General features: G+C 36.8%; 1 protein-coding gene and 1 long non-coding RNA gene across 8 annotated transcripts; both read left to right on the plus strand.

Annotated features, from left to right (window-relative positions):
• The first annotated feature begins 2,899 nt into the window (after positions 1–2,899).
• On the plus strand, positions 2,900–54,481 carry LOC104606991 (UBX domain-containing protein). 7 transcript variants are annotated; one of them, XR_016085480.1, is made up of 11 exons: positions 2,990–3,228; positions 5,624–5,748; positions 5,848–5,961; positions 7,872–8,067; positions 21,283–21,360; positions 21,458–21,526; positions 32,925–33,068; positions 33,298–33,400; positions 53,004–53,254; positions 53,616–53,912; positions 54,097–54,481. XR_016085480.1 is itself a non-coding variant. In XM_010272471.3 (10 exons), the coding sequence occupies exons 1-10, from the start codon at positions 3,127–3,129 to the stop codon at positions 53,778–53,780; spliced, it is 1,353 nt and encodes a 450-aa protein (XP_010270773.1). In that variant the 5' UTR covers positions 2,900–3,126; the 3' UTR covers positions 53,781–54,011. The 7 variants fall into 7 exon arrangements, 4 of the variants coding, with proteins under 4 accessions (XP_010270773.1, XP_088759226.1, XP_010270774.1 ...); XR_736875.3 differs by having other exon boundaries at positions 2,991–3,228; positions 52,998–53,254; XM_010272471.3 differs by lacking the exon at positions 54,097–54,481 and having other exon boundaries at positions 2,900–3,228; positions 52,998–53,254; positions 53,616–54,011.
• Positions 40,105–45,940, plus strand: LOC148792247 (uncharacterized). Its single transcript, XR_016085482.1, has 2 exons — positions 40,105–45,659; positions 45,761–45,940. It is a non-coding gene; the product is annotated as an uncharacterized LOC148792247 (long non-coding RNA).
• Positions 54,482–72,089: the final 17,608 nt, after the last annotated feature.

The raw sequence follows: 72,089 nt of genomic DNA on the forward strand, positions 1-72,089 counted from the left end.
AATAATGATTAATAAAATAATATTTATAAATAATATAAATTAATATTTTTAATTTTAAGTTCATTTAACAATAAAAATAATAAAATGATTATAAATTTAACTAAAAATGATTATGAAAAAAAAACTAAAAATAACTCATATATACATACATAAAAATTAATACAATAAGACAAATAATAATACTAAAGTAATAAAAATTAATAATTAATTAAAAATATTATTATACTTATAAATAATATTTTAATATTCTCATTATAAAACTTAAAAATTAAATATAATAAATTTATAATTATGAAGTAATAGAATTTAATTTAAATTTAAAAATGACTAACATAATAGAAAATTCAAAATAAATTAATGTTTTTAATTTTAATAATAACTGTTAAAATTAATTACAATCATATTATACTTAATTTATAAAAACAAATTCTAACATTATTAAAAAATTTCAAACAATAATAATCATAGCATAATATTATAACTTAAACTATGAAAAAATAAAAATTTACTAAATAAATTAAAATTTAATAAAGGTAAAAAATGATTAATTTAAATTCAATTTTAAAATAGTAAAAATAAACACAACAAGTTGGGTTTAATACGGGTTTGTCTTAACCCTATCCAAGCCCCTCATTTTGCCACATCATGGATTCTTAGCATTTGGCAACGCCATCTAGCCTCCCACTTTGTTGTCATAATAAAGGCGAATACTTCCTAAACATTATATCTACAGGACAATTAAATATTAATTTATTTTGATATTTTTAGTAATTAATTATTAATAAATACACAAAATTTTAAAATTAATTTATTCATATCAATAATTAATGAAAAATTTATAGTTAATGACATTTACTAAATATTTTTAATATTTAAATATTAATTTATCATTATTATATAAAATTAATTATAAATTATTATTATCTGAAATTGACAATTGATACCTATAAATTTTAGTAGTTTTTAGATAACTATTTATTTTGAAATTTCCAAAAAATATTTTTTTTTCTGAAAAATTCAATAATTTTTAGGTAATTTTAGAAATTATTGATTTTGAAAATTAATTTTGGTAGTAAAAATTATTTATTGAAATTTTCATTTACAATGTTTTTTTGGTTATTGTTAAATTATAAAATGGATAATTATTGGGGAATTTTTATATTGATAATTTACATTTGGTAATTATTAAAAGTTTCTATAATTATCGGCAATTTACATTGATTTTTGGTATTTATTGGGAAACTTTAATTTTGTGATTTCCATTAACTAATTTTCATGTTATTCATCAAACAAAAAACATAAACTAATTTTCATGTTTTTGGTAATTTAATTTCATGAAATTTAATTTAAAAAATCTAATTTAGTAAAAGTTTTTAATATTTTATGTAATTAATTGCTCATAAATTTTTGATTTTTTTAAAAACTTATGTATTCATATCAATTCAGAAATTCATTTATAATTTTTTTTCATATCAATATTTGTACTAAGTACTTTTAAGATATGAAAGTTTTTCTTTCTATAATTTATTAATTTAGTTTTGATTATGCCCTACCAAAGTGTCAATTGGTTGGTTGTGGTAAGGTCTTAGGATTGAATCGAGCTTAAACTAGGATTGGGGGACTATGGGTTTGGGGATGATCACCTTGGTTGTGTAGCATAGCCCCTAGGAACAACAATTTTAAGCCTTTCCTCTACATTATTTTGTCCTTTGTAGAAAGAAAAAAAAAATACCCTAACATTTTAAAGATTATAATAAAATTAATTAACATTTTTATTTTTTTTTGCATGACCAATAAAATCTATACTATATATAAAAGTGTGGATGCAGTCAAAGTTTTTTTAGATTAAAATTATACTTTATTTCTTTGTTTGAGAAATGGTATAAAAGTCATTTCATTACACCTTTAGTTGCTACTTAAATGCCTATATTTAGTCTATTTCTAATTGTAAATAACTTCAATTATTACTTTCCACCTTATTTAATTCACTCTCATTAAATTTTATACTTATGTATTAATTCTCATTTTCTATTATTAAATTCTATATTTAAGTTATTTTTCACTAATAAATGATATTAATTAGATCAATGTCAATATTTTTTTAATAAATGTAGCTAATTATTTCTATGCAGATATTTTTAACAATAAAAACTCATATATTTTAAAACTGATTCAAAAACAAAACCATTATTTATCCAAGTAGTGAATAAGCAATTCAACCATCCAAATCAAATTGATCAACCTATGAAATCATAGTTATGTAATAAAATTTTTAAAATAGAAATAAATTTAAAAATTAAAAAAATATAAAAAAAGTACACATTTTTTATATTTTTATTAGTCAAATTAAAAAAAAGTATAATAAACAATAATTATTTTTATTGATAATGAAAATAAAATATATATTTTAAAACTGACAAAAACTGAAATTATTTTACTTTTTTTTTGCAAAGATCAATAATTCAACTTTTGGGTAAAATGTGTTTATCTTTAATGTCATAAATAAATAATAAAAAGCAATAAATACGAAAATAAAAAATGAATAAAATACGTAAAATTTATAAAATAATTAAGCACATGTACAAGGTTTAAATTGAATGCATTTATAATTCTATATTTACACTACTGTTAAAAATATAAATAAGATTATAGAACTTTCTTTTGATTAAAATACTTATTTTTGAATTTAATTTCTATTTAATTATAGGATTTAAATTATAAATTAAACTAACTAATACTTTTCACGTCATTCAATTCTTCCTTATTTTTTTATAAATAAACAATAAAAAGATGAAAAATATATAAAATTTATATATTATTACTATCATTATTATCATCTATAATTGCCACTTACCGATTTCTATAAGACTCTAAACAAAGTTCGTGCATTCCACGGATCTCGAATTTTTTTACTTTTCTTTTTTTTTTTTTTCGTGAGTGAAAGGTCTTGATTAGTTAATTATATATAACTCGAAACCCGTATCCGAGCTGGAAAAATCCTCTCCCGCTGAGTCGGCTGAGATATTCTCTCAGCCCTCTTTTCTGTAAACCCTAGATGACATCATTTCTCTTCTCCATGATCTTAACCCTGGATTTTTAAAACCTTCAAACAGTTGGGGGAAGACGATGGAGAGTGTTTTGACAGCGACGGAGAAGCAGAGCATGGTCTCGTCCTTCCTTGAAATTGCTGTGGGGCAATCAGCAGATACGGCGAGACAGTTCTTGCAGGTCAGTCACATTTGGTTTTCCTTTAACTGTTACTATTTTTTTCCCTTTATTTGAATTGATGCCATTTGGGTTTTGATTCACGACGTGCCAGCTCTTGTAACTAGTTTATGCTTCTATTTTTCTGGTTTTTCTTTATTTGGCAATTTGGGCTAGCTTTATCTATAAATCTGCAGTAGCTTTTCGTCTGGTTAAGTGGCTTCTAATTTGTTCATGGTGGTAAGGGCATTAGACTGCTGTCGACGCCTATTGGTAAGTTTTATTTAAGAGATCCGGTGCTATTTGAGTGAAGAAATTATGAGTTTTTAAGGGATCATGGGAAGAACTATTTCCCAATTAGGCTATAGGCATCGGGATTATGCTCCTATTTTGCGGTTCAACTTCAGTATTGATTTCTTACGCACGTGTAAACCACTCTCTATGTGATTTCGTGAGTGTTATTTTAATAAAAGATAATGCAATTCATCCTTGTGCCAACATCTATGGTTTAATAAGATTAGTTGAATTGGGTTTTTGGTGATTGAAGTGCCCTTAATTCTATATGCTACATAGGACCTTCCGAGGCATGAGAAAAAGTCTTTCATTTGGTAGGCCTAGAGGTACATGTTCTATAGGTAAGTCAGTTATAGTTGTCCAGTAGGATCTTGATCCCTTCACCATGCACTTTGTTTTTGGAGACACTTTTTCATGGGAGAGACATTCCATATGCTTGGCATTACCATAAGCTATAGTTTTCAAGCTGCCAAGGCGAGGCTGGGTGACGGCAGGGCTCCCTTTTGCCTAGTCACTTAGGTAGGCGCCTAGGCGATGGATTTTTTTGAATACAACCATGAATCCTCGAGTAATTTTCTAGGTCCCATTAGCAAGCATCAACTATATTTCACTAGTAATTGTCTATAATCTTCATAAAAAATGTACAAGCTTCATTTAAAACATAGAAAATCAGCATATTCATGAAAACTGGAAGAAAGAAAAGGAATTTCAGAAAATAGAGGGACCGTGTCCTAAGGAAAGAAGAAAGAAATGATGAAAGATGGTGAAGAAGAGAAAAATCAATATGTGTTGATTCGACAAAATGTTGAGTTCTTCCTTGCTTATCAATTTAGGTTTTTAAGGGTTTGTTCGTTTCCTCTTAACTCTTATCTCTTAAGAGGAATATTTTAACTTTAAGAGAAAAATGGTTGTTCGTTTCCTCTTATCTCTTATCTCTTAAAGTGCAATCATACAATTTTTTATTTTACAATGATACCCCCAAAAAGACAAACAAAAACTCTCATATATGGGGTCAAAATGGATATTTAATAATTTTCAGAATTCAGAATTCGGAACAACATTCTCTGCATTTAGAGTTCAGAGGAAAGAAAAAGTTCACCAATACCAATATACCTCTTAATGTAATTATTGCACTTTCAAATGTCAGACTTCAGAGCAAACGAACAGGCCCTAAGTCTTTGAGGGTTCAATATCATACATGTTGATTGAACCCTAACAAATAAGGAAATAATAGAAAGAAACTAATGTTTTAACTCAAATTGAACAATTTAGTTTAATAATGTCTTTTTTATAATAATCTCAAAAAAATATGAAAACATATAATAGAACCATTTTTTAAATACCTTGGAAATTAAGTGAGGCAACCTTCCATGGGTGACTTGTTGCCTAGGTGTTGCCTGGACAACTATGCCATAAGCAAGATGGTTACACGACTGATGTGGAAGATATTTGTGATAGTTACAGAATGGCAAGAATTGTAGTAGGTAAAACAACCATCTTAGTTGGATGCTCTCAATGTCAATGAATGTACACCTTTTTTTTTTTATAGATCAGTATCCTTGTTTTTGACCACTGTGAAATTATTATAGGGGCCATTACTTGGTATTGTGACAAATCTTGGGTTGAAAAGTGTCTGAATGTGGGTTTGAGTTTGAGAGCAGCCAATATATGTAAAAAGTGACAAGCTTATGTCCATATCCAGTCCATCCCTTCCAAACACCAGATAGCCAACTTGATCTAACAAAAAAAGGACTTGGATTTCCATGACCAAAACTGGGTAATGACCCTTTTTTATAGTTATTAAAATCATCAGATTGGGCTCAATTTTTACCACCATAGTCATCAAGATGGTGTTTACAAATTGAGAGGTTTGGATTAGCACAATATTCATAGATTTTCCTGTAGTATCTAGTTTATGGTAGCTTTTTGGCTTAGTGATCCTTTCCTGTATGCTTGGAGGCTCATGAAATATACTCGAAGGAACAAGCACTGTCATTCCTGTCAACCTTGATTTTTAGTTGATCTTTATTATTATTTTTTTGGTTGATATTAGTTGATATCTTATAGTATGCCATGGAGTAATTTTCCATCCTATGGAATCACATGGTGGGATGGTATGGTACAGGCAACAAGCTGGAAGCTTGAAGAAGCTATTCAGTTGTTCTATGTTGGAAATGAAGGTGGAGGACCCTCGTCTTCCCACTCTCCACCAGGAGAAGATGTTCAGCCATTGCCTGAAGAAAGTTCAAGGTAAGAGAATATGCTGAACATCTGAAACTTCTGAAGATGTTGACTCATGCTGACTTGATCTGATTTTTCTCCAAAATCCTGTTTATCTGCTGGTTTCAGTGGACAGGCAAAGGACATTGTAAATGAAAATGTTGGGCAAGATGATGCAAGTGAAGTACGCCCTCCTTTACCAGTGAAAAGAGAGGCTCTTTATGATGATGCTATGCTGTATAGGTATTGTTTGATCCATCTTTCTAATTTATTCTGTTCTCATGAAAATTGTTTGTTGTGCAACATCTTTTAATAACAATTTATTAATTTATAACTTTGGATTCTTACCTTGCAGTTAATGTATTTAGTAAGACTTAGTCTTGTTTATGTGAAACCACAGGGACTCATTGAGTGTTTCATTGGTTTCCTTTTTTCTTTACTTTTTTTCTCTTCATCCTATAATCTTGGCCTTTTAATCACCCATTCCCAAAACATATATTGCTCTTTTTCCATTTTAATGAAAATTCTTTTCTTTTATAATAAAAATTATTCTGGCCTCCCATAGGATGTACATTTTTGCTTTTGGGATGGGATATAGTTCTGGTTTGGGAATTGGAAAATGCCAAGGCCTGAAGCTGATCTGATTATTAATTGGGTTCATGATTTCCAGCACAAGTCTGATAAATTAGCCAGTTTATTCTTTAATATGGTGGTGGTATTACGATTGGTTGAGAGTTGAGACACATTCCATCTTTCCTTTGCTAAATTGCACTTGTGTACTACATTTTTTTCTTATTTTGTTTCTTTGCATTTTATTTTTTCCTACATCTTTATGCTAGACTCTCATTTGCTAACTGCAATTGGTTCTGGTAGAAGTAGTTTGTATGTGATATAGTTTTGATTCATAAAATTTTGTTCTTATGTTCTATATCAAGTACCTATTCCATCATTATTTTATTTTTGCTAATTGCATTTGGTTTTTGTGGAAGTAAGTTGTTTGCGCTTCTATTTTACATTACTAGTTTATTGTTCTTTAGGTCTTCGTGTGCTTCTTTTTGTAGGGTGTATCTGGAAATTTGGGTCACTGTTCATCTTTGACATGTATAGACTGATGTTATCAAAGTATTGACTAGTTGTTTTCTGATGAAAAGTGCATTGGCTAGTTTCAACTGGTCTACTGGCTAGTCAGTTGAGGCAACACTAATTGCATTACTAATTAGTTGGTCAATAGCCATTATGTAATTGCCTAGGATGATTGAGATTGACTAGAATGACTAATGCCTAGTTGACCTAGCCAATCGCTATGTTATTTTAAAACTTTATTTGCTTGTTAGAATCTCTAATATATAAAATAATCATATAATGCTTTTATATTTTAGAGCAATGCTATTTGCTTATCGCATTTCTGGTTGGACAAGGTTGGGGTGATAACATATAAAATAGAAGCGGAAATACATTGCCCCAATACATCAATTACAAGAAAGTGGCAATTATCAATATATATATAATTATAAAATAAGGTATAAATTTAAGAGAAGAAGAATTCTTTTAGGTCTTCTTCCAATCAATGATTGATAATAAATACTCTAAACTAAATGCTCTACATCATTCCTTTATTGCATATTTGCAGTCTGTATTTACTTATATATGAGATTGCATCACTATCTCAAATTTACAATGATTTTTTAGTCTGTTAGTCAGTGCATAGGCACCATTATTTTTATGTGAGAAACCAAAACAACTAGTCATTACTTCACCATATTGACAAATACTGTTACCAACAATTATATCTGATTATTTTTTGACAGTCTTTTTGATATGTTATAAAATTAAAAGCATTCATTAATGGTAAAAATAAAAAAGATGAAACTGCAAAAATTTTACCCCCCCAGTCATGAGTAGAAAGTTGCAGCCAATGAAGCTGGATAGAGACTCGTAACAGAGACTAAAAACAGTAAATGCATTAGCCTGTCATATGCCCCCTCCCCCAAAATACAATGTGTCTTATTACCCTTACTTTTGGAGGTGTTATGTTATTGCATAGCTGTTTCCAAGTGATAACGGATTTCTTCTGTTAGAAGTGCTGACTTGCATTTCCTCTTGTTAATTATGTGTCTTTAAATAATCAAGTCTCTTTCACTTGTTTACTCCAGATCTTCAAGGATGGGATATCCATCACATGAAACAAGTTCCATGATTGCATTTCGTAATTTTGATGAGGAGATGAAACAGCCTGGCGTTTGGGAATCAGACCAAAGTGCTGCATCTACAACAGATAGTCCTCGAGATAATCTTGCTTCTTTGTATCGTCCACCTTTTGCCTTGATGCACCATGGTTTCTTTGAGAAGGTATTAATGGTTTATGATGTTGGAGTTTTTATTTGATCATTTTATTTCAAAGCCTTGGCTATGAAAAGTTATTTGTTTACTCCTGATCAGAAACAATCCATCTCCTAAAGGGATCCTTTCCCTTACAGGCCCCATTCCTCAAGTAAATTATAATCATGGTTCCCTAACCATCTCTAAAAAACTCCCATGGCAGATGACCTTGGGTTGCCAAAAAGCAGCAGTCAAAGTTTAATTCAATCCTCCCTCTTTGGGTGGTTTAGTGGAATTTTCTCAACTTAAGAAGACATTGCGTTGTATTATTATTCTATTTTATTTTCTCATAATGGTTGTTACTTGGATATTGGTTCTTTTCCCCCTCTCCTTCAAGGACTTTGGAAAGGGCATATGATTTGGTTGATTTGTCATTCTTCAATGAAGTGATGAAATGATTTGATTTTGGGGAAAGATGGCGTGAATTGGTTATGGGATGTATACGAACTTGTATGGTAGGGTGGTGTGTTTTTTTCTACCCCCTTTTTGCATTCTTTACCACTAATTGCAAAAGTTCCTCTAGGAATCTGGGGAGAGGATGTAGAATTGATAGAGATGGTTGCAATTTGTAGATGATACTATTCTGTTTTGTGAAGAAGGTGAGGGGGTGGATTCAAAATATGAAATTGGTGGGTGCAACTTTTTGAGATAATTTCGAATTTAAAGGTTCATTTTGAAAAGAGTTGTGTAGTGGGTATCAAATTGGCAGAAGGGGAGGTGGAGAGTTTTGTGATTTTGGGTTGTAGGGTGCTTCAGTGGCCTATGAACTACTTAGGTGGTTTTTGGAATCCAATGATTGAGAGAATTGAGAAAAGATTGGCCTCTTGGAAGAAGAATTATCTTTTATTTGTGGTAGAGTGAATTTAAGATGGATAAATTGATGATTGATTTCTTGTGGGAACTAGGGGAAGAGAAAAAGGATCACAGGGTTAAATGGAAGGTGGTGGGTGGAACCGTGGAAGTAAGGAGTGTGGTGGGTTGTGTTTTAAAAGGCGTTGGAGGCGTATGCCTGGAGGTGCTCCCAAAATGCCCGAGGTGTATGCTAGAGGCTCTGACACCTCTAAGGCTTACACCTTAGGTGCAAGAGGTGTGCACCTCATACGCTTTTTTCATGAGGCATGTTACGCCTCATGCACACTTCATATAAAAAGACAGAAAAAAAGAAAGGAAAAGAAAGGGAAGGGAAAGAAAAAGAAAGAGAAAAAAAAAGAGAAAGGAAAGAAAAGAAAAGGGAAGGGAAGAGAAGATGAGGGGAAAGAAAGTGGGCTAGGGGTAGAGCCCCGGGCCCCCTTGGCTGGGGGCTTTGCCCCCTAAAACCCCCAGCCCCTTTTCAGTGGCATCACGTAAGGAGTGTGGTCGGTTGTGTTTTAAAAGGCGTTGGAGGCGTATGCCTGGAGGTGCTCCCAAAATGCCCGAGGTGTATGCTAGAGGCTCTGACACCTCTAAGGCTTACACCTTAGGTGCAAGAGGTGTGCACCTCATACGCTTTTTTCATGAGGCATGTTACGCCTCATGCACACTTCATATAAAAAGACAGAAAAAAAGAAAGGAAAAGAAAGGGAAGGGAAAGAAAAAGAAAGAGAAAAAAAACAGAGAAAGGAAAGAAAAGAAAAGGGAAGGGAAGAGAAGATGAGGGGAAAGAAAGTGGGCTAGGGGTAGAGCCCCAGACCCCCTTGGCTGGGGGCTTTGCCCCCTAAAACCCCCAGCCCCTTTTCAGTGGCATCACAATTTGTTTATTTTTTTTTGTTTTATGTGTTAGGTGGTCTTGCTCTTCTCTGACTCGCTTGCCTCTGCTTCAACAAGACCCCCTTTCAACTAGTATGCATCTTCATTCTTCTTAATATAAAAGATTTTTATTAAAAATAAAGAAAAATGAGATCCTCCTTCCTCTTCTTCCTCCTCATCCCCCTCCATTTAAGGAAGCTTATGCCTCCTTGTGTGCGGGACATAGGGAGGCTTATGCCTCTTACGTTCTGGACTACACCTCACGCCTCTAGGTTGTGGAACGCCTTGTGTCACACCTCCGTGTTTTAAAACATTGTTGGTGGTTCAGGCATTGGGAATATTCAAAATAGGAATATGGTACTGTTGGGGAAATGGTTGTGGAGGTTGCTAGTGGATAGGGATAAATTATAGGTGAGGGTGATCAAAGGTATACATGGAGTTGTGGCTAACAGTTGGGATACTGGAACTTCAGCTAGGGCTACAAGAGGGGGAGAGTGCTTTGGAGATGCACAAGAGCTGCTGTGTGTTGAATGGTGTGGGAGGAGAGGAGTTTGAGAATTTTTGGTGATAAAGGAAGAAGCTATGTTGAAATTTTGAAATCATTACATTCAGAGTTGGTTAATGGGTGAAGCCCATTGTTTGAGGATGTTCCACTGGCTGCTTCAGGTCCAACCAAGGCTGTGACAGTTTCCATTTGGTCTCCTCCTAGTTGTGTCTTTGTCAAGTTGAACTTTGATGGCAGTAGCAAAGGAAATCCTTGTCCTTTGGGCATTGGAGGAGTATTCAGGAATGAAGTGGGCAGAATTTTAGCCAGTGTTTTTGGGCTTGATTGGTGTAGGGGACTCACTTAGAGATGAGGTGATGACAGCTCTGGAAGGAGTGCAAAGGGCTAAGGAGCCCAACATTAAAAAATTGATAGTTGAAGGTGATTCAAAGTTGATGATTGATTGGTTGCAAATGGAGGAAGCTGGCTTACAGTACTACCTTAATGATAGGAAGAAGTTTAAGTGTCTGACGCAAAATATGGAAATAAGAGTGCAAAGGGCTAAGGAGCCCAACATTAAAAAATTGATAGTTGAAGGTGATTCAAAGTTGATGATTGATTGGTTGCAAAAGGAGGAAGCTGGCTTACAGTGCTACCTTAATGATAGGAAGAAGTTTAAGGGTCTGACGCAAAATATGGAAATAAGATTGCAATGGGTTAAATTAAAAGGACTGCTAACTTGTTTTTAGATGCACTTGCAAATGTGGGGAGGGATCTTTTGTTTTCGGCTATTGTGCAATCACATTTTTTGGGGAGAGCTAAAGGCTTGTTTGGTTCATGGGAATTGGTCTGGAATCGTTATAGGTGAGAGTGATCAAAGGTATACTATACATGGAGTTGTGGCTAACAGTTGGGACACTGGAACTTCAGCTAGGGCTACAAGAGGGGGAGAATGCTTTGGAGATGCACAAGAGCTACTGTGTGTTGGATGGTGTGGGAGGAGAGGAGTTTGAGAATTTTTGGTGATAAAGGAAGAAGCTATGTTGAAATTTTGAAATCATTACATTCAGAGTTGGGCAATGGGTGAAGCCCATTGTTTTAAGACGTTCCACTGGCTGCTTCAGGTCCAACCAAGGCTGTGACAGTTTCCATTTGGTCTCCTCCTAGTTGTGTCTTTGTCAAGTTGAACTTTGATGGCAGTAGCAAAGGAAATTCTGGTCCTTTGGGCATTGGAGGAGTATTCAGGAATGAAGTGGGCAGAATTTTAGCCAGTGTTTTTGGGCTTGATTGGTGTAGGGGACTCACTTAGAGATGAGGTGGTGACAGCTCTGGAAGGAGTGCAAAGGGCTAAGGAGCTCAACATTCAAAAATTGATAGTTAAAGGTGATTCAAAGTTGATGATTGGTTGCAAAAGGAGGAAGCTGGCTTACAGTGCTACCTTAATGATAGGAAGAAGTTTAAGTGGCTGACATAAAATATGGAAATAAGGTTGCAATGGGTTAAAAGGACTGCTAACTTGTTTATAGTTGCACTTGCAAATGTGGGGAGGGATCTTTTGTTTTGGGCTATCGTGTAATCACTTTTTTTGGGGAGAGCTAAAGGCTCGTTTGGTTCGCGGGAATTGGTCTGGAATCGGAATCTGAATGGCCATTCCGATTCCAACTACTTGGTTGCAGGGAATCGGAATCCCATTCCCATTCCTAGTGGAATGGCATTCCCCCATTTGAGGGAATGATCATTCCCTCCCCCCCTCCCTTGGTAATGACATTCCATTCCAACTCCTGTCTGGACCAAACAGACTAAGAGAGTTTATCTCTCCTCCATTCTGATTTACCTTGCTTAATTTTAAATTTTTAATGAATTTTCACAGTTAATTAAAAACAAAAAGTATTTTCTAACCCTAAAGAATTATTCCTAGGCCTATGAATTGTTGAGTTTTTCTTATTCTTTTCATCTTCCCTTATTGTCCGTTCCAGTTATTCATAGTTAGGTGGTGCTTGGTAACATTGTACTGACCTTTGACTCTTTTTTATTTTTTATTTTTTTTGCTGTTCAGAGGTTAGATGGTTCATGGTTGTTCGGTTAAACTGAACATACCTCTGGATTCTGAAAATTCCTCCTAAATTCTCAGAGCATGACTAACCTCTAAATAAATTCATCACTAAATTGAAATATCGATTAAACAATATTGTCTTTTAACAACCCCAAATATAATGTAATGTAAAAATTATGTATTGTACGCTATGATATGTTTAGATATAAAATAAAATATTTTATACTAAAAGCAATATACAATATTATAATCAAGAATAATGTATTATCATATATTTATGCAATATAACATATAAATATCTTTATATGCTCTAAATCATTAATATTATATTATTTTAGAATAATAAATAATATTTTTAATATATTTTATAGCTGACCCCCTAGGATAAGGCATGGATGATGATGGTGATTTTTAATATATTTTATAGTATTATATTAAATCCAATATAGAATCAACATCATCATCCAAGCCTTATCCCATATGGGGTTGGCTACATTAATCCTGTTTTGCCATTCTGTTTTGTTTAATGTCATCCATTGTTAAATCTTTTTTTATATTTTTTGTCAAGTATTTATTTTTGACAATTGAAAAGAAAACTTTATTATGAAAATATGGGAACTGTTACAAGTAGCCCAAAGAGAGGCATGAGGTGTTACCTCCCTTGGAAGTGTAAAATATAACGGAGCACTAATAATAAACCATTACAAGGTAGCCCAGTACAGATGTTCATTCAAAACCCCTTGTTTAGCAAGATAATCAGCCATAGCATTTATTGGCCTGCCCACCCGATGTAAGCAAACATTCCTATTCCTTGATCCTTGCAGCACCAAATGACTTGAGCTCAGGTTTGTTAATCAACCCACAACAACCTTAGCGTTTCTTCAATTAGAAGATTCTCAACACCAAGTTGATTTGTAATTTGAATTCCTTGTAAAGCTGCCAATAACTCAGCCGGTCAGCCCTATTTGAGTCTCCTATTCCCACTGGACCCAAGTACATGGCTAGGATATTACTATCCTTATCATAGTTGTCAAGGTGACAAGGTGCCCTTGGGGGCTCACCTTGTGGGCTCGCCTAATTGCCAAGCAGTTTTGTACAGTGTGTTACAAAATACTTCTATATTCTTAATTTTTGAGGTTATAATTATAAAATAGACATTATTAAACTAAACTATTCATTTAGTGTGTTTAGAACTCAGTTACTTGGAACTTAGTTCTAAACAACTTGCCTCAGTCGTTTAGAACTCAGTCGTTGTGGAGTCTATAACTTGAGTTGTTCCTAGGCCTCCTTTTGGTTTGGGCCTTGTATTTTTTTCCTTCTCGAATAAAATTACCTTACCTTTCAAAAAAAAATTTTAGGGTTTAATCAACATGAGCATTGCTAAATTCTGTATTGAACCCTCAAAGACTTCAAAACCTGAACCAATAAGTAAGGAAGAACTTAAAATGTTGTCTAATCAAAATGTTTCTTCTTCTTCTTCTTCTTCTTCTTCTTTTTCCACCTTTTCTTTTCTTCTTCTCCTATAACAAAAATTGGGATTCAGCTCCTATATGTTTTGAATTTTCATTCTTTCTTCTTTTTCTTCTCATGAATATGTTGGAATATGTTGATTTTCTATGTTTTAAGTCTTTAACACGAGGTTTATACTTTTCTTATGAAAATTATGGATAATTATCAAGGAAATATGGTTATGGTCCTTAATTCCTTATGGAACCTAGGGAACTACCCTAGGATATATGTTTTTTACTTGAAAAAAATCCATTGCCTAGGCGACTAGGCGACAAGGCACCCCCTGTTGTCTAGCCTTGCTTTGGTGCCTTGAAAAACTATGATTCCTATTTCTCAAAACCCCTACTATCACCTGGGGGGCCAGGATTGCCTTGACTACTTCCATAAAAGTTCAGCTTAACCCAATCTTCAGGATTGCCTTGACATCTCCTTTTCTTGAAATATTCTTGCATTCCTTTCTTCCCAAATTGTCCAAAGTGCAGCTGCTAATACATTTTCACATAATCGTCCCTCTTTTGGTGGGCCACACAAAGACCGACAGGTCAAAGGGTAAACTTACATCAGTAGGTAGGTTCCACCTGTAAACAGTGGACTTACAATTGACTTGTGAGAGTCAAGAATTTCTGCTCAATCGTCACAGCACTGTTTACAGCATTAGAAACCTCATTCCCAGAAATCTCTACATCTAGTACTTTTAGTTTTAGCGGGTAATCATCCAAAGTCTTGACCTTCTAGAAAGAGACCTGGTGCTTTCTACCTTTGTCAAAGAATTCTGAAAAGGCTATGAAGGAGCCTTTATCATTTATCTTACATTCAACTACATATCTTCTTCCTGCATGAGTGGGTAACTCCTTCCAGCTTGACTTACCTTTTGAGCAAGGTTTAGAGATAAAGCCTCATGCTTGGCAACGGTTCTGCGGGTCACAAGGTTCAGATCCGACCCGCAGAACTGTTGCCAATTTACCTCCCCTGATCTTTAGACCGAAGTGCACCTTAATCTTCATCTCCTCAAAAAACAAGTTTTTTGCTTCAACTTTTAGAGCTCTTCTTTAGTGTGTGGCTGTCACAAAGTTCTCTGTTTAACCATACCCATTGTTAAATCTTACTACTTTGACCTATGTTCTTTTTGGTTTATCCCTAACCCTACTAGCCTCTTCAACTTACAACAGATCACTTCTTATGATTGCTGTGTGCTGTCAAAGGTCTTCTATGCATGTGATTCAACTATTTTAGTCTACTTTCTCTCATTTTATTACCTATTGGAGCTACTACTAGGTTCCTTCAAATGGCTTCATTTCTGACCATATGCATTCTAGTATTCTTACTCATCCATCTCAGCATATGCATTTCTGCCACACTCATTTTCGTGACTGCCCAATACTGCTCCATACAATATTTTTTATCAAAAAAAAAAAACAACTGCTCCATACAACATAGCTGGCCTCACAACTTCTTTATAGAATTTTCCTTTTAATTTCAGCAGTATTCACCTGTAACATAAGATTCCAGATGCACCTCTCCATTTTGCCCATCCATCTCTAATTCTATGGGTGACATCCTCTTCAATCTTTCCATGTTATGAATTATTGGAACAAGGTACCGGAAAAGTTCATGTTGAGATATCTCTTCTTCTCCAATCCTAAATGTTTCCTGGTTTTCACTCCTATCATGTATTCTGTTTTTGATAAATGAGAGTAATTTTATTAAAATAAATATCAGAAATGCAAGCAGCCTAGGAAGAGGCACGAGATGTTACCTCCCCCAAGGACTGAATCTTAAACATTAAACATGCCCAAACCTGAGATACAAATTACTAAGTAGCCCAAAACAGATCACCCCTTGACAGCCCTTGCTTGGCCAAAGAATCGGCCATTACATCTGCTGATCTACTAACCCACTGGAACCTAACAGTCATATTTCTTGTCATCCATTTAACTTTCTTTAACAGATCCCTGTAGCCCCAACAAACTGTGTCTGGGCTATTCAGCCAGCCCATTACTACCTTGGAATCTCCTACTAACAAATTGTTCACTCTAATTGACTAGCCATCTATATACCTTGTACCGCTGCTAGTAGCTCTGCCCTTACAGAATCACCTTCACCCACTGGTCATGAAAAAAGAGACAACATATTGCTGTCTTTATCTCTCAGAATCCCTCCAATTCCGGATGGCCCTGGGTTACCTTGGCAGCTGCCATCAAAGTTCAATTTTACCACTCCATCCGGTGGAGGTTTCCATTCAACTTGTAATTTGTTCTTAGTGGAGACTGTAGAAGCCACTGGTTCCCAATTTCTCCTTAAGTCATCAAAGGAGATATCAGCCAACACTTGTGAAGATTTCAGCCATGAAATTGTCTTTGTCAATATACATTCGACTTCAGCAAGACTTCTTTCCTTTTCTTGAAATATTCTAGCATTTCTCTCCTCCCATAAAATCCACAAAGGGCTTTAAAGAAAGATGCGCAAGTGAAAGAGCCAACTGGGTTTAGAGTCCAGACTCTTTTGTCCGGGTTAGTGGGGTCTAGGTACACCGAATCTAGAAGCAAAAACAACTCTGAGACACAATGAAATTCTTCATCCCTTAACTCTCTCCGAAACCCAAAATCCCAATTTAAAGCCAAAGGGCAAACCGGGGGGGGGGGGCGGGGGAAGGAACCAAGAAATGGGTTTCTTTTTAAAGAGGGAGATGAAATAGCGAGAAGGGAAACGGTCATTTAGGGGTTGAGTGCTCACCCTAGTATCTTTCCAAAAAAGAATAGAGTTTCGAGAACAAGCATCGTACCTTACAAACCTGAGGAATTTAGGGATAATGCCAGAGATAGCCTTCCAAGGTGTTGTGAGCAAAGCTCTTCGGGATACCCCCGCATCCCAACCTGATTTAGAACAGCCATGGATACTTTTCACTACTTCATGCCACAACCTCTCCCTCTCCAGGGGCCACCTCCAAAGCCACTTACCTAAAAGAGCCTCATTCTTACTCACCACATTCCCTAAGCCTAGTCTTCCTTTTTTGCTCCGACTCACCACCTCCCACCTAATCAAGTGATCTTTTTTTCTTCACCAGGTTCCCATAGGAAGTCCCTCATCAGTTTTTCCAACCTCTTTGCCTCCCTTTTAGGAATTCTAAAGACTGACAGAAAGTATAAAGGAAAGTTGGCTAAAGTTGCTTTAATCAAAGTAACTCCACCACCCATGGAGATGTAGTTCCTCTTCCAAGCTGCCAATCTTTTTTCAAAATTTTCAACCACCGGATTCCAGAACCTACTTTCCTTTGGATTTGCACCTAGAGGAAGTCCTAGATAGGATAGAGGCCATTGAGAGCAAGTGCATTCTAACAAGGCTGCTATAGACTCCACCTCCTCTCTGTGCAAATGAACCCCCCACAACACAACTCTTCTCAAAATTTACCTTCAAATTCGAGGCCTTTTCAAAGTGAACTATTAAATCCTTTAGATTCCTTATCTCTGTCAAATCACAACCTTCGCAAAAGATTATTATATCATATGCAAATTGGAGATGGGTTATTGACACTCTATCTCTACCTATTCTCCACCCTCTTAGGGATCTGTCTCCATTTGCTTCTGAGAGGAGTCTACTAAAAGCATTGGCGACTAAAGTGAAAAGGAAAGGTGACATGGGATCACCTTGTCTTAGACCCTTGCTAGTTGGGAAAAAAATCAATAACTACCCCTTTGACTAGGATGGAATAATGACAACTAGAGAGGCAACCGTTTATCCATTTGTACCACTTATCCCCAAACCCACACGTCCTTAGCACGAGTGATAAGAATCCCCAATCCACTAAGTCATAGGCCTTTTCAAGGTCAAGTTTACAAACATAACCTTTATGCCCCGATCTCCTCATCTCCTCTATACATTCATTTGCTATTAGAATCTGATGTCTCCCCTGAACAAAAGCTCCTTGCGCTTAGCTAATAAGACAAGGAAGCACCTGTTTTATCCTCAAGGATAAGACTTTTGCCACAATCTTGTAAACACTAGTCACCAAACTAATAGGTCTAAAGTCCTTTGGATGCTTGGCCTCTTTCTTTTTCGTAATTAAGGCTAAAAAAGTAGCATTAATTCCCTGACTCATCACTTGATTGTTCTCAAATTCCTTGAAGACCTCAATTAAATCTTCTTTGACTATGTCCCAACAATCTTGAAAGAAAGCCATTGTAAACCCATCTGGCCCTGGTGCTTTAGATCTGTCCATGGAAAAAAACATCTTTTCTAATTTCTTCCTCCTCAAAATTCCTCTCCAGCTAGCTTCTACTCTCTTCTGGAAGCCTCTGCCAGGTCACACCTTCCAACTCCACTCTAGGGCTTAGGGGTCTCCTCAAGATGGATGTGAGATGGTCAACAAAACAAGTGGTTATCCTCTCTTGGGTATCAAAGACTGTTCCCTCCACTTCTAGTTTGGAAACTAAGTTTTTCCTTCTCCTTCCATTGTCTAGGTCATGAAAAAATTTAGTGTTCCCATCTCCTTCCTTAATCCACTTACATCTAGACTTCTGCCTCCAAGAAATTTCTTCTCTCAAAATAACTTCATCTAACTCTCGTTTCAGATTCCATTTCTGATCTTTATCTTGAGGGCTTAAGGCTCTTTGGGATTCCTTCACATCCAGTTCCTCTATTTGGGTAAACAGAGAGGATTTCAATTCTTCTATTCTCCCAAAATGCTCCCTATTCTAATCCTTCACATGTGCTCTCAATCTTTTTAGTTTTTTATGGAATCTTACCCCTTTCCACTTCACCCCCCTTGGGTCTTCTCTCCACCATTCCTCAACCTTCTTCACGAAGTTCGGGTGAGTCAACCACATGTTCTCAAACCTAAAGGGTCGAGGTCCTTGCCTAAAAGGCTCTTGTTCTAAGCTAATGGGGCAATGGTCAGATTTGACTCTAGGTAGAGCCCTCCGCCCACTTGTTTTCCTAGCTTTCATTGAAAAGGAACCTATTTAATTTGGAGCAGGTTGGTACCTCCTGAAAATTGAACCAGGTATAGATAGCTTGCAGCAACGGGAGTTCCTTTAGCTCAAATTATTAATAAAATCGTTGAATCTCCGTATGCTGGTTGTAATGATCTGTTGGGGGTTATTTGATTGATTCGTAAATCGAATTACATTGAAATCTCCCCCCAAGCACCACGGACCATCCCAAAGCCCTTGAATCCCATAGATCTCTTCCCATGGTTCATTCCTTTCTCTGTAATTGCTTGGTCCATACACATCAGTTAGGGCCCAGATAAATCCATCCTCAACCATCTTGAATTTTAACGACATTGAAAAATTACCTACTAGCTCCTCCAAAACCTCCACCGTATCCTCTCTCCAAAAGGTAGCAATTCCCTCTGAAGCCCCCCAAGAAGGTGCTGAAACCCATCTTATTCCTCTAGATTTTCATATACTTCTTGCCCATCTTCTATTGTATCAGCTAGTTTGGTCTCCTGAGGCATCACTATATCCGGCCTTTCCCTTCTAAGGAGGTCCTTAATCAGCCTTCTTTTCCTAGCACTCCCCAACCCCCTCACATTCCAACTAATGATTTTCATGGTAGTAAAAGATTTGGCATCCCCCTCTAAGGTCAGACCTTTACTTAGAGGCTTTCCTTCTCTCCCCTCTTCCGCTGAATTCCAGATTTTCTTCAATATCTGATATCAGCCTTTCCACCTCTGATCTTTTCTTCTTCCTTCGGTTATTAAATGTTCCAGATCTGCTTAAGACTGCTTTTGTTTTATTTTGTCTTTTTGAAATTTCTTGGTTTTCCTCCAAAGATTCATCTTTTTGCCTATACTCCTCAAGGAGGGCACAGATCTGCCCCCAAATCCTCTCTAATTTCTAATTCTGCATCTTTCCCATAATTGATTCACCCTTTGTATTTTTCCTACTTTGATCCCCTGTTTTTGCTGAACCTTCTTGAACCTCACCCTTCCCTCCCTCTTCCTCTTTTCTCTTATACTCCTCCAAAAACATACAGATCTGATCCCAGATCATCTCTAACTCCTTTTCCTGTGATTCTCTTCCCCTTATCACTTCCTCTTGTTCTTTGCCCCCCTTGTCCCTTCCAACCATGGCTGCTGCATCAAGTTGAGCTGCAGAAGTACCTGTTTCAGGCAGAAAACCCACATCAGTACCATAAAACGAATTGACAATATTACCTGAATGGTTGTGGGAAGATGTCAAAAACTCTTGAGGGGCAACACGTAGGGGCAAGGTCGCGGCTAATCCTTCTAAAGAAGATAACTGTGGGTTCCCATTGTGTTCAACCAATGTTGTTTTAATCCTTGCATCAGAATTTGCCTTTGTAAGTTGTCCCCTTGTTGATAACTCTGTGATCGGTGACCAAGGTAATTCCTGTTCCTCTATTCCTCTATCAGTGCCATGCTGCTCTAGTGAACTGGGAGCTAATTTAAGAACCGGTGTCCCCTGCCTCTCCTCTATAAAATATGCGGTAAACCCCAAATCCGCAGGTAATAAGAGACATTGAGAGTGCATCTTCTGGGCTGAAATTGAAACATCCAAGTCGTCGTTTTCCAAAAAAAGCAGTTCGGTGTGAAGGCTCTCATCACTGAGGGATTTGGCTTTTTTCAGATCCACGCTTCCAATACTTGAAGAGTCTTCAGACTCTGAATCTTAGCTACCATCTTCCTCCGTCGCACAGATCGCAACTGTGTCCGTAAAGACCTCTTGTTTTAACCTGTTTTAGTCCTACTTATTTTAAAACCTCTTGTTTCTAAGGTATTTTTCCATATACTTAATTTTACAGTTAATTGTTCATTAGTTCATCATAAAACAATGTCATCAGCAAACATGCACCATGGGACCTCTCCTGAAGATGTTTAGTCAATTCATTTATGGTATAGAATATGAAATATAATATCTCTCAATAATTTAATTTGTTTCCTTCTTTTCCCTAGATTTTTAATAAATTCTTGCTTTACCTTTTTTCAGAAAAAAATTGTTACCCAAAAATATAAGATAATGGAATAGAATATATTGTATTATATAAAATAACATAATATAGTAATAGTATATGTAATATAATATGTTTCTAGTTGTATAAAATATATACTTATAATATAATATATATTATATAGTCAAAAGGGTAAAACTATGAAAGAAATATTTCTTAAAGGTTATCAAACAGCACCATTGCATTCACATATCTGAAAAAGCAGAAAAGTAAATTTTCACGTATTAGAGCTCAAAACTGTTCCTGGAATTCTTTTGGTTGTTACGGATCAGAGTTTAGAGTTACCAAATTCCACCCACTCAGCTAATGTTTACTATGTGGAAAATATAGTGGTTATTTTTTTGAAAAGTTTGTGGAAAATATAGTTTTAAACCATTATATTTAGTTTGTTCTTTCAGCTTCTTTTCTTTTGGCCTTACATGGGTCACCACTGTTGCTACAGGCAAAGGTTGCAGCTGCTGCCCAGGATAAGTGGCTTCTAGTAAACATTCAATCTACCAAGGAGTTCAGTTCACATATGGTAATGCCATCTGAATCCCTTCGATTGCATTATTTTGAGCTTTTTTTTCCTGGCCTTGAATCCAGTCTCAATTCTGAATTGTAAATGCTATGTGAAGCTGAACCGAGATACTTGGGCAAATGAGGCTGTAGCTCAGACAATTAGCACTAATTTCATTTTCTGGCAGGTCTGTTGATTGTTTATTTCAAACGTCTACCTTTTATTCAGTATCGTGTCTTTGTAACTTCTGTTTAGTTTGCTTTTCTATATAGAACTGCATTTTTTATTTTGGACTTGTGACATCTTCAAGATTTCATTTTACAGTTCTATAGGCAATTGTACTTTTAGAGTAGGGTGTTGGGCACCCAACAAGAAACATATATTGCATGCTAGAGATGTTGATGTTAAGTGTGAGTGAGTGTGAAGATTGGGAGAGAAAAAGACTAGATATATGTATTAGGGAACTTAGAGGTAGAAAAATTGGTGACAAGATAAAGGAAAGTCAATTAGGATGGTTTGGATATCTGTGATGAAATACATTTATCAAAAAAAAAAAGATATCTTTGATGAAATACAATGTTTCTAGTTGCAGTAAAGGTCCTAAAAGGCAAGAGGAAGGGCAAAATGGAAAGTCTCAGTTATAGAAGATTTGACTACTCAATTACTTTACAGAAGTTGGTAGTACAACTTGATGACAGAAATGCCATTCCCTACTTTCAAACCCAAATTACCTAGCAGCCATAGTTTTCAAGGCGCCAAGGCGAGGCTGGGCGTCAGGGGGGCGCCTAGGCGTTGCCTAGGTGATGGATTTTTTTATATATAAAACATAGATCCTGGGGTAGTTCCCTAGGTACCATAGCCATATTTCCTGCTATGCCCGGATTTCCATGGGAGCTCCCATCAAAATTCAACTTGACTTTTTTATCTTCTGGGGGGTTCCAGGGTTTCCAATCCATTCTTATTCTATCTTTTACTCTCGAAGACTGTGCTACTTTGGTCCAAGCTCTTAAATAGTGACTGAGAAGATTTGGAAACTATCGAAGGTCTTTAACCATTGAGCTACCTTAGTTTTATGCTGTTTATCTTCCTCCAAAGTCCTACTTCTTGCTGAGGTCCTGCTATTTCTTTCTTCCCATACCACCCAGCAAATTGCTGCCTTAGTAGCTCTCTAGAGCGCTTTCTCTCTTTTCTTTGATTGCCTTGAGAAGCTAGGATTGAAAATGCCCACCATATCTTGAGGGGGGTCTCACTTGCACCCGAAAAGAGAACAAAAAAAACTCCCAAATTCTATGCACAAATGAACAAGAGATTAATAAATGAGATGGGGTCTCACCATTGTCCCTACATAAGAAGCACAAGTGAGGAGAAAGGCAAACATAAGGCCTTCTTTGCAGCATATGACAAGTATTTACCTTATCAAGAAAGGTTTCCTAGTAGAAAACTTGAATTTTAGGTGGGATAGACTTTAAATTTCCTTCACTGGGAAGTCCACTCCTTGAGGGTTAGGTGAGGCAAGGAGTTTGAAAAAAAAGGGAAAAAAGAATATACATAGTTGCATAAAAAAATATTACTAATCGAGGGCTGGCTCGTTGGTGTGTTAGCTGGGTTGCTCCAGCATTGACGTGGAATCAAGTCCCGCAACCAGCACTTTGGGGAAAAAAGGGTAAAGGGGAAGGTTATGGGTGATTGATAAAAAAAATAGTATATCAAAAATATTAAGTAAATTATTCTATAAGGAATTCTGAGATTGTGTGCAGGTCTGTGAGAGCAGCATTGATCTGGATTATCTAGTAAGAAAGGAATGCAAGAATATTTCTGGACTATCTGGTTGGCAATTTTCCAACCAGTGGGTTGGTAAGGTCTCCTGCTGGTCGTAGCGGAGACTTGGGATTGAATCCCACCTACACCTGGGTTGGGGGTGGGCTATCCCCCATTGTGTAGCCCTTCAAAAGAAATAAAAAAAAAGTGGCAAGAGATTGTGTAGTGAGTAGAGCCATTCACTGGATTAGAACAATGGATTCATTCTCACAGTTCTCCTTTGCTGATATATGGATAAATTAAGAGATGGTGGTTAGAAGCTCTTCTAAGATCGAAAAAGTAAATTTGGTTTGGCAGCCTCCTCATGAAGATTTTATGATGGATTCCTGATCAACAAAGCTTCTTTGAGGGAGCTCCTTCCTCTAGAAAAATGAAACAGAACCAGTGTGAGGGAGAGGAGACAGGGAGAAAGAGGAAGAAATAGAAAAGAGAGTTATGATTCTTCACACATTCTTCACTGCCCACTGGCCTTATATAGGCTTACTTATCAAATTCATCATTACCAACGAACTATGCATGTGGGTTGTCTTGACATGGCCTATGGGTGTAGACAAAACGCAAGGGAGGTTTGTTACGCTTGTAAGGCTTTGGGTTGGCCAATGCTGGTGCTGCATGGGCTTCTTGATTTTCATGGGCCTGATAATCTGAAGTTGGGCTACCCGCCTGGGATCTATCATCTCTGCCATCCTTAAGAATGACCTTGGCCTCAAGGTCAATATTGCGAAACTACTTCTGCAACCGACTGAAATCTTCTGATGTGGCTATCTTCTATGGCAGGTTGGTCCACTGAACAAGGGCTTGTTTCACCACTTTGTGGCCCATTTTAATCCAACGGATGTCCTTGATGAAATTGGGCTCAACAATTAGCTGTCCTTCACTAGTAAACTTAGGCAGGAGTGGCTTCATTGGAGCTGCATTTGTCTTGCATGGTTTGAGGAGTGAGACATGAAATATTGGGTGGAGGCGGGTGGTAGCCAGTAGGTCCAATTTGTAAGCCACTGCTCCCACTCTTCAAAATGCAAAAAGGGACCAAAGATCCTGGGTGAGAATTTCTGCCAAGCTCTTTTTGCCAATGATGATTGTTTGTAAGTGCAGTTTCAAGAAGACGAAATCCCCTACTTGATATTCCACCTCACGATGCTTCTTATCATATTGAAACTTCATGTAATTTTGAGCCTTCAGCAAGTGATCCTTGAGTGGCTGTAGTGTTTCGTCTCTGGCTTCAAGCTACCGTTCAACCTCTGCAATTGCTGAAGTGCCTTTCTCATATGGTAACACTAAAGCTATGTTTGGTTTGAAGGAAAAGGTAGAGAAAGGAAGGAAAAGGTAGCGAAATCCATACAAGGTTTGTAAAGGTTTCCCTACCTTTCCTTTCCTTTCCCCACTCTTTCCTTCAAACCAAACACAACCTAAGGGTGGGTCTCTTCCATACAAGACTTTGAAGGGGGTGGTCCTTGTAGTAACATTATAAGTGGTATTATACCAAAATTCAGTCCATGGAAGTCAATTAAACCATTGAGTAGGTTTCTCTCCTGCAAAGCATCTGAGGTAGGTATCTACGCAATGGTTAACCACTTTCAATTGCCCGCCAGTCTGCTATTGGTGGTAGCTAGTGGAATGATAAATGTGGGTGCCATGTGATCGAAAGTATTCCTCCCAAAATTGGCTTACATAGGTGGGGTGTCGGTAGGAATGGCAATGGGGCAGTGCAGGGCGGGGATGGAGAACCACTCCCCATCCTTGTCCCCGCGAAAATCCCCATCCTCATCCCTATCCCCGTTCCCGTCCCAACCAATGGGATTGGGTTATCCCATCCTTGTCCCCATGGGGATCCCCACTCCTCGTTATTTTTTATAATGTCAACTATTTTGTTTTTGTTTTTTATTTTATTTAAAGAAGGGAAAATTTCTTAAAGTACCCCTAAGGTTTAGGAAATTGACTAACTCTACCCTTATTGTTTACATATTGTCTTAAAGTATCCCTAAGTTTTCTGACAATTGCCATCGTCGTTAAATATTGATGGAAAAGGAAAAATGTCAAAGTTGCCCTCCATTATTTCTCAAATTTTCAAAATAAAACCCAATTGATAATTTTTTTTTTCATTGGCTCCAGTTTTTGTTTTTTTCATTGATAAATAGATGGGTGATTCCCATGTGCACCAACTTCAATTCAACTTGAAGCTGCCTGAATCTGACGTTCTCGGGAAAGTTGAGTTTTGCTCTGTTTTCTCTAAATCTCATAGTAGTTTCATTGTAAGCCCTGGAAGCAGCTTAAGTTGGCAGCTTTATGTGGCTCCCTTATCTCTGCTGCACATTTCCCCCAGTCTCTACCTCACCTTTCTGTTTCTTCTTCTTCTCTCTCCCAATTCATCATAGGTTGCAATTTCATTTGGAGCTGATGGAGTCGAAGTTGCAACGGTAATAATTGTTATAATGCTCAAACCTTCTGCTTTAACTATAACAGAAAAAACAAGAAACTACTTCAGGCAACTGACTAGAACTCTCTTTCTCATGTCCTCTCTTTTATCCTACATTGCTCAATGAAGAAGAAGAAAGAAGGTGAAGCAGCGGCATAGGTTGCCACCACCCCAGAGGAAGCTAAAATTGGTGGAACAAAACCAGTAAAATTGGGTCGATAAATCCAATCTCCACTCCTCTCTCTCCAGACACAATGTGCGTCAGAGCCGAAAGGTAGTGGTCATCGACACAATGAACTCTCTTCCATCAAGAAACAAGGCCCAATAATTCCCACTGGAATTTGGATGTACCCAATTGGCATCTCACAGAATTGGCCAAAAATAGAATTGTAGTCGAAACCCTCCAAAGGTAAATCAGCAAGAGACCTCCCCTTCATTGGGCCTTGCGGCAGGAATAGTATCGGCGATGTGGAGAGGGGTAGATGTCCGAATCTTGTCATGCCAATGATGGAGTAAGGAGTAGGCGACGGAGAAGAAGAGTGAAGATGCCATTGGTGAGATAAAGAGGGAGGGGTAGAAGGGTATTTTAGGATTTTTTGAAAAATATCAGTCACATGATGTCACATGTGACGGAAAGTTAACGATATGAGAGGTTTTAGACAATTGTCAGAAAACTTAGTAGTACTTTAAGACATGTAAACAGTAAGGGTAGAGCTAGTCAATTTCCTAAACCTTAGGGGTACTTTAAGTAATTTGCCCTTTAAAAAATTAAAAGTAAAATAATTACAATTTACAATCCTATTAAAAAAGATTCAAATATATTTAAACATATTCAACTATTTTTAAAAATTAATGTATCCCCATCCCCACCCCATTTGGGGCGGGTCCCCGCGAGGATCGGGGAAATGGAGAAAATTCCCATCCCTAGGTTTTAGTCTGTAATGATAGCTGTTGGTGTACCATGGAGACCATATATAAGCATGAGCCACTTGAGAGGCCGTGTAGGGGTGAGAAAGAGCAATGAAGTGCGCGTATTTACTCAATCTATCCACAAATATGACAGACTTCCCACCTGACTTGGGCAGTCCTGCAATAAAATCCATAGTTACCTCATCCCATACCTGACCTGGAATGGGTAGTGGTTGTAGCAGCCTAGCTGGAGTTTGGGCCTGATACTTCTGGGTTTGGCATACCGAGCAACCTACAACAAAATCCTGCACTGTCTTCTTCATTCCCCGCCAGTTGTCTGCAAGTTCTGATCAACCTAGACTGACCACCCTCTACTGATTCATGGAACAACTTCAAGAATTCAGTGTGGTAAACAGATTTAGATGCTACCACCAGTTGGCCCTTGTAGAATAAGTCTGAACCTACTAAGGAATACCTCGTTACTTGGTCTGCCCCCAATTTCAACTGTTCACGAATTAGCTTCAACTCACCATCTTGTCTAGCTTTGTCTTTGATGTGATCAAGCAAGGGGTAGAGAGGTCTGTAAACTGTCATAGTGTTCATTTCTTCTCTCCTGGATAAGGCGTCAGCAACTGTCTTTGATGCGCCTGGTTTATACTCAGTGGTGAAGTCAGAGCTCATTAACTTGCTGGCTCACCTCTGCTGTTCCAGATTGAGAATCCTTTTCTCTGTTAAATGTTTGAGGCTCCTCTGATCAGTTGTCACTGTGAATTTGCGCCCCAATAGGTAAGCCCTCCATTTGTGTACCGAGAGTATGAAAGCCATCAGTTCCTTGTCGTGAGTTGACTTTAATTTGGCCTGGGCTGACAAAAGCTTATAGAAATAAGCAATGGGATGTCCTTCCTGCATAATGACTGCACCAATTCCTCTGCCCAATGCATCACATTCCACTACAAACGGCTTGGTAAAGTCTGGTATGCCAAGGTAGGACGTGAAGTAACAGATTTTTTGAGGGATTCAAATGTCACTTCTGCTTGTTACGTCCAGATGAAAGCATCCTTCTTCGACGGAGTTGCAAGAGGGGTGGCTAGGGATGCATAGTCTTTTATGAACCTCCTGTAATAGCCTGAGGCCCAGAAATCCCTGCAGACTCTTAACACTCCTAGGTTGAGCCCATTGAGTCATCGCCAAATTGTCTCCGGATCTGTCATTACAGTCCCCATCGAAATCACATGGCCCAAATACTGGCTCTGTGTTTGGCTGAATATGCACTTGGAAGGTTTGGCATAAAACTGATGTTGCCGGAGAATTCCAAGGGTTATCTCCAAATGCTTTAAATGAGAGGCCCAATCACTGCCATATACCAAAGTGTCATCAAAGAACACCAGGATAAAGCACCTGAGGTGGGGTCGGAATATGTAATTCATGAGGCTCTGAAAAGTGGAAGGTGCATTAGTCAGCCCAAATTGCATGACCACAAATTCGTAATGGTTGTCATGGGTCGAAAGACCGTTTTGTGGTTGTCCTCCGGGTAGACCCGGATTTGGTGGTAACTGGATTGCAGGTCCAACTTGGAAAAGTAGGCTGCATGTTTTAATTCATCAAATAATTCATCTATTGATGACTCTATAATCAACACAAAAACACCATGTACCATCCTTTTTGATGAGAACTAGGGAAGAATAGGGACTGTTGCTCTCCTCTGTCTTGCATTTAGAACATTCTTTGCATTCCCTGATGAACACAGGGAGGGCATGATCCTGTGCAAGATCCATTACACCCTCTACCACCCTCTCAACCATGTTATACCACCCACAAGAATAAGCGAATTAATAAGCTGTAAACCAAAATAGAAACATTTACCCTTTATAACCTATCACATTTTATCATCAAGCACAACCATAGATAAGTAATTCTATCAGATTTAGTCTTACTTAGAAAAAAAATGTACATTCCCTTAGAAAAAAAACACAACCATAGACTCATTTCAATTTGATCAAAGAAGTGAAAGAACCAATGAAGCATCAGCAGGAAAGGTTACCATAACATAGATTGTTAAGAAGAAATGAGTATACTGTTTGAAAGTAGATTGTTTTTGGTAGGTACTATTTGAAAGTAGTTAGTTACCTTAGCTTCTCAGAAGTAAAAATCAATATGACAGAAGGAGGTGTAGAGGATCTTCAATTAAACGGAACTCATTTTTCTATGGATGTGCCACCTTCACTTCTTCAATCACTAATGGTTTCCCAACTTCTCATGCTACCATAGCTGATAGACATGGAAAAAAAGAATGCCAGTCATCGAGATTAAGGTGTAGAGGTAAAAAATTGAGGCTGCACTTCCATTACTAATCTCCTGCACTTTTATTACTTGTATTTGGGATTTGTTTCTTTCTCATTTTGGGTGCAGGTGGTCCTACTAGTGTCTCTGGTTTATTTTCTCCACTACTTTTATTTGGTCCAAAAAGAGAGGAAGAATCTTGTAGAGAATCACTAGGGCTGCAGTCATATGGACAGTATAGGAAGAAAGAAATACATGAATCTTCAATGAAAAAGCAAGAAGTTAGGAGGCACTAATTCAGTGTATTTACAAGAAGGGTGGCCCACCAGGTTAAGATATTGCAGATTTTCAAATCTTTCTAACTAGATGATATTATCAGAAAATGGAGGGAAGAGGGAAGCACCTCGTCTAAAGAGAATATGGTATGCAAGAGTTCGATGCCTGCCAGGCAGAGGATTCTTAAAGCTTAACTGTGATGGGAGCAGTAGGGGTAGCCGGGGGATTTCTGGATTGGGTGGAGCTTTTAGAAATGAGGAAGGCAACATTGTTGCTATTGTTCTCAGGCTCGATTGGGGTAGGAGAATCATTAGTGGCTGAAATTGCAGCTGTAATGGGGGAAGTGCAGAGAGCAAAGGAAATGAACATGGATAGGTTGATTATTGAAGGGGAATCCAAATTGGTGGTAGAGTGTTTGCAAAAGAAAGAGGCTGCTTTGTGGAGCTACAGCAGTGGAGTGAAAAAGTTTAGGTGTTTGACAAGTGATATGGAGGTGAGGGTTCTTTGGACTCTATGGGAAGCCAATACCTTGGTAGATGTTTTTGCAAAACAAGGGGCTGAGAGGGAGCAAATATTTTGGGCACAGTTGTAAGGGATTTAAAAGAAAACCTATAATAATAAATTTTGTACTTGTGCATATTGGGTTCATTCATATTAATAAAGTTTTATTGTTATTGATAAAAGAATTCTGTGAAATGCTAATCATTATTGTACTCTTATCCCTTGAACCATTCCAAAGATATTTATATCACTTCACGTTGGGCTGGTAATGAATTATATTATTTACAACTTTAACATTTGAGTTTGAAAATATCCAAACTTCAACAGAGGAATTGGTTGACCCAATAAACTGTAGCTCAAGTGCCTCATCTGTAGCCAAAGGACTATGAACAATTACCCTGTCCATGGATTTTAAGACAGTACAGATTAACATTGGGTGCGAAAGGTACTTAACCCTGTCCAGCCCGGAGCTTACAATCTATTGATTGCAAGTTCATGAGAACCTTGTAATGTCAGTGTTTAATATTTAAAATGTTAGGGAGTCTTGTGAGCTTTTCGGGCTTCCCCATCTTAAATAATATATAATAATAAAAAAGGGAAGCAAGACTTGACTGCTGGGTTCAGCTCAGCTGACTTGCCTAATCTGAATATGAAATTGTTTAAATTTCAAATTTGGTGGTTATTGAAAGAAGTTAATAATGAATCCCACGTATGAAAAGAGAGGTTATTCTGACTCCTTTTTTTCTCTCCCCTTCTATCCTGTGCACACATCTTATTCTTGGGCATTTTTCTTTCTTTCCCTGTTCTGATCTTTATAATACTCTCAAAGAGTCAAAGGGCATGGGAACTCTTGTCTTGTTTTAAGGCATACATACATGCTTTTTTTACTTTCTTCTCTCTAAAAGTTTTATTAGGATTCTAAGAGCTTCTAATCCCTTTTGGCTACGTGCCACGTAAGAAGGTTGATCTTATCCACCCTTATATATAATCCTATCTTATTTGAGAATTTTTGGCTGGTTGAATATATATAAAGAATTCCTAGACTAGTTCATATTTGGTGGGTCTTATCCACCACTAAAACAAGATAGTAGGACAAAATGAATCCCTAAGCTCCTACTAGTGGGCCATGCCCATTGTCACAACAGATTTTAATCACACTGATTTGGTGGGTCCCATCCACTGTAAAAAGCAGAATTTATTGATCTTTGGGACTCACTGCTAAGATAAGGTTTAAACGTCCTGTTTTAAGGATAAAACCAAATGACTAGTGGGCCATATCCATTATTAAACAAACTTCAATCAATCTGATTTGGTGGGTCCCATCCCATCCACTGTCAAAAAACAGAATTCAGTGGTCTGATCATTGGGGCCCACTGTTAACACAAATTTGAATCCTCCTGGTTTGTTTGGCTGACCTACTATTAAAGGATCAATGGGTCATACCTACTGTTAAACCCAAAATTTTGCCTTATAGTGTATCCTATCTACTACCAACCGGTGGGGTCCACTGCTAAAACAAACTTTTCTTTGATAGATTAAACAGACTTTAACACTTCTGATTTGTAACCCCCATATTCTCAGCATTGGATCAGTGGGCCATACGAATTGTTAAACCAAGACTTAACCCTATAGTGGGTCTCATCTACTATCAATCAATGGGGCCCACTGCTTAAACAAATTGTAACATTCCAGATTTGTAACCCATATTCTAATGGTCAGATCAGTGGGCTATACCCACTGTTAAACCAAAACCTAAATCTATAGTGGGTCCCATCTACTATCAATTAGTGGGGTCCATTGTTAAAACAAATTGTAATATTTCCAAACTTGTAATTCATATTCTAATGGTTGATGTGTGGGCCATACCCCTTCTAAATACCGACAAACGAATAGGGCCTAAAGTGCTGTGGATTAGCCCCTTTTAACTCTCATGAACCTCCAATTGAGCTGATTTATAGTATGTACCTTCTGTACTTGAACCAATCATATGCAATTGGTCACCATTATTTTCTTCTTTTATTCAAATGTTCTTCTTGAATTGATAACATGTACTCTCTAATATTATTGATGGTGTTAGTTTTTTTGGCTCCCTTTTTAGTGTCTCGTGTGAATGTCCCTTCATGGGTTTGAAGCACCCTTGTATAGTTTTTTTTTTTTTTAATTTTTCTACCTATTGGCATCTTATTTTCATACTCTCTATTTTTTCCCAGAAACTATGGGAAGATGTTAAACGAAAATTATGATGTTTTTCAATTTCAAATTAATTATATTTTGAGTTTACCATTTTCTGCTGAACATGAGTCTTTCAAGCATTGCATGAACAAATCACAAGAGGAGAATGGTGAGACTTGCTATCACTTATTGGTTTCTTGCCCATTTGTTTCAGAAATATGGTGTTGGTTTTTCTTTCTTTTTGGTGGCAGGTGGATCCCTCTCCCAAATGTACAAAGCCTATTTCGTTCTACTACTGTTAGGGGGCTGAAGAAGAGAGGGAAAATTCTGTGGAGGTGTGTAAGAGCAGCTGTATGTTGGACAGTTTGGAGGAAAGGAATCAACGGACCTTTCATGGGAAAGAAAGAAATAAGGGTGTAATCATTGAACTGATTTCTATAAGGGTGATCCATTGGGTTAAAACTATGCAAAGTTTTGAAAATTATTCAGAAAGAAACATCAGGAAGTGGAAAGAAGTGGCTTGGTCAGCTCCAAGAAAGAATGTATCCCACCCAATTTGGTCCCCTCCAGTTTCAGGTTTCACTAAATAAAACTTTGATGGTAGTAGTGAAGGAAATCCAGGTCTGTCGGGTATAGGGGGAGCCTTTAGGGATGATGAAGGTCGAATTATTGCATTGTATTTTAGTTCTATTGGATGGGGGGACTCTCTTAGAGGTGAAATATTGGCTGTCTTGGGAAGGTTAAAAAGAGCTCAAGAGTTAAATATCAGAAAATTGATAGTGGAAGGTGACTCTAAGTTGGCTATAAATTGGTTGATGAAGGATACTTCTAGTCTGTGGAAGTTTCTGAATGAAAAAAGGAAGGTTAGACATCTCATCCAAAATATGGAAGTCAAGTTTCAATGGATAAAGAGGTGCGCCAACACCTTAGGCAGATTCATTGGCCAAGCAAGGGGTGGGAAGAGTTAATTTCTTCTGGGCAACATTGTAATTTGAATTGCTTTCTTGGGAGGGTTAAGAATTTTTACCCCTCCTTTTGTACCTTTTCTATTATTATCTTTTAATAAAAGTCTCTGTTATTTATCAAAAAAAAATCACAAGAGGATAGTGGCATGGAAAAATTCATTCTTATATCTTGTGCTTATTGATTATTTTACTTAACTTTTTCTAAATGTTTTTTATCATCTATGTGTTTTGTTACTTGATCAATACAGGTATATGATGATACAAGTGAAGGGAGGAAAGTCTGCACCTACTACAACTTAAATTCTATTCCTGCAGTTCTTGTGATTGACCCCATAACTGGGCAAAAAATGCGCTTATGGAATGGAATGGTTCAACCTGAGCGTTTATTAGAGGTCTGGTTATGCCTAGTATCTCATGGCATTTAGATTCATAATATACTTTTGTCAAATTGCTAGAGAGTAGTTTGTAATACCTTTTCTTTTGAAATGGTATAAAAATGAAAGCATATGCAGATGCTCAATTTCAGACAGCTACACAAACCTGTTTTTACCTAAGTAGATTTGGAATAAATATTTAGTTTGCAGACATTGCCCCTTTAATTGGTATTATGTCTTGGTGTAGGATCTGCTACCATTCATGGATAATGGACCCAAGGATCATCATGTTAGTCTACCTCATAAACGTCCACGGGAGAGTTCTCAGACTCCCATTCCAAAGCTACAAGGTATGTAGGTTTCATACTGTTCATTCATGTTTTACATCTCATGTGCATTGGTATTAGGTTTCAGATTGCACTTACAAGATTGAAATGCTACTTGTTTCATCTTGCAACTTGTCAAAAGAAAATGAGAACATTAATATTTGGAAACCACTAGAAGTGGATCATCTAACCTCGGGATCATTGTCTTTTTTTTTTGAAAGAAGGTAACTTTATTGAAAAAAACAGAGAATACAGAGGGGCCCCAGAACAGGAGCAATCAACAGCGTACAAAGCCCCAAACTAAATTACAGCTAAAACAAATTTCTAGACCTCAGCTGGGCTCCAACCACTTTAGTCTGGAGACCTTTCACAGCTGCTGTCCAAGAAACTAATTTTCCCACAGTACAAGAGATAAGACAGTCTACATCCTTTGATTTGTTTTGAAAATTTCTTCTATTTCTTTCCACCCAGATAGTACTGATCACTGCTGCAGGAATAGTCAACCACACATTTTTTGCCAGCTTGGAGAGGCCTTGTAGTTCCCAGCTCTGTAACAGGTCCAACACATTAATTGGCATGACCCAAGAAAGGCCCACAGAAGAGAGTAAGTGTCCCCATAATTCAGCTGAAACAGGACAATTTATAAATTGATGGTTGTTGTCCTCCTCAGCTTGATCACACAGCTCACACAACAGGTTTTGAATCTGAATTCCTCTTTTGACCAGATTCTGTTTAGATAAGTTTCTGGCTCCTTATTTTACTTTAGATGGGGGAATCTGGCTCCTTATTTTATCAGCAGGGATAGCCGCTCTATCCCCACCTGATAAAACTCTAGTAAAGGAGTCCACTGAAAAAACTACATATGCAGACCACTTCCAGGTCCAAGTGTCTTCTTACAACAAGTTCAAAGCTCGATTGGATAGCATTTCAAAGAGCTCCACCACATGATCCACTTCCCAATCTTGAAAAGCTCTTCTGAAAGGAATCCAGGAAATAATGTTCTCTCAGTTTACAGCATTCAGCCACCATTGCATCCTGATAAGGCAAGTTGGTATAGCTGGGGAGCTCTTCTAAAGACCTGTTGCACCGTCTGTCTTTCCAGAATTTCAGTCAATGACCAGAACCCAGTTTAGGAGTATACCACTATTTAGAAGAGGAAAAATTTCCATTATTTTCTTCCATTAAGAACACTCCAGAGAAGAGATGTTTGTGGTGGTTACCCAGTCACCTCTATCAGTTTCATACTTGGCTGCTAATAATTTCCTCCACCGTTTCTTTCTTTTCCAAATTTCCACATCCATTTCCTCAATAAAGACGTTAAAACTTTTCAGTTTCCTCACCTCCGATCCTCCCTTTTCTTTTGGAGTACACGCTTGATCCCAATTGACCAGGTGGATTTTCTTTTCCTCCTCCCAACTCTTCCATAGAAAGTCCCTCTGAAGCTTTTCTAATCTTTGGGCCACTTTTTGTTGGGATTGGGAATAAAGAGAGGAAGTAGGAGGGTAAATTAGAATCGGAACTCTTTAGAAGGGTAATTCTACCCCCCAAAAGACAGATATTTGGCTTTTCATGATGCCAATTTCCTTTCTAACCGTTCCACCACTGGGTTCCACAGTAAAGAGGAAGTGCACTTAGTTCCCAAAGGAGAGCCTAGGTACATAGTAGGCAGAAAGCTAGTCTGATAAGCAAGTACTTCTGCTAGTGCCTCTAAATTCTCTATCCTTCCAATTCGAATTACTCTGCTCTTTGCCCAATTTACTCTCAGCCCCGACACAACTTCAAACCAACTCAGTACCCTTAAAACAACCCCCAATTGATCCACATCAGCATCAATGAAGCACAAGGTATCATTTGCAAACTAAAGAATTTGAACCTTCTCTCTTGGAATTGTCTCAAACCCTTTCCACAATCCCTCTTCCCCTACTCAGTTGACAAAAATAGATAAAATCTCCATTATACAAATGAAGAGAAGGGGGGATAGGGGATCCCCATGTTGTAAACCTCTGGATCTCTTGAAGAAGTCAGCCGATTCTCCATTCACCAGCATTGCAAATTTTGGAGAAGTAACACATACCTTGATCCAGTTCATCCATTTTTGGCTGAAATTCATCCTTTCTAGAACAAAATCCAGGCACTTCAAGTTGACATGGTCATAGGCCTTCTCCAAGTCCAGTTTACATAGCAGCCCTGGTTTACCCTCCCTTTTCCTTGCGTCTATCAGCTTGTTTGCCACCAAGACACTATCTAGCATTTGTCTACCTGACACACAGGTTTTTTTCTTTCATAGTACTAATGGCTTTTTTTAACCTCTCTATTAGAACAATGGCTTTCAAAACTCGACCGGACCATTCGGTCGGACCAGAAAAACCGGGGTTTTCCCCAAAATCGGATTTTCTTCAAAAATCGTTGATTTTGGTCAGCAAACCACTGACCCAGGCGCTTAACCATTAGAACGGTTTTGACCGTTTTTTATTTTTTCTATCAGAATGGGCCAACCGTTCGGTTCGAACGGTCGGACCGTTCAACCCGGGAATCAGACCCATGACTGGTTCGTTCTTTGGGTCGGTTTTAAAAACCTTGATTAGAACCTTTGCCATGATTTTATAGAAGTTGTTCAACAAACCGATAGGTCTAAAGTCCTTGATGTTTGTTGCACCTTCCACCTTAGGAATTAAGGAAATGAAAGTAGAATTCACGTTTCAACATATCCACTTTCACCACCTCCCAACACTTCTTGTAGAAAAGGCTAGTGAGGTCATCCATCCCTAGGGATTTATCAACTTCTAAATTCTTTACCACTTGCCTTATTTCTTCCTTTGTGAAGGGGGCTTCTAGATCCCTTTGCTAAATACCTGAAATCGTCCTAAAGTTTAGGTCAACCGGGAGAGGTCTTCTAGCGCAACTTTCCTTGAACAAGTCTGAGAAATTATTGGTGGCAATACTTTTCATTTCAACCCCATTCTCTCCCACCTGACCCTCAAATTCTAGTCTCTCAAGCTGATTAAATCTTTTTCTTGCACTTGCCATCTTGTGGGAAAAGCTAGAGTTTTTATCCCCCATTTTTTGACCTTGGTTCTTTGTCTCCATTTCAGTTCATCCTTAAAAGCAAGATTGTCTAGAGTCAATTTTGTTGCCTGTCTTCTTTTTCTTTCTTCTGCTATTGGGCCAGATTCCTCAACCAAGTCCACTTCATAATTTCTAAACACTTATTTTCTTTTTTTCTGATTTTGAGGACCCTTGGAATCCCAACCTCCATGCTTTCAAGGTTTCCTTAATTAATTTGATCTTTTTTGCAAAGATGGAAGAGCTTGTACTTACTTGGAAATCAGACCATTTTGAATTTAAGTAGAGGGACCATCTCTTCCTCTTCAAATCACACATCCTATCTAACTTAAAACAACACTGGGGATCTTGATTATTTGTCCAGGTGAATTGAGCCCCTAGTAGTGGGAGATCAATTAAATCAAAACGATTCACAAAATTCGCAAATCCTCTCATTTCCCTTGTTCTCCAAACACCTCCCTTCCTTTCTTCCAGGAATCTAACTACATTAAAGTCCCCACCTTTAACCCAAGGGATGGAATACACCTCTAGCTTTAGCTAGGTCTTTCCAGAGCTTCTCTCTCTCTCTCTCCACATTTACAGTTGGACCATAAACGCTGGTGAGCTTCCTTTGGAAACCTCCCTCTAGTTCCAAAATTACCGACAATGAGAAATCACCTTTGTGAGAAGAAATAAGCTTACACATTAGTTTGTTTCAAAGGATTAAGATGCCCCTTGCACTTCCTCTAGCTAGTATACTCGCTCTAATTGTACACCTCCTTCCCCATCCGCCCCTCGATGATCCTCCCCCCTTCCCTGCCTTATCATTCAAATCCCAAGACAACCTCATCACTTCTCTGCTTTTCTTCACCAAATTACCACCTATTTTTTGCATTTAATTTTTCCTTTCTCCTCTAACCACCTTCTTTCTATGTTTTCTAAATATTTTATCGTTTCTTCCTCTAGGCCTAGAATGGAAACCCCCAATAATTTTCTCAGTCCCAATAATTTGGAATTTACCCACGCCGAAGTGGTGTCCACCCTCTTCCCTTTAGCTCCTTCCTTCCCATTAACTTCCCTTCCAATCCCTGTCCCTACCGCCATCTCTCCAATGGTTATGTCTAGTCTCATTGACCCATTAAATATGCGTTTTTGTTTAAAAATTTTGGATAAAATGCTGAACATTTTGTATTTGTACAATGATATATTCTAGGGAAGAGTTTGATTTGGATATTTCCATATTTCTGCCATTATCACTCATTCATCAATTGCAAGTTCCAGCCAAATGGCTGCTAGCTGAACAATCATCTCGTGAAAATTGAGGAGAAAAATTTGTTCAAGCAGCGATTTGGAGAAGAACATTGAAAATTGAGGCAATGACCTTTGTAGTTGAAGAGATGCTGATAAGAGGAAACCCAACATTGAAGGTCAGGGAGCTGTGGATGGCAATGGTATTATTGGTAGGGGAAGCCTTGAGTGATTCGGAATTTTTCTAGATGAAGCGATAAACTCAAAAAGAAGCAAACATTGTAGGAACTCAACCGAAACAGAGGGAAGAAGATACTTGGCTAGAAGAAAAAGAAATGGTAAAAGGAGGCTTAACATTGATGGATTACTTGGGACAAGGCTCAAAGCAACTGGTATGTATCCTTGAGGGGTGGAATGCAAAAGGTTGGAAGGAGATGGCTGCTTGTTTGCAAAACTTTTTGTTAGCTTTTGGAGGTCTAATGCCAAACAGGGTAGAAGGCTTGAAAAACCGAAGTTTATCAATGCAAGCAACTCCCAGAATGAAGGCAAAGAATGAGAAAGAACACCAAGAAAATGGTGACGATTTAAAGATGGCTAGTTATGCGGGGACCTCTAATCTCTACTTCCTCTTTTCCCTCCTCTCCTAACATGCCCTTCTTTAGAGTAGTGCTTTAAAAGGTGTGGTCCTCTAGTGTGAAAAACCACACACTGGTTTAAAGATGGCTGGTTACGCAGAGACCTCTAAACACTGGTTACTTTTTGCTTTAGCATATGTGTTTTCTGCTTGGAGAGGTGGCACCTCACGTCTTTGAGTTAACGGAAATGTGGTAATTTTATCTATAAAAAAAGTGCCAACTCTTTAGAGAAAGCACCATGGGGATGCTTATACTCTTCCAATTGATGAGAGATATTGTCTTGAATTTCAATATCACTGGCCATTCTCTCAATACAATCTAGAAAGCCCATTTGAAGCTTTCCAACCAATGTTTCATCTTGTGCTTTTAGCCTTATAATAAAGGGTTGGGTTAAGGAAAAAAAACAGCAAAGTGCAATGGATGTTGTACCATATTAGTCCAATGCTTGTCAAAAATGTCTAAAATTACTCCCTTTCTTTGCCATTATTATTATTATTTTTTTTATTTTCTCCTTTGCTTGCTCCATCACATAGTAAAAATAACCCATTGTAGTTTTTTCATCACCGTTGACTAATCGTAAAACCTCTACAATTGGTTGAACTGCAGCCAAAAGAGCAATTATGCATTTTTTTTTTCAAAATTCAATAGGAAGTGATGGAGCGCAATCCGGTCGGTCCTAGCTGTCAACGATCTTGCCTCTGACTGGAGCAAAAGGTGCCTGAAACGGGGAAGAAAGCGAGTAGTCTCTGGGGAGAAACCCGGTGAGAGTGCTCCGAAGCTCAAGTTAGTATTTTCTCAAAGGCAAGATAAAAAACCAGATGGCGCAAAGTTATCACGTACCTCCATTCTTGGGGGGAAGAGGGCCTTTTATAACCACTTCGCGCACTCACTCCCAAGCTCTTGTCAGGTCGGGTATCATTACCTCTGCACTTCTGCTAGTGCGGGTGTCATCACCTCTGCACTTCTGCCAGCTCGGGTGTCATCACCTCTGCTGGGGCAGACAACCGCCACTACTCTCTTTGTCGGAGCCGTCTCCGTAATTGGAGGTGGCGGTGGCAGGTGGCCGTTGAAGTGCGACCGTCAAGCGTCATATCTTAAGTCAGTCAGGTGCACCGCCTCAGGATACAGACTCCTTTGGTGTTAGGTACGGTTGTTCAGTTCGGCGGCCTGGAGACGAAGTGCCGGAGTGGTGTGCGAGGTAAAGTCTTGAGTTCGGATAGAAGTGTGGCTTGAACTGCCTTGGGGTGGGCTAGTTCGGGTTGTTGCCCTTTGCGCTCCTCGTGAAGCTCGGGGTCAAAGGGAGAGTTCGGGCTCCTTTTGGGGAGCTCGGACCGCTGGTTCCTCTCGGAGCTCGCGCCTCGAGCGCACTGCCGTGCCGAGCTGTCGCTCCTGCTAGGTCACCCTCAGTTGCTTCCACGTGTTGGGTGGCCAAGAGGTCGGGCCAAATCTTCTTCCATCAGGAAGCATAGTGCTTGGTGCTCTTAGTCCATCACTTAGCTACATATGCATTTAATTTTTTTTCCTTTCTTCTTCAAGTGAATTTATATGCTTGTTTGCACTAGTCCTTTAAGCTTTGTTTTGTTTGTAGATCCTTTGGAATTGGTCTCACAAAAGTATCCATAGGTCGTCTAACATTTTCCTTATTTTTTGGTGGTAACGAGTGATTTGAAGTTGGGGGCGCTCCTACCACTTGAAATGGAGGCACTTACTTTTATAGGTCGTGTTAACATTTTCCTTCTTTTTTGGTGGTAACGAGTGATTTGAAGTTGGGGGCGCTCCTACCACTTGAAATGAAGGTACTTACTTTTATAGGCTAATTACTTTCATTGTTGGATCCCCTTTCAGATACAATTTGCTTCCATACCCCACGATTATCTTCAATTGTGAAATCATCTAATGGTTTTTTCTTTTTATTCATCTGCATATATTCTTGCAACTCCTTGGCAACTTGTAATAGTTTTGGGGCATTTAGTAACAACACCCCATATCCCCCAATCAAATGTTGTTTTATCCCTTTTATTCATATAGCCGTACAGGGGCCCTTCTATTGAGCCTTACACCTAGCATTTCACTCTTCATTTGTCATTCTTTATTGAAAATAGAACCAATCAGCAAAGAGAATAAATTAAAAAAACAAATGAAAAATGTTAAACTAGAAAATAATTAATCTATTCTAAATTTCTAATCAATATACTTGTTAACTAAATCCTATCCCTATTCCTTAGATGCCAATTTATTGGAAATCAAATATTCCTAAATAGGAATTAGCCTAGGTAATATACGCTAGTATTATACAAATTAAAGAATGAGTATGAGCAAATGAGATATGACAATATTAACAAAAACAAATAAATAAATGTTAAATTAGAAAACAATTAATCTAGTCAATAATTCAATATAATTATTAAAATTATGTTTTAAGTAAATTTTATTTAGTTATTCATATTTCCTAAATCCTAATATATTAGAAATCTAATATAAAATATTCCTATGCAAGCGAACAATATACAAGTAGAAAGTAAATAAAAGGTGTTTAATTCACATTAAAATCCCAAATTTCAGCTAAACAATCAAACATAGCAATATTTGGATTCTGGTCTAGACTGGAGTTTTAGAATTGGAATCTGGATCAAATCACTTGTTTGAACATTGAAGGAGAAGAGGAGAGGGGTAGAGCCCTTGTTTTTTGTTCGAAGAAGGAAAAGATTAGAGGAAAACAAAGGGGGCAGAGCCCTGTTTTTCATTTGAAGAGAAGAAAAATAGATTTGGGCTGGGCGGATTGAAAGTTTGAAACGATGGACTTCTCCTTCCTTCTTTAGTGTTCATTTGAATGTAAGAAAAACCCTACAACAAACAATTAGTGAAAAAAAGCCCTACACCAAATGAAAAATGGGATTTAAGACTTTAAGTCATGTATTTTTATTTGTATTAGAGGAAAACAAAGGGGGGTATGTTAGACAGTTATACCCTTAGCTCCAATCAGATTGATGTATCTTTTGACATTTATTGTAAAAGAATAATGTACATAATTGATTCATGTCATTGTGGTGTGTTTCTGTGTAATACCCTTAAACTAGACATTTAATGAGACTCGTGTTAGTTTAGAATCTTCACAGCCGTTGGATAGATCTAGGGAGATTTATCCTACCAAGGCTGACACTGATGTACCACCAAGTTGGTTGGGGTGGCTTGTCTCAGCTACCAGGGTGAGACCTGAGGTACATGCAATGTGGGTTTTCTTAAAACCCCGAACCGGACCAAAATTCCAGTATTGCCCTGATCCTTGGAGACAGATGGGCAAAACTGGAATGTTACACCTGACCCATTGACTCGATTATGGTACTGTACTGGGTGTTGGATTGGGCTGTCTTTAATATGCCAATCAGTGAGATCCTTAGAGGGGGTCAAAACTTTGCCATGTTGGAACAGTTCGAGAATTCATCCGAGTGGGTGATCATAGTGACAAGATCAACCCCTTTGTCGTACAAAGTGAATGATCGGGGATGCACTCTCTGATGAAAACCTAAAACTGTCGGCAGTTGATTTCAACCATTGAAATTTGTTTTGCAAAATATATTTATATAAAGATATACATATATACATATTATGGTTTCAAAATGTTTGCAAAATGTTTTAATTCCCGGGATCCATGTGAGTAGAGAGTGCAACACTGTTCCTTACAGCCGAGGGAGATGTCATCTCTTGTCGGGCAGTGGTTGATCATTATGGGCTGAGAGGTTAAGTATAAGACCATTGAAGGTAATACCTAATGGGCTAATCTTGTATTTGCTCATAATCCTTGGGTTTTCATAAGGTGGCTGGACCAAAGGACCATTTAGTGTAAATGTTGGTCTCATTAAGAGCCTATGGTGATGGACTCAGGGGTTCACTGTCTCCTACAGTGAATTCGGCTAGGCCTTGTAACAAAGGCTGGGCTGAACCCATGTGGCTGATGTGTAGATCAATGTTTGGGTCCCACGCCATACAAGGAGAGCCATAAAGCCCAATTCGAACTGGGTTAATTAGATTAATTAAATAGGGACACATCTGGGTTTGGATCAACAGATAAGGATAAGGGGATAAGTCCTATCCACTTAAAGAGTTCAGATGCAAATAAGGATTTGGATCAGGAAACTCCTAATTTGATTAGGATTAAGCTGATCTTAAACTTCAGATAAGATAAGGGATTATCCTCGTCACTTAAAGAGTCCAGATCCAAATAAAGATTTGGATCAGGAAACTCTTAATCAGATTTGGAGGTCGTCTCTTTAAGGCTATAAATAAGAGAGCAGGGTGGAAATGCAATCTGAAGTCGTGCTCACCAGTTACTATAAATAAGAGAGCAGGGTGGAAATGCTATAAATAAGAGAGCAGTGTGCAGAGTTCTTCCCTGTTCTTACCACCCCTACCCAGTTGGATCTCCACTTGTGGGAGTGATCAAGAATTGTTTTTGATAGAAGAAGCAATCTGAAGTCGTGCTCACCAGCCCTCTCCCATTCTTGCTGAAGAATTCGGTTCTTGCTGAAGAGCTATCCTGTTGATTCTGCTTCACCTCTCACTCTGTCATCTTCAGTGGAAGCAGTTTTTGATCTTCTCCTTGGGCATGAACACCTTCATTGGGAGTTACTGTTACTCCATATCTAGTATATCCCTCTCCTCCTTTTTGGTTTCAGATCTGGTCCGGTTTGGTTCAAGATTATTTCTTGAAAATGTAGTTTTCTAAAATAGGGAATGCGATTTTCAGATGGGAAGGAAATTTTTTGAAATTTCGCCCAACCTTCCTATAGGATTCGACCATCCATATGATGGATCTCTCATACTTTCAGTGGTATCAGAGCCAGGTTCAAGTTTTGAACCGAATTAAACCAGATCTGGATATGTGCAAATGGGCAGAAGGCATTCTACCCGATTTGCGCAGTTAACGTTATTTTGGGAAATCGGTTTCGAGATTTTGGGCGAATGATCTGAAATTAAATCTTTATTAATCTGTTTTATATTTAGAACTGCTATATATATTTTTCTTGGTTTTTGGGTTGTTCGTATGGTGGAGATCAAATTTTTTAAATGGCGCAAGAAATCCGTGCACCTGCTGATTTATTCTATTCATTCTTGGTCTGTAATTAATTTTATTTTTTTAATTTTAGACGGAATGTATAGGAATTCGAATCTAATGTAATGATAATAGAAAATTGGGTTTCCTATTTTATTCCATTCGAAGTCGAAGCAGAAAGCGCAGAGAGAATTTCATAGATTTGAGTTCAATGATCTGCAATTTGCAATTTTTGAAACTGCATATTGCGAACTAGTCTTTGTATTGCTGGGTGGCAGTCATACGAACAACCCTCTTATTGATTCTTGATTGTCATGCATCAGTTTAATTTTAGATCATCTTCTTGAATTGAATATTGAATTAAACATCAAACTGTAGACCCATTTGAACCAGATTGGACCAAATTGGTTGGATCGAATCTGTGGTTCAATAGGGGTTGTTCTCAGCCCTAAAATTTTCTTTATGGGCCAAGGGATTGATGGTTTATTGCAAGATGCACTTCGGCGCACATTTGTAAAACCCCGTTTTAATCTGTTAAAACAGCTTTAGCCCAATTCAGCATAAATGCTATATGGGCCGAACTGCTCTTTGCAGTTCAACCCACATACCTAGATAATATTAATTGGTAATATTATGAAATTAAATGGGCTTAATATATGGGTTTTACAGTTATTTAATTGATTGGATCAATTATGAACTTCATGCATGTGATGTATGGATGTGTGATGTGCTACGTTCATGGCCCATAAGCACTTAGCCCATGCTAATTCGATAGTGGCTCTTACGCACACCATGGCTGAATGCACGTCATTGCTATGGTGTCCTTAAGATCATTGGATGATCTCCCTATGTGGTGGGCCCTACACCAGCTTCCTCCTCAAAAGGAACCGTGCGGAACCCTAGCCGTTTAGGGCCCATCTAAATCTGGCTTTATGAAAGCCAGTGGGAGCCACTTTGGTTTGACCTAAATCAGATCTAGGGAGTTTTTCGATCCCTCCGTTAAACATATGTGCATGTGATAGGGAATTTCATATGATGAATTCTCTAAAGGCCTTCCATCATTAGTATGAAGTTTGATTGTATTGGTGGGCGGAGATGCATCATAAAATTGGGCTATCCATTTGCTAATGCAGTTGGCTGGATTGCTTCATGAGATGATAGGGGCATCATAGACCGATGTGGGAGGGGCTTATCCTAAAATGGATGACTCTTACGGTACGTAGGCGTTCACGAACATGATGGGTGAGCACTTTTTGGACAGAAAGGTTTAACCTAAAATGGCTATGAACCTTATTTGACAGAGGCCAAAGGGAAAGCTCCAAAGGTTTTGTAGCTGAAACAGTTGTCTGTATGCACCCAATGTGGTTTCCCACATTTCCAGAGACAACTATCTCCGTTACTGAGATTGGAGGGAATCTCAGAGATGCCCAAAATGGAAATGGAGCATAGATTAAAAGCCCTTTCTATGTGATGACATGAATCAATTAGGTTGTGGACTTACAAATCTTCTTTGCCTTTACCAGAAATGGCAAACAGAAACTTCACCAAATTGTTGGATGATATAACAAACTCAAGGGCCCTAATTATGCTGACTGGTTCTGAAACCTTATGCTGGTTTTGACGTTCGAGAAATTGGACAAAATTGCTAAGAACCCTACTGTGGATCGTCCAGGTGATAGGGTTTCTGAGGCCCGAAGAAAAGAGTATCAAGAATGGGAAGAGAAAAACTTTTTTGCCCAGTGTTATATTATAGCCTCTTTAGACAATCCGATACAACGGCAATTCGATAAGATCGAAGTGTCCAAAGATATATTGGATAGTCTAAAGGCTATGTATGAAGAGCAGAACCGTTCTACTCGACAAAAGGTTTTAAAATTGTTTATGACCGCACAGATGACCGAGAACTGACAAGTTCATGACCATTGTCTAAAGATGATGGGTTACATCAATGAATTGGAGGCTCTCGGGTTAGAGTTAGATCATGACACTAAAATTGATGTTGTCCTCAATTCTTTACCTTCGTCCTTCAATCAGTTTATCAAGAATTACAACATGAATAAGCTAAACGTTAGCCTTTACGAACTCAACAATATGTTGCAGAGGGCTGAAGAACTGATTAAGAAGGATAAGATGATAACCATGCTTGTTGAAGGTGGCAAATCAGGCAAGAAAAAGCGGAATGCTCAGAAGAAGGGTAGGAAAACTAAAAAGCAGAAGAAAGATAAGGCATCGGATGCTTGTCACTTCTGCAAAAAGACCAACCACTGGAAGAGGAGCTGACTTCAATTTTTGGAGACTAAGAAGCAAGGTAATTTCGAATCTTTTATCATAGAGACCAATTTGTTGGTCACTTCTTCTTCCTAGTGTATTGACTCCAGGGCTTCAACTCATGCGTGTAACTCACTGTAGGGGTTCAAGATAAGCAGAAAGCTGAGTAACGGAGAAGTGACGCTCTACTTGGGGACTTCTGCAACAATTGCAGCTACAACCATAGGAAATGTAGAACTAGTTTTCAGAGAATGAACAATTGTACTTAAAGATTGTTTTTTCGTACCTAATTTAAGAAGAAATTTGATTTCTGTCTCAAAATTGTGCATGGATGGTTATTCTATCTTATTCATTAATGTGATTACTATTAAACGGAATAACAAATTCCTCACATACGGAGAACTTGAGAACGGTTTCTATGTTCTCTATTCTTCTCTGGAAACAAACATTACCGTAACTATATAAGAAATGATCCCCAATAAGAGAACTTGTAAAACAGTTAATCCCACATGCTTGTGGCATTGCCAACTTGGCCACATTAATATAGATCGTATCACAAGGTTGGTAAATGATGGTCTTTTGGATTTTCTAACTGTAGAAGATCTTCCAACTTGTGAACCTTGCCTTTAGGGTAAGATGACGAAGCGACCATTTACCAGTAAATCTGAAAGACCTAGGCACACTTGACCTACATACTGATGTATGTGACCCCCTGAATGTTAGGACACGTAACCAACACGTTTATTTCATAACATTTTCCGATGATTACTCACGGTATGGTTACGTGTACCTAATGAGACATAAGTTTGAATCTTTTGAAAAGTTCAAAGAATTCAGACAAGAAGTCGAGAAACAGTTAGGAGAGAAATTAAGACCCTTTGATCAGATCGAGGTGGCGAGTATCTCTCTGACCAATTCGGAGACTACTTAAAGGACAATGGGATAGTATCACAATTAGTTCCTCCTGCTACACCACAGTTAAATGGTGTGTCAGAAAGGAGAAATCGGACTCTATTAGATATGGTTCGATCACTTATCGTCCACTCAGAGTTACTCACATCCTTTTGGGGTTTCGCATTAGAGACTGCGATTTACGTGCTGAACCAAGTTCCAACCAAATCCGTTCCTAAGACTTCATATGAGCTATGGACCGGTAAGAAACCAAGTGTGAGACACTTGAAGATTTTAGGTTGTCCAACACATGTTAAAAGAACTAGTGCTGACAAATTGGAATCCAAGACTACTTGTTGCCTATTTATAGGTTACCCCAAATGCTCTATAGGTTACTTGTTCTATGATCCAAAAGAGCAAAAGGTGTTTTGCAGTCGAAATGCCCACTTCCTAGAGGAAGATTACATCCTAGATAATCATCATCATGAAGTTGTTTTTTATGAGGAGAAACCAGGGGTAGTGGGAGATGTCCCACTAGCTCCAGAAAATAACTAACCTAAAAGATCTACCTGGGTTTCCAGACCTCCAGTTTGTTACGGCTATGTCCAAGAAAGTTACTTGGTGGAAGCTACGACCAGTGAGGAGGATCCCGTGACTTATTCGGAAGTTATGTTGGACATAGATTCCTTGAAGTGGGTAGATGCCATGAGAGCTGAGATGGACTCAATGGAGACCAATGGAGTTTGGATTCTAGTAGATCCGCCCCTTGGGTAAAGGCAATTGGTTGGAAATTGATATATAAGAGGAAGAAGGGCCCCGATGGTAAAGTTGAGAACTACAAGGCTCGTCTTGTGGCGAAAGGGTACACTTAGAAAGAGGGAATCGATAATGAGGAAACCTTTTCGCCTGTGGCCATGCTTAAATCCATTATGATCCTGCTAGCTGTTACAGCTTACCAGGACGACGAGATTTTGCAAATGAATGTCAAACCACGTTCCTAAATGGAGATCTTACTGAAGATATCTATATGCAGCAACCACAAGGTTTCAAAGCTGTAGGTCAGGAACACATGGTATGTAAACTCAACCGATCCATATATGAACTTAAGCAAGTTTATAGGAGTTGGAACATCCGGTTTGACACTACCGTCAAACAGTTTGACTTTAAGCAAAATTCGGATGGGCCCTGTGTTTACAGGAAGACCAATGGGGATAAGGTTACGTTCTTGGTTCTGTATGTAAATGACATTCTACACATTGGAATTGATGTAGGAATGTTAACTACAGTGAAAGTGTGGCTGTCACAGCAATTCTCCATGATAGATCTTTGAGAAGCCTCCTACATACTAGGTCTTCGACTCTATAGAGATAGATTGAAGAGGATAATAGGATTATCCCAGTTTGCTTATATTGACAAAATAGTCAAGAGATACAACATGGAGAACTCCAAGAAAGGAAATGTTCCTTTCAGGCATGGAGTCACTTTCTCCAAGGGTATGTCTCCCAAGACTCCTGAAGAGATTGAGGGCATGAAAGAGGTTTCCTATGCCTCAGCCGTAGGGAGCATCATGTATGCCATGCTGTGCACTCGTCCTGACATTTCTCAAGCTGTGAGTGTGGTAAGTAGATACCAATCTAATCCAGGCAAGGAGCATTGGATCACTGTGAAAAACATACTAAAATACCTTCAAAGGACAAAAGAGTTTTGTCTGGTATTCAATGGTAGTTCACTATAGATCCAAGGTTATACTGATATCGACTGCCAGTCAGATCCAAATGGTAGAATGACTATATCTAGTTACATCTTCACAATGGGGTCCTGAGTAGTAAGAATAACAGTCTACAACCCAAGCCGAACACATTGCTGTAAGTGAAGCTGCCTAAAGAATGAAGGTGTTCATTATGGAATTTGGAATTCAACACATCACCCATTCCACTGTTGTGTGACAACACTGGATCTACGGGAGATTGATGTTAAAAAAGTAGCATCAACGGAGAATGTGGCAGACTCATTGACTAAGCAATTGGCCCAGAAAGTGTTTGAGAAACACGTGGAAAGTTTGGGACTCCGACTTGTATCCGATTGGACCTAAGTGCAATTGGGAACTGTTAGACAGTTATGCCCTTAGCTCCAATCAGATTGATGTATCTTTTGACATTTATTGTAAATGAATAAAGTACATAATTGATTTGTGTCATTGTGGTGTGTTTCTGTGTAATACCCTTAAACTAGATACTTAATGAGACTCGTGTTAGTTTAGAATCTTCACAGCCGTTGGATAGATCAGGGAGATTTATCCTGCCAAGGCTGACACTGATGTACCACCAAGTTGGTTGGGGTGGCTTGTCTCAGCTGTCAGGGTGAGACCTGAGGTACATGCAATGTGGGTTTTCTTAAAACCCCGAACCAGACCAAAATTCCAGTATTGCCCTGAACCTTGGAGATAGATGGGCAAAACTGGAATGTTACACCTGACCCATTGACTCGATTATGGTACTGCACTAGGTGTTGGATTGGGCTGTCTTTAATATGCCAATCAGTGAGATCCTTAGAGGGGGTTAAAACCTTGTCATGTTGGAATAGTTCGAGAATTCATCTGAGTGGGTGATCATAGTGACAAGATCAACCCCTTTGTCATACAAAGTGAATGATCGGGGATGCACTCTCTGATGAAAACCTAAAACTGCCGGCAGTTGATTTCAACCATTGAAATTTGTTTTGCAAAATATATTTATATAAAGATTACATATATACATATTATGGTTTCAAAATGTTTGCAAAAGGTTTTAATTCCCGGGATCCATGTGAGTAGAGAGTGCAACACTGTTCCTTGCAGCCGAGGGAGAGGTCCTCTCTTGTCGGATAGTGGTTGATCATTATGGGCTAAGAGGTTAAGTGTAAGACCACTGAGGGTAATACCTAATGGGCTAATCTTGCATCTGCCCACAGTCCTTGGGTTTTCATAAGGTGGTTGGACCAAAGGACCATTTAGTGTAAATGTTAGGCTCATTAAGAGCCCATGGTGATGGACTTAGGGTTTCACTGTCTCCTACAGTGAATTCGGCTAGGCCTTGTAACAAAGGCTGGGTTGAACTCATGTGGCTGATGTGTAGATCAATGTTTGGGTCCCACGCCATACAAGGAGAGCCAACTGGGTATTATGTTAAGAGGTTAAGTGAGCACATAAACTTAATGGGCCTAAAGCCCAATTCGAACTGGGTTAATTAGATTAATTAAATTCGGGCAAATCTGGGTTTGGATCAGTAGATAAGGATAAGAGAATAAGTCCTATCCACTTAAAGACTCCAAATCCAAATTAAGATTTGGATCTAGAAACTCCTAATTTGATTAGGATTAAGATGATCTTAAACTACCGATAAGATAAGGGATTATCCTTATCACTTAAAGAATCCAGATCCAAATAAAAATTTGAATCAAGAAACTCCTAATCAGATTAGGAGGTTGTCTCTTTAAGGCTATAAATAAGAAAGCAGGGTGGAGAGTTCTTCCCTGTTCTTGCCGCCCCTACCCAATTCGATCTCCACTTGTGGGAGTGATCAAGAATTGTTTTTGATATTGTTTTTTGATAGAAGAAGCAATCTAAAGTCGTGCTCACCAGCCCTCTACCCTATTCTTGCTGAAGAATTCGGTTCTTGCTGAAGAGCCGTCATGCTGATTCTGCTTCAGTTCACACTGTGTCATTTTCAGTGGAAGCAGTTTTTGGTTTTCTCCTTGGGCGTGAACACCTTCATTGGGAGTTACTATTACTCCGTATCAGCTATATCCCTCTCCTCCCCTTTGGTTTTAGATCTGGTCCAGTTTGGTTCAAGATTGATCTTTGAAAATGCAGTTTTCTAAAATAGGGAATGCGATTCCCAGATGGGAGAGAAATTTTTTGAAATTTCGCCCAACCTTCCTGTAGGGTTTGGCCATCTATATGATGGATCTCTTATCCCTTCAGGGTAGAGCCCCTGTTTTTCATTGAAGAGAAGAAAAAATAGGTTTGGGCTGGGTGGACTGAAGAACGATGGAGTTCTCCTTCTTCCTTCTTTAGTGTTTGGTTGAATGTAAGAAAAACCCTACAACAAACAATAGTTGAAAAATATTTGTCAAAAAATAAAAAACAATAGTTGAAAAAAAGGCCCTACACAAAAGAAAATAAGACTTTAAAAATACAATTTTACTATGTATGTAAAGGGTGCATCTTAAAAAGATTTAAAAATAAGACTTTTTAAGTATGTAAAAGGTGTATCTTAAAAAGATATAACAACCAATTGGATCCAAAATTTATCAGGACTTATTGCACTAGGCACCTGCCTAATCGCCTAGGTGATTGCCTAATACTCTGGGCAAGCGCCTTATAGTAAAATTGTCAGTCTTCTTGGTGAGTCGAGGTCTGGAAAGCACCTAGTCACCTAGTTGTTGCCTTGACAACTATGCCATCTTAGTCTACTCTACTCTCTCTCATTTTATCACCAATTGGAGCTACTCCTAAGTTCCTTTGAATGACTTCATTCCTGATCCTATTGGAGCTGTTGGCATATGCTATATTGAACTTTCATAGACTTAAAGGCCTGAATCAACAAGCAAACAAGAGCTTAAAGGCCTGAATTTTCATTCCTGATCCTATTGGAGCTGTTGGCATATGCTATATTGAACTTTCATAGACTTAAAGGCCTGAATCAACAAGCAAACAAGAGCTTAAAATTCTGTCTACTCAACCCGTTCTTTATCTTTATCTTGATCTTTATCATCATCATCACGCCCCGCTCCCTTTTTTTCTCCCTTTTCTTGGACAAAAATAGGTGCTTAGCCCCCTATATTTTCTGAATTTTCTTTTCTTCTTTTCCTTCGCATAAATATGTTGATTTTCTATTTTCTAATTTGAAGCGTATACTTTTTTTATGAAGTTTATAGGTAATCAATGAAAGATGGTTTATAGTTGCTATGGAACCAAGGAAATTACCCTAGGATTCATGGTTTCTATGTAAAAAATTCCATCGCCTAGGCAACTAGGTGACAAGGTGCCCCCTATTGCGTAGCTTTGTCTTGACACCTTAAAAACTATGGAAAAGAAGTCGTAAGCGCCATATCACTCTAGAATCTTTTAGACACATTCATTTGTATCAATAGAGATTGAGCTGTATCTAAAAGGTGGCATTTTTTTTTTCTTTCAGCCACATCACTTTGCTGAGTATATCACCAGGTTGTGTGATCATTTTTTTATGGTAGATAAAATATTTTATTAAAGGAAAAAATAGAAAGTACTTGAAAGGTGTCCAGTATTCACCCGGGAGAAAGAGAAATCAACCTACAGCTGCCACCACCCAACTCTAATCCTTGGCAAACTATTGGCTAGAACAATCCAGAAGACAAAACTTTCCACTTTAAACCCTATTGAAATAACAGCAGACCCAAATGATAAAACACTTGCAGTACCAACACCATACTTCCCTACCAACAAGAAAACAACAGCCACACACACCCCTATCAAACTATAAGAAACCAAACTCAAAAAAGACCATATTGCACCTGCACAAAAGAGGTTGGCTCCATTGCTTAGCTCGTGAATGGTAGCGTCTTTGCTTCTCTTGGAGCACTTTTTTGGTGACCTTTTTAATAGGATCCACACCAAATAAAACCCCCTTTCTCCCTTGCAAAAACCTTAGAAACCTGCACCATTCAATTGTATTTCTGCTTCCTGAAGCTCCTTACCGCATTAGAAATCTTCTCAAACTCCTTAAGCTTCCTAGGAATCTTCTCAAACTCATGCAAATTCCTCTCATTCCCCCGTCCCAAGAAAAACAACCGCAATGTTTTGTTGACTTCCACCTCTTTGTTAACCAGCATATCCAAATTGACTGAACTCTTCAGTCTTCACTAAACTTCTAACTGCATGAGTTGGATGCTTAAACCACTTTATATATACAAAAGTATAAATGCAAAGAAAAATAAAGAAAGAAACCACTTTATTTACAACAAATCTTTCCTCAATAGCATTAATAATTAATAAAAAAATATTATTAGATGCTTAAACCTTAATTTAGAAGTAGTTGAACATAAGTTGGTTACAGAGAGGACCTAATGGACAGAAAAGGATTTTTTTTGTTAAGATTTGATTCCACATTCCCTGTTTTTAATTTGGATAATTTGTTTTAGATCAGATCCAAAATCCTAATTGCACTCAAATATAATCCAATAGCCCATAGGTCAGATTGGATATTGAATCAAATTCACTCTAAGGTATTTTGTTAATCGAATCAAACTTGAATACAACTTGTGATCCGTCCTAATCTGACCTGGTTACAGTCCTGACAATAGTCAGAGGTGCTTCCTCATCCAATTCATAGGCCTTTACTTTTTCTTTACGATTAATTTACTTTTGAGATATATCTGAGTCGTGTTTTTCTTTCTTCACAACTTCTCCAGTGTATCACCATGAAATCTGGAAAATAAAGATAAGTCCTGAGATTTGTTGCTTTATTAGTTGCAGAGGAAACCAACGAAGAGGACGAGGAGGTTCTACTAGCATTGGCAGCATCTATGGAAAACACAAAACCAACTTACACTGATAAAGAGGAACCCAAAACTGAAGAGGCTGAAAGCAGCTCTGCTAAGAAAACTACATATCCACCTCTGCCTGAAGAGCCCAAGGGTGACAGGAACCTCCTTTGCAGGGTTGGTATCCGCCTTCCTGATGGACGTAGGCTTCAGCGGAATTTCCTCCGCAAGGATCCAATACAGGTTTTAACTATCAACACTTTCTATGTTGAATTGAATTATTCATCTCCTTGGATGAGTCATCATATTGCATTAGTTAAGAGGGGCAAATGCACTTCTATACCTATCACCACAAAAGAAACTATAGTTTCTGTTCTGCTACTATAAAGAAAAGGCTGACTATTCTCTGATGGACAGCCCTGGCAAACGAAAACACTGGAGTCTGCTCGATGTCATAGTTTCTGTTTTGCTGCCATTACCATTCCTCTATTTATTTTGTTATTAGCACTTGGACACTATAAATATCCATCTGTTTAACTAACCCAGCCTTGTCCAAGTTCCTTGTAGCATCAGTTTTTATGGTTTGGTCGTTGTGTTATTGCAGTTACTTTGGTCCTTCTGCCATGCTGAACTTGAAGAGTCAGAGGCACGGCCATTCCGCTTAACTCAAGCTATACCAGGAGCTTCAAAGTCTCTGGATTATGACAGCAAGCTGACCTTTGAGGAGTCGGGATTGGCAAACTCGATGATCTCAGTTACTTGGGATTGAAAGGGTTGTGTTTTGATAGTTTTATGAGATTTCTACCTCTTCGACCGCCTCACCATCTGCACGGAAGAATTTTGATGACACTCTTTGTTTTTGTCCAAGTGATGAGTTGGATTTCGGTGGAATGAATAGGAGGTATATATGGGAATCACGAACTTTATCTAATCGTTTTGTTTATTGTAAATATATTCCACCTTATGACTATTTAGTATAATTTGTTTAGCGTTTGCGTAATTGTTATTTTACTTCCTTTTTCGTTTCCTTTGAAATTATATCTATTTAAAGAAAAAATGCTGAAAATTAAACGGTTGGCAAACAGGTCAACTGACTGGATCAAATCAACAAATTATTGGGGTCTATTCACTAAAACTGGGCTCAAGTGCTTGGATCGTCTTCCTGACACCAATTCCTTTTTTTTTTTGGCGCATCTAGTGATGTAGGGGTGTTATTGGGTCGGGTTAAGTGGTAAACATAAGTCAACATCAATGAAGTTTTGGGTCGGGTTGGAATTGAGCCTGTTGACATTTCAACATTGAAACGTTTTATATGCATGGCATTGGTTTGAGTATATATGTTCTATATGTGATGGGTTGGATTGGGTTTGGTGTTGTATCTATGGTTCAAATTATCCTTACTTGCTATATGCAAAATTTGTATATTGAGAGTTTTTATTGAGCAAAACTCTAATCCTTTTCACATTTGTATCATCAAATGACCCATTATTACGAGAAATTCTTAAGATGTTTTCAGCCTACTATTGATCTGGATGGTTGAACTGTTATAACTGTCACTTAACATTTTTTTGGGTCCGGTTTTCGTTAAAGCCAAAAATTGGTCAAACTGTTGGCTTGGTGAGAGACCTATTGACTAAGGTGGTTGAACTGTTGATCTATTTGACCTGGTCATTGGGTCATGGGTTATAATTTACAAAGATACAGTGTATTGAAAATTAGGGAAACTAAGCTTTGCCCTTGATCTTTTTGGGTTGAGCATTTTTTTTATCTGCTTTGGATTTTGGGTTACTGTTGAAGAATTTTCCCTTTTCAGGGGCTGTAGGCCTTTTGGCTTGCTATTTTTGTCAAGTCTCTTTTGGCCTCAAATTATAGTTTTTTTTTTTTTTTTTTCTCATGCCTATTTAAATTCCAACTACTATTATTTTATGTATATTGGAATTATAACATGCTTTGGCCTTTTTTGTTTCGGAAAGGTAAAAGTTTAAATTGAGTTTTGTTAAGCAACAATCAAGGTTAAAGAATTAAAAACACAGAATATAGAAAAGTCAAATTTAAGAGACATTAGGGTACACATTGGTGGGAAAAAATCAGATTACACATGGATATTTTAGAGAAACTGCAACGAATCCTTGAAAAATGCAGCAATAACACTGAATCCGAGTATAAGATGATTAAATACGTGGTACATGCACATAAATACATATTTTGGTTGTTTATGTGAAGCAAGGTTTAAAATAGTGACACATATAATAGACAATGATAGTATATTGTGCGTTTCCAAGTAGTGATACTCTACCTTTTACACATTTTTTAGGATGATAGCTCAGAGATGGATAACTAAGGATGGGCATTAACATTTGAAAACATTAAAATGCCAAAACTCTTAGTATTTTCCAAATTCAGTAGTTTCGATACTGGTATGATATGCATGATTCAATGCGATATGTGTTGATCCTTGGTGTGAAGTGTGAACCATTAAAGACACTTGGAAAATGTGAAAAAGCCATAGAACTAAAGATATGCATGTATATGGGTTTTCTTGATTCTTGGGAGTAATATTGTTCTTATTATTAGCATTTATAAATATATTAATTAAAAAAACAAATTTTTTTAATAAATATGTACTAAGAAGTGAGCTGATCTTTTCTAGAAAGGAACCGAACTTAAATAGCTTTTTTGGCTACCAAGTATTATAAAATGAAAACCAATTTTGATATAGCAAATATGGGTGGGCTACAACACAAGATTTTATGTAAGATAGGTGGTGCTTAAATTATCACAATAAATTCACACCATAAGGACGTAGGTTGAGACAATGAAAATTGAAGCCCATAGAGAAGAAATGAGATCCAATCATACAAAATACCTCTATAGTAGCACAAGCAATGCTTTGGCACTGGATCAGAAAAACCATAGCTTCCCTCTTGGAAGACCAAGAGAGCAAGTTAGAACCTAATACTCTAATAGATGCAAAAGCTTATGAACGCCAATCACTGGGGTAGCCAGCCTGGATAATGCCAAAGTAAGTATGAAGATAAGAAGTCGGAGGAACAAAGGGAAACCCATGAAACAATACCTTTGGAATCATAATAAATGTTTGACATCAATCCAATTAGGAGTTGGAGAGCGCGTGAATGACAAATCTTACAACCAAGGTTCAAAGTATCGGTACATATCAGCCCGTATCGTTCTAGGACCCCTTCGATACGCCCCTACAGTGGATGTATCGGGGGTCTGACCGGTTCAGGGGGTGGAGTCCTAAACCGGCCCCCTGAACCGGTTGTGAAAAAAAATAAAAAAACCAATAAAACGCAGTATCGATTTGCCCAATACACCGGACATATCAATATTTTGAACCTTGCTTAGGAGACATTAGGTCTAGTAAAGGTAAGTAAAGCACCAATAATACTTCTAAACTCAATTGGATTGGAGAATGGATGACCAGAATCTTTCACCAACTTACAAAAGTGCCATAGGGTAAGGACAGGTTTAGTTTTATGCATTTTAGTTCAATGAAGAAGATCAGAGATATAATGTTGTTAGGAAAATAATAGACCGTTGGAGTCACGAATATTCTCTACCAAGGAAATAGGGTAATGGACCAAGGTCCTTCCCGAGAACTTAGAACTCATAATGCAAATAAGATGTTGAGATATAGAGGAACTCGAGTCAGTTATCATTATGTCATCGACATAAATCAACACTGACATAGTAATGTTGTCATAGTGACGAATGGACAAAGACTGTAATTATTGGCACTTAGCGTGAGGGGCTTGTTTCAAACCACATAACAATATTTTGAGATGGCAAATGCAGGATGGAAATTTGGGGTTAATAAAACTGGGGGCTGCTTCATATAAACATCTTCTATCATTCTGAATGTCAGTATAATGCAATGGCTAGTTGAGAGAGAGAACAATACTCAAGATATACAAATAGTTGTGGGGTTTATAACCTTTCTAAAGGTCCTAGTGCAATTAAGACCAGCCCATTGATTAAAACCACAAGCCACTAACCTTTCTTTACAATGTGCAAATTGTAATGTACCCAGCAGAATTTCTATTGATATTATAGGGGTGAAAAAATGGGTAGGTTCTACCTGTAATCAAATGGAATCAACCTCAAACCAGTCCTGAATCGATCTTATCCAATATTCTACTGGGTAGGGTCTAGTTTGAAATTCCTGGAACCGACCCCAGCTCCCACCTAGGACAATTCCAAAGTTTAGGGGTTTTACCCTACCAAAACTGGCCTAGAGAATCAATCTTGGAACCGAATATACCTTAAAATAAATCCCAAAAAACTTTGAGGATGTTAAGATTTGAGCCTAACTATTCATTGTTACAAAGACCATTGTCTCACTTTACCATGGAGCCACTTAAGCAAGTTAATCTTTTTCCTTTAATTTAATAATTGAATGCATATAATAAGTAATGTGCGATGTAATATTTACAAAGTTTGAATCATAATGACAAGTTTTGAACTATATATTAATATATTATGACAATCAAGTTTAAACATTTTATAAAGAATAGGTTCCATGATAGAGCCTAGAAATGACCTGGAACCACCAAGGCCAAGATCAACCTTAGGGTCGTTCGTGAAAGGGTAGGTTCTGGTTCTCCAGGTTTTGCCTTGGAACTCAACGGAATCAACCCATGCTCACCCCCTACTTGATATGGTAAATTTGCTATCAACTAACACGATTCATATGGGGTTCAAATAGAATAAGAGTCAATTACTTATTATGTAAAAGAGCATCATTTTCATCTGCCATAGCATCTTAGTAATTAAAACTCTTGTTGGCTTCAGAAAAGCAACTAGGTTCAACCTCAAGAAGATGTGGATTTTTTGGCTTAAAGATACCACCTTAATTTACTCCCAATGACCATGGGCTTTGTACCGGTAGGATTGGATGGCACATTTGGCATAGTAGTCGGCATAACATTAGTACTAGTTTTAGGTTAAATAGGAGACAAACAACAACTGATGGCGGTGGTTCAGGTAGGATCTCTGACTTGTAACGGTGACCTGAGATTAAATCTCACTGCCATTAAGGAGGGTAGCTTAAGGGATGGGGATGGGCTACCCTTCATTGATCATTGTGTAGTCTCACTTGGAGACAAAGAAGATGAGGCAGTTGTCTCACTAGAATTGACACCGAATATAGGAGATTGAGTCTCTAATGGGCCAATGATAAGAGAAGAGCCCCTAGTGAATGAATTTGAGTCATTACTCACCAATGGCACTTGATTATAAAGACTATAAACCTATATAACAAGGATAATAGAGACCTTGGGGTGTCCAGTTCTATGTGCTTTGGTGTTGGTGTTGTTATATGCAACTATGCATTAGTGTTGTTGTACGCAACTACAAGAGTGGGTTCTACATCGAACATTCCTTGCGATTTGATCGTCCAGAAGTTGTTGAATTTGCACATACTTGAGTCTCCTTCATTCCACATACGACAGATGGACAGGCTCATATGATTTCTAAACTTGCTTGTACTCTCTCTTGACCATTTACTTGGTCTCCCTCTCTCTCACTCTTGAATTTATTATTCTTGTGTTGTATGATTTGGAGCAATGAATTTGTTTATGGGATTTAGTTAAAAAAGCAAAAAAAAAAAAAAGGTAAGGATTTTAAGGCAATCTTGGAATGAACTGAAATGGCCTGGCCCTTTGGATTGGGTTTTGGGTGAGGCACCTGGTGGTCTAACTCAAACTAAGCCTATGCCCTTCCTTAGTTGATGCTGACTTTATGTGTTTTGGTGATAACAAAGTCATTAAGGGTATTAACAATCTATACTACTTTAAAAAGCACGAATGGTATCAAGAATATTTCTATAATTTTTAAGGACAAAATTTACCCCTCTATATTTAAATTTATTGATAAAAAATGAGGGCAAATAGGGTAATTGGTTCTTGATATTAAATGAGTTGAAAAGAGGTAATTTAAAGATATTCAATTCTCTCTCATTAAATCCAATATTTAAGTTATTAACTTGCATTCATGTTCATTGAATCATATATTTAAGTTTCTTTTTTTTTTGTTTCTTCTCATCATTAAGTTCTATTTATTAAATCCATACTTAATAAATTAATAATTCCAATAACATAAAAGCTTATACTTTTAAAATCTACCTAGAAAAAATAGTGTTTTCATCTAGGTGGTGGTAAGAAATTAAATCATTTTGGGTCAAATAGGTTAATCCATGTTGCTACGACTAAATAATAAAAATAAAAAATAGAAATTAAAAAAATTGGGAACATTTTTAACATACATATTAAACAATAATAAGTATGATAAATAATAAATGCTTTTATTAATGATGGAAATGGATGTAAAATTTAAAACCAATTAGAAATAAAAATATTTTCCTATTCTCTCTCATTAAATTCTATATTTAAGATATTTTTCTCATCATTAAACTCTTGTAATTAAATCCACAATATTAATTTTAATTGTATAAAAATAGATATTTTGAAAAGTAATTTGAAAACAAAACCATTTTCTTCCCTCTCGGTGGTGGGCAAGCAATTCAACCATTTGGGGTCAAATGGGTTAATAAATAATGCCATAATTAAATAATAAAAAATTAAAATAAATGACTATGAAATGTAATAAGTATTTTTATTAATGATAAAAATGGAATTCCAAATTCAAAATCTACCTAGAAATTAAATGATGTCATAGTAAAATAATAAAATTTTTAATAATAGAAAATACAAAGAATCACAGAACTAAAAAAAAGATAGAGAAAATTTTGGGCACATATCTAATGTTATATATTTATAAAAAATAAAATATTAGGTATATCTCTAATATTGTGCATTCATTATATTAAACAAAAATAATCTTTATACATAAGAAATAATTTTATCAATGATGGAAATGTAATACAAAATTTAATGTCAACCTAGAAATCAAACAATTTTTATTTTTAGATGGTGGATTAGTGGTTTGAGTTAAATGATACCATAGACAAACAATAATTAAGTGTTAAAAGTAAAAAAATATTTTATATAATATAAATAAAATATATAATTTAAAGGGAAAATTATAGTCAAAGTTGGTTGTACATTTAAAATTAGGTTGCAGGTTGGTCCAAAAACCAAGAAAACTCTGACAACCAACTTTACATTTCAAATTATAAAAACCCCCACCATGTCATCGGAGGCTTATGTGGCTGTTGCCAACATGAGACTTTTAGTCCATTTTGGACATAACAAAAAATCTATATCGAAAATAGGTTTTCAGTTTCTCTCCTACTCCCTTTGTGTCTGGATCTCCCTCATTTCTCTCTCATTCTCACAGTCATCTCTCGATATCCCGCTCTATGTGTCTCACCCACTCTCTTAGATTCGGTCTATAGCCAAATCAAAACCTCTCTCTCTCCCTCTCTCTCTATTGTTCACCCTCAATCTTTCTCATTCTTCTCCCTCACTCTCCCTCTCGATCAATATCTCCTTCTCCCTCAATCTCTATTGTTCTCTAGTTGGTGTAAATTTCATAGCCAAGAGTTTTTTTGTGAATTTTTATCAAATTGGTGTAATAATTTTTGAACCATACCAAGTTGGTCTCATGTTCTTTTATACGATTTGATTAATACCATATAAGTGTGTAAGAAAATAAAACATATGAGAGAGGGAGTGGGAGAGAAAATGAAGGAGAATGATAGAAATTAAGGGAGAAGAAGAGATCATCCAAGAAAGAGAATGAGAGAGATTGAGGGAGAACGATATGTAGAGAGAGAGAATGAGAGAAATTGATATAGAGAACGTAAATATAGAAACCAAAAACCATTTTTATTTATTTTCAAATTACATAGTTGTTGAGCAGATAAAGATGACTGTGGGTGAGATGGTGAGTCAAAGAGAGAGTAAAAACCTTTTTTTTTTTTTTTAATTTTCCAATCACCCAACATTAAAGAGCAATTTCAGTATAAGCTTTTTGTTGTGTCCAACATGGATTAAGAGTTCCATGTTGGCAATAGCCACATAAGCCTCCGATGACATAGCGAGGGTTTTTATAATTTAAAATGTAGAGCCGGTTGCCAAAGTTATGTTGGTTTATGGACCAACTTGTAGCCTAATTTTAAATATACAACCGGTTTTGACTATAATTTTCCCTAATTTAAAACTAATCCAAAAGCAATGCTATTTTCTTATCTAGATGGTGGGTCAATGATCCAATTTTTCCAAGAAACCCATGGTGTCATAATTGAATAACAAATATTTAAGTTTATTTTTAATCATATTGTTACTTTTGTTAGTTTTCAATTTCTATCTTAGTTATGATATATCTAAAATTCAAGTAATTAATATGAAGAAAATTTTCTCACGTGCAACACATGTGCTTAATTACTAGTTTGAATAAAAGTGTATAGTTGTATTAAGTATTTCCTTATATTGAATTGAAGAGATCGAGTTGTTGAGATCATTAATGATCCAAGGAAAAGAGCACCAACTATATCAAATGATGGAACAAACTTTCTCCAAGTAAGAAAAATGCTACCATGAAGAAGAAGAATAAGACATCAAGATTAAGAGCTTACAACTTTTTTTTTTATTTCTTTAGGACTTTATGTAATCATTTGCAAAGATGCACAATAATGGGCTTAAGTAACCTACCTCGGTATAACCAAAACCTTAAAGACTTATAGTTAAATGCATAAATTTTTCCTAGACTTTAATTGTACGTAGAGGCTAAGAAGTCAACTCCCAGACCTTAGGAGTCCTCTACATAAAGTTTCTAGGGTTAGACATAGCCATTAGTCGACTGCCTAAAAGGCAATAGCTGACTACTTGTGACAACCATGACTGGTGTCACCAAGTAATTGATTACTTCTGATAGTTGAGTCTAGTGTTATACTAACCATGGTAAGTAGTTGGCTAATAAAGTAAGGGTATTCAACTATGTCTATTAGCTGAGAACTTGTTGCTTTAAGTAGTTGACTACTAGAGAGAAGATTCTCTCTTAAGAGTAATAGTTGCCTATTAGAATCTAGTAATTGACTATCTACTCTTGACAAGGTTAATTAAACTAGTTGAATATTTGGTTGTGCCAATCAACTACTTCCTAAAAGCAAGAAATCTTTTGACCATTTGAAGGTTCAACAACTCTTTCCTCTTTTGGTTAGCCTTCAACATTGTTGGGAATAAGTTCAAAACATTTTTAAGAATGGTTTAATCCCTTTCCAATGATTCTATAACAGCCACAAGCTCTTTAAGCATGATTCATGCTATATGAGTATGAGTTTGAGATGAAAATGTCAAGAAAGTGCATTGAGATATATTGTAAAAACGTAAAAGGAGAGCATTAGCAAAAGAGCAACATAGGTTCAAGAGATTCTAAGCTAAAAGGTTTCATCCATGGAACAAAAGTTTCAAAAATCTATTTGTGCTATATTGATTTTCTCTAAGAATTATTATTCTCTTTAAGTGCATAGCCGAAGTTTGTTGTGTTCATTCTTGCATCTGAATATTTTGATCTGTATTTGCATATTTGCCTACTAAAGGCATTATCTGTGCTTATTTGTTTATTTTATCATTATACTTGTTGTATTTGATCGATTAATGGTTTCTAGATGATAATTATTGTCTTTAAGGATTGAACATTATAATGGATGGGGTAGCACTTGTAAGTCTATCTAGTTGAAGATCTTGTTAGCACTTGGAATGTCCAATTGTTGTAAAGGTCTTGTTGGCACCTAGGAAAGTCCTACTGATGTAAAGGTTTTGCTACACCTGGGAAGTCCAATTGATTAAGTGGAAATTCTTAAGTATTGTGTCTTGAGAGAGGATGCATACTTTGTTTGGTTGAACCTCTATAAATCTTGTGTGTGCTATCCATTTATTTGTTTAATAGTTCTTTATATTTCTTGTTGGCATCATTTTATTGCTTTGTTTTACAACACTTCATATCATTGCTCTTTATTGTTCTTGCATAGCACTCATTTGAGTTTAAAAAGGCATTGGTCAGGGAGAAAATGTATAGAACCCAATTCACCCCTTCCTAGGTTAGACTACCTGGGCAACAGTTGAGTTTGACATACATTGAATGCAATACATATCACACGCATTATAAGTATACAACACAGTATGCACATTTAGATACATTCACCTTGTATTTTCTGTTTACACTTTATAGCAAAAGCCCAAAATCAGCCAACTAGTTCAAGCCCAAAAATCCTAACTTGGGTTAGGGTTTTGCATTGAGTTAACATGAGCCTCAAGCCCAAGCCCCCACTTATAGGTAGTTGAGCTTAGATCATCCTTAGGCCAATCCAATGTGCCTATAAGATATACAGGTTTATTTTTTCAATCCATTATATAGATTCAAGGCCCACAGGTTCCCCCCACAACTTACTATGACACATACCAACGTTTTTAGCATCCAACATTAAATGTTTCCAAAGCCATTGTGAATGCTCCAACAAACCATTCATGTGAGAGAGCACCACTAAACAATTGCCTTGTATGATGACATGCTAACCCTAATATGAATTCACCACCCCAAAAGACAGAAGTAAGGCATGCATTTCAATTGAATCCATATGCATAACTCTACATGACCTTGTTGTGCATGGGGAATTTCCTAGTATTATTTAACACTACACATGTGTGAGGCCCCAAAATTTGGCTAGAAGCCTCTTGGAGTCACCACCACCATGAACTCAGGGTGGTGAGTCCCTAAAAGTTGTATAATTTTCTTTTGAAAATTCTCTATAGTGACTCCAAATACTTGTCCTTCTCGAACCAACACTTTGGTTCTAGTCTAAGAGAGGGAAGGGATTAAACACCCCTCTCTCTTGTCTAGTGAACCCTAGTGCCATGACATGATTCTCTTGCACAAGAAATAGAGCAAAATCTTGATGAAAACCTAAAGAAGTGCTTTAGGTTGGAATCTAATGAGGATGGAGGTACTAGGGTTTCCCTAGGGCTTTCAATGGGTTGGGTCTAACTTGATGGACCCAAATCGATTGGGCCGGTTCTAGCTCTAGGAACTGGAACCGATAGGTTAGTTCCAAGTCTTCATATAGTGTCTCATTTATTATTGGTTTGGAACTGGTTCCACCAATCCAAACCAATTCAGACCTGACCCGAGCTATATACATATAATATATAATATATTAAATAAATTATATATAATATACATATAATGTATAATATTTAATATTTAATATGTATTAAATGTGTGTGTGTGTGTGTGTGTATATATATATACTGGTGGAGACCCATACGATGCATGGGATTTATTAAGAGAAAGCTAAATAATAAAAAGGGTCATACACTAAAATACCCCTTATAATTTCATGGATTTACTAAAATCTACCCTATAGTTAGCATTTTACTAAAACACCACTTATAATTTGCAATCAATTTAATCAATCTTCCATTAGGTGACAGTGGAAAATGACAGTGTTGACCCTAATGTTCATTTAAATAAAATGAAAATAAAATAAAAATAAAAATACCATTTTTGCCCTTAATAAGACACGGGCAACCACTCTATTGGGTACATTTGTTCAATTTTGTTTTTTATGCAAAAAAAAGTGTTAGGGGTATTTTTGGAATAAAAAAATCATGGGCCTAAGGGCAAAACAAACACTCAATGAAATCATGGGCCTAAGGCCCCGACCTCGATTATGAAATTAACCCCCATCCCCGATCCCTGACGGAGTTGGTTCCCTGTGGGGACCCGAATCCCCAAAATGTTTTGAGTTAATAGTATTTTTTAAAATAAATAAAAATTTTAAATTATAAATAATGTTGTAAATATGTTTTGATATATATATATATAATATAAAAATATAATAGTATATTAAATATAAATAACATTTAATGCACACACACACACACACACACACACTTATATGTATAATCGAGGCCGGGGTGGGGCAGGGACCTCAATCCCCATCCTCGACCCCGACCTCAATCGGGGATTCCTATTAATCCTCGTCCTCCACCCTACCAAAACAATCTCCATCCCCATCCCCATTGGGTTGGGGAAGTTAGGTTCCTATTGGTGATGGGGAAAATTGCCATCCCTAAAAGTGTGTTCTAACAAATGACCCTAATACACATAAGAGTATACAATTGTTTTATATTTTTAACTTTTTAAATAATTAATAATTATTCATATTTCATATACTACTTTTAATAAAATTTTTATAATACAAAATAACAATAATTGATTTCAGTTAGGTTTATTTATCAAACTACTGAAACCAACCAACCCAATTAACTCGACCCGAGTTGGACGGTTTTCTAGTATTTTAGGTTGGCTTTGGTTAAAAAATTTCCCAATTCAACCAAGTTGGATCAGTTCCACTTTGGTCATTTAATATGAAAAAGTGGGAATTTTCCCATATTTCTTAATCTAAAATGTTTTATATCATAAATCTAATTATAAATTTACTATTTAATAATCACACTATAATTTTTAAAATTACATTAAAATTTTAAATTTAAATCTTTTGAATAGATTGACCAAACCAAAAAATCGACCCAAACCAATACAACTTGAGCGGGTCGATTTTTACAAAAGGTTAGTCGGTTTCAATTAACAAACTCCCTAACCTGACCAGGTCAATTTGGTTGGCCAAATAGCCTACGACCGCATTGAACCAACTAATGAACACTCATAATTTCAGCTAAATTAATACTCTTTTCTCTAATAAATAACAATAGTTTAATCTCCCATAATTATTGAAAATTTATAGCAAAAATACACAATTACTGAAAATATATTGATAATGAAAACTACAATAATTATAGAAATTACAAAAATACAGTAAGTACTAAAAATATATTAACTTAGACAATAAATAGTATAATCTCAAATAATAGTTTAATCTCTACTAAATATTAATCAATAACTTATAACAAAAACACAATAAATACAATAAGTATAATAAATTAAACTTAAAAATTTCAATAATAGTAATTTAATCTCCAATAATTATTGAAAGTTTTCTATTAAATAACTAACAAAATAAATTTATACATACTTATTGAAAATACATTTATCACAAAAGACAATAAATATTAATTTTAGTATATATAATTATATAATAAATATAGATTAAGAGTTTAAAATTATTATTAATTAATATTATTTTTTTAAAGTTATTTTCTCGAATTATTACTTGATATAAGTGAAATTAATTATTTACAACATTATGTAAAACATTAAATTATTATTAATTTCAAAATTATGTTATAATTAATTTTCTACTTTTTAGAATTTTTTTTTTAAATTTATTACGAAATGTATTTATTTTAACTATTTAAAATCTAGTTATGTTAAATATTTTGTTATTTAAAATATTAGTTATTTATTGAATTTAATTTTCCATAAAATCATAATTTATACTATGATTACATAATTTCATTATTAAATTTGTAATATATTAATTTCTTATTAATTTAAATATTATGTTGTAATTACTTTGAAGAAGTTTTTTAAATATATTACATAATTTCGTTATTTTAACTATTTAAAATCTAGCTATGATAAATATTTAAATAATCTATAAAATATTTAAAAGTTTTTGTTATTTGAATTTTATTTATTTAAAGCTATTACATATTATTAAATATTTAAAAAACATTTAAATTGATAATCCAGAAAAACATAATTTAAATTGTTAGTACATAATTTCGTGATATATTTTGTAAAAATATAAAATTATTTTTTTTGTGTTTTTAATAAATGTCTTAAAGTTATTTTATAATTTTTTTATATTATTTAAATAATTCTTAAATTTTTTAATCAGAACTTTCTTTATATAGATATAGATAAAAAGTATGGGAGAGGATAAATAGGAATTAGAGATAATTTAGGAGAAAAACTCTCTACTAAATTAGAGATAATTTTGGATATAAATAGGAAATAGAGAAAATTTAGAAGATAAATAGGAATTAGAGATAATTTTGGAGAAAGTGGGGGATGTAGTTTAGGAGTAATTTTAGGAGAAGAGATTATTTAGGTTATTGGGAAAGTGCATCTCATTGGTTGTTTGAAAAATGACATGGAATTAAAAAAATAAAAAATTCAAAAAAAAGGAGAAAATAGATAAATAGCTTCTCTCAAAGGAGAGACATGCTGACATGGCAGGACCAATTTTAAGAACCAATCGGTTCGATTCTGGGTCTACAAATTACAAACCTTATCAGGTCAGGTTTGGTTCCAAGTCTTCAATATTTTATAGGGTTAGTTTTGGTTCTATCTAGTCTTGGCCTAGATCCGACCCATTGGTAGCCCTAGGTTTCCCTCCTCACACCTCTCTTAAAATTAACACCTACTTTAGACCGTTGTCCAATGAGTAGGGTGGTATTGGGGTTCCCCGCTTTAAAGCTTTCTTGGAACCAACTGTTTAGTTAGGAGAGAGAGAGAGAGAAGTGCTCATTTGAATGGAAGAACAGTGGGGTTTATTCAAGCTGCTTTAGATTGTTAATGATGACCATGGATACCTTAAACAATTCATGCTCCCTCTTAAAAAAGAGATGAGAGAAGCTGAGGTGGAAAGTACAAAATGAATGTTTGCCTTGAGAGAAAAGGTCTCTCTTTCCTAGTTCTTCTTAACTTCCCCTCAACCCTATTTATAAGATTCAAGTTGGGGTAGTTTGAGTATTTTGAAAAGGTTTAGGGGTAGGAGAGTCCAAAAGTGGTAAAAGTAGGGGTATTCTACTAAGAAGGTTGCGAGGTATTTTGAAAAGGTTAAGGGTAGGAAGGTCTAGGAGTTTAATAAGTAAGGGCATTCTAGGGTAAAGGCAAATTGAGGGTAGAAGTGTCCAAAGGTGGTAAGGATATGGGTATCTTGGGGAGAGGGAGAGTGAGGAGTATTTTAGGTACTTCAATGGTTCTTAGGGGTAAAATAGTCCAAATGAGGTAGATATGGGGGTATTTTGGGTAAGAAGAAGGGTAAGAGATATTTTGGGTATGTTGAGGGTTCTTAGGGATAAAATAGCTTAAACGAGGTAAATTTGAGGGTATTTTAGGTAAAAGGAAAGGTGAAGGGAGTATTTTGGATATTTTGAGGGTTCTTAGGGCAAAGAAGTCCAAATGCTATGAATTCGGGGGTATTCATGGTAAAAGGAAAGGTGAAGGTATATTTTAGATATTTTTAGGGTTCTTAAGGATATTCTTATAGAAGCTATAAGAAGGGAATATTCTCATGTAAGGGTTGGCAGATTTGGGTGGCCAAGATTACTTTTGGAGAGGTTATTGTGTTAATGTTACATCACAAGGAAGTTGTGTGGGTTAATAATAGCTCACGAAATAGAATCTTGTCTGGCTTGAAGACTAGAGAGGGAGTTTTTAGGTGAAATTTGATAGGGTGGAGTTTTTGAGGGTCCTAGACTTGTTAGTGGGGTTCAATGGGTCTAAAGAAGCTTGCATTTTGGAGATTCATGAGATCATGGCTCTTAATCAATAGAAGAAGAGCTGAAAAAGAATCTTGTTTTGATGGATGGGAAAGCAAAGGTATATCAAGGCAGAATTTGATAGGCAAAGGTTTTTGGGTACCTAGATTCGTCTAGTAATGTTCAATTGGTTAAATGAAGTGTCCATTTGGGCGATTAACAATTTAAGGTGGCGAGGGGTTCAATTTTGGGTGCTAATAGCTGTCTCTTTTTGTTCAAGGTAGCAAGTTGTCAAATGATAAGGATATGAAGCACCCAAAATAGAAGGGTGTTGAGCAAAGATACCTCTAAAGACTTACGAAAGGAATATCCCTTCTCATAGATATTAAGTGTCCTATGGGGTTGGGGCTTGTTTGCCACGACAAAAACATTTGGAAAACTATAAAACTTGACAACAGTCTTGTTGTCAATATAGCATTTCTGCCTTTCTTAAGAGGCATAGAGTGCCTTTCAGGTGTTTGACAGCTCCTGAATAAAACCCTCTATAAATATGCGGCTAATCTGTGTTGTGCCGTGGTGATGAGATGTTATAGTGTAATTGTCTTAAGCAATCCCAATGCCCTTGGCTTGGACTTTGTTGGGATTCCCTTGGGATGAAGTGAGGTTTAGTAAGTGAAAGGATTTGGAGTTTTTAGACATGTTTCCATACACCAACAAATAAATTATGAAATGGGTATGACCCACATGATAAAGAGAAAAAGGTTGGTTATTTGTGGCAACAAAAGTAAGAGGACTAGCTAATAGGATGTTTAGGAATAAGGAACGCACATAGTAAGGAGTGCCGCAAAGGCCAATTACCTGAAGCAAGACTTCGATGAAAGGCTTTCAGAATGAAAGTTATTAATGAAATGTGCAAGTTGATAATTTTATTCGATAATACTGGGTATGCCAAGAAGGCTAATCACTCGAAGCGTGCTACATGAAACAAAGAGTGGCACGAAGGCGAGTTGCTTGAAGCAAGACTTCGATGAAAGACTTTCAGAATGTAAGTCATTAGTGAAATGTGCATGTGATGAGTTTATTCAATAATACTATGGGTGTAAATTGTTTGAAGCAAGTTGCACGAAGCAAGGAATTCCATGAAGGCTAATCGCTTGAAGCGAAAAACTGTTATGAAGGCAAGCTGCCTGAAGCAAGACTTCAATGAAAGACTTTCATATTGTATGCTATCTTAAAGAGATATGCAAGTGATGAGTTTATTTAATAATACTAAGGGTGTAAATTGCTTTAAACAAGGAATTCCATGAAGGCTAATCACTTGAAGTGTACTACACAAAGAAAGAATGCTACACAAGCGAATTGCTCAAAGCAAGACTTCGATGAAAGACTTTTAGAATGTAAGCTATCCTATGAAATGTATAGGTGATGGGTTTATTTGATAATACTATGGGTGTAAATTACTTGAAGCAAGTTGCACGAAACAAGGAATGCCACAAAGGCTTGCTTGAAATGTGTTGCATGAAGTAGAGAATGCCATGAAAGCACTGAAGCAAGGCTTTGATGAAAGATTTTTGCAGTGTAAGCTATCCTATTGAAATATATAGGTGATGGGATTATTTGATAATAATATGGGTGTAAATTGGTCGAATCAAGTTGCACGAAACAAGGAATTCCATGAAGGCTAATTGCCTGAAGCATACTGCATTAAACAAGAATACTATGAAGGTGCTGAAGCAAGACTTTGATGAAAGACTTTCAGAATGTAAACTATCCTAATGAGATGTGTAGGTAATGAGTTTATTTGATAATACTATGGGTGTAAATTTTTGGAAGCAAATTACACGAGGCAAGGAATGCCACGGAGGCTTAATCGTTCGAAGTGTGCTACACAAAGCAGGGAATGTCACAAAGGTGTTGAAGTAAGACTTTGATGAAAGACTTTCAAAATGCAAACTATCCTAATGAGATGTGTAGGTGATGAATTTATTCGACAATACTATGGGTGTAAATTGCTCGAAGCAAGTTGCATGAAACAAGTATGAATGAAGGGGTATGTATGATTACTTCTACATTAGTGACAAAATTAATAATATTAGTTGAAGAAAGACATAATTTGATTGAACGTTAAAATACAAGGAAATAGATTTCGTATAGTTCACTTTGGTTATAGAGAGTAATTCACTAAAGACTTTCCTAAAGAAACACCTAAGGTGAGAATATTAGCTGAAGAGAGGTGGTCAAAAATTTATTTTGAGTGGGTAATGGAAATTGTGCAGGGTAATCTTAACCAAATTTACTTTGATTGAAAATGAGGGAAAAAAAAAACTTTAACTAATTGGTTGATATAAGTGGAGTAATCAGACATAGCAATGTTCCCATAATTTCTAGCATGGCTTAAACTTGGTGACCTTCGTGGACCAATATAGTAATTGAGAAACCAATTTACTTTTAAGGTACATAACTTGGAAAATTTGGTTTTCTAATAGGAAGTTTGAAAAAGATGTTCACTCAAGAGGGATGCTCTCTCATCTCTCTCTCTCTCTCTCTTTGAATAATAAGAATGATCTTTGACGAGTACCGCTTGCTACCTTTTCTCCCCTTTTTATGTGCTTATCATGGTGAGATCCTTTTGAGCCCTTTTTGCCCCTAGTGTAGAAGTTAACCAGGTTTGGATTTTATCATCTTCTCTCTCTCTCTCTTCTTTTTTCTTTCTTTCCCTTTAGGGAGCACCCTACTCCATCATCACCAACTTACAAGGTGTCTAGTATCACTTTGCCAACTTTTCAAAGATCAAGAACTTATTAGATAGGATGAAACGTAGTTTAGGACAAGGTTTAGAAATGAATGGTAGAGTCTCGAAATTTAGTTAACCTAGGTATTGGATGCTTAAGTTCATGGCCAGGGCTTAGAATCAGCTTTTTGCTCTTTGCCTGCTACTTACTCTCTTTTTTATAATCATGAGGATGGTCTCCATGTTGTTCAATATCAATAGTCATACTTTTTTTCTTGATCGGAGAGGACTTTATCCTAGGATGAAACATGAATAGGTGGTGTGAAACGAGATTAAAGATGAATGTCCCTTTTAGAGAAGACCCTATTGAATTATTTTTTCACTTGTCCTAATTTTTTTACTAATTTTGGTTGCCCCAATTTTTTGACCAATCTTGGTTGCCCTAGTTTTTTCCTTTTTTTCATTTTTTACTCTCAGTTGCACCTGATGACTATATTAATTCTTTTTTTCCTATTTTCTTCTTCTACTCTTAATTACACTTGGCAACCCCTGAAATGTATGATTTTATTCTCTTTTTTTTTTTATTCATTGGTGTTCTCAACATTTATCCCTTCGGATGGGGTTTATTTGAAAGGGATTGACTAATGCAAAGGTTCAAAGAGGATGGCTAAGAAACTTAATCATATAAAGGGGGTTAAGCAAGAAGGTAAAGAAAAGGCCAAAAGATGGCCCCCTCATTTCTTGATTGATGTATGACTCATGAAAAGAACAATATGATCATGATTACCCAGCTCTTCATTTTTTACTCTCTTATTTTCCTTCTTTCCTTTTTCTTTGCCCTTTTTTTCATCTCATTTCCCTCCTTTCTTATTCTATCTTTTTCTCTTCTCATTTTTAATCCTCAAATAGTGCATCCCAAGAATTTCATGGGTTTGTGAAAGAAAGGTTTTGATATATTGACTCGATTGGCTAACTA

Source organism: Nelumbo nucifera, chromosome 4, assembly GCF_055504915.1.
Source record: "Nelumbo nucifera cultivar China Antique chromosome 4, China Antique-T2T, whole genome shotgun sequence".
Lineage (NCBI taxonomy): Eukaryota > Viridiplantae > Streptophyta > Magnoliopsida > Proteales > Nelumbonaceae > Nelumbo > Nelumbo nucifera.

Bases quoted from the DNA above. Each gene is read 5' to 3' on its own strand.
- LOC104606991 (XM_010272471.3), top strand. From the start codon at position 3,127: ATGGAGAGTGTTTTGACAGCGACGGAGAAGCAGAGCATGGTCTCGTCC. The intron at 21,527-32,924 runs GTCTGTTGATTG...TGATCAATACAG, and splicing joins CTAATTTCATTTTCTGGCAG to GTATATGATGATACAAGTGA. The intron at 33,401-52,997 runs GTATGTAGGTTT...TTGCTTTATTAG, and splicing joins TCCCATTCCAAAGCTACAAG to TTGCAGAGGAAACCAACGAA.